Genomic DNA, 72,089 nt, shown 5'->3' on the forward strand with positions numbered 1-72,089 from the left:
CTAAATTTTTAATATACGATTAATGTAATTGTGCAATTCATTTTAATATTAAAGAATTAAAGCATACAGATTATTATCAAATCTACATTATTTAAAATCAATAATTACTATATATATCATAATCACATTAGGTAATTTTGTAGGTTTTATTTAAGGAAATAATATATAATAAATAGCCACCTTGCTTTAGTTAATAGTTGATATTAAATGTTTCTAGTGAGATATAAAAATCGAATTGGACCAACAGGTTTTTTAATTTCAATGTGAGGCTGACACGTAGGACTAGTTAACTATGTAATTGATTGACACATAAGCAAGCGGTCTTTTTTAATTATTAAAAAATTGAGGTTACATCTTTTCAAATGTTTCTCAATTAATATATATGGGATTTTGTAATGACATGGACATACAATAACAATAGAATGCTTTTTTCTTTTGACAACGAAAGACTATTATATTAATCAAACTTGTTATCTGGGTAACAAGACCGTAATAGAACAACCAATAAAACAAAGATCTCTATAGAAAAACCTCGCAGTACTAGTTAAAGAGTACAAAATATGATTTTTCGCTCGTAGAATATGAATGATCTTGAAGTCTGGAAAGCATATTTGCAGAGTCTCTATCCTCTCCAATTCGGTTGCAAAGATTGGCCAAGCATGGACCTCCTTAATCATGGCGATCAGATCTTTGCAATCCGTCCCAAAGCTCTGATATGTTGAATGCTGGAGCATACTCTCCATCGTCCATCGTAGTGCTTCCACTTCTGAATGGAAGGCAGACTCTCGCCGTGGGTAATTTCGTATCCTCATAAATTGAACCTTCCCCAAGCTGTCCATCCAAACTCATCCACACCCACTGAATTGTGATGTAGATGTCTAAGACCCATCTATCATGCATATATTACCCAAACTTAAGACTTGGGGTTCCTCAATAATGTGATCTTGTGGAATAGGTGCCACAATCTCGTTGGCGTTGAACCAGGTTTGACACTCACTCCCTGCATAACGAACTAGCTCCAGTGGATCCCTGTCCATCCCCCTAAAGAGCTTGTCATTTCGGGCCTTCCAAATATACCAGATTATCCAGGGATAAGGATCCCTGTCTAATTCTGGCTCGACAATGATGTTCTTTCTCCAGAATAGATAATTCATATTAGCATAAACATTCGGCACCGGAAAGATATCAGGACTTGTGGGTGTTGCTGATAGGGACCAAGCTTGTAAAGCTGGCGGACATTCGAAGATGACATGAGTAACATACTCTTCTGGTTCTCCACATCACAGCAATAGTTATCGCATCTCATATTACGCCGTATCAAATTTTTCGTTGCTGCCACATGACATGTTATCAATTGAAATAACAATAGAACGTTACTTGTACGTATGTTACTACGTTAACAATGATGTATTTGTAGGTTGATTTAGTGACATTATGTTTAAATATGTTTAAGGAAAACTCATTAATCTAACTCGAAAATACAACTATTAAAATAGATAGTTTAATTTAATTCTGAGTGGTATGTTAGTGTAAATAAGTTAGAAAACTTAGGGGCATTTTTAATGGTTACTTTTCTTTTACTAATAGAGATGAAATTGGTGCATTTTTAACAATTTTCCCAAATCCAATTTAATTCCGCCAGGCAAACCCAGTTTTTTATTGAACACCGACAAAAGGTATTAATTGTTGGTAAAAAAAAAACATTATCTTTTATGCATTTTTTTACGGTGACTTTTTATGCAATTAAAAAAACATTGTTCTATTACGTGGCTATTTTTTTGGAGAAATAATTACGTTAGTAACTTCCGAAATAAAATGTTCACCAAAAAAAAAATCAATTTTCTGTTTTCTAGGAAGTTACTAATGTAACTAGGATAAGATCCGCGTCCTACGCGAGATAAAATAAGTATAAAAAATATTTAAATTATTAAATTGTATTTTGCATGGTGAGAATAACATAAGGTGAAGTATATAGAATTGAAAAGTATATATTTAATACAATTGAAATATAATGCAAGCACTTAATATAATGGACTTTATTCCATAGACCTTAATTCTTAAACTTGTTACTTGTTAGTTTATATGGTGGATCTTAGGTTTTAAGAAACGCGTTTCCAATGTGTTTCCGCGAGTTTCCGAGAGATTTCGATTCTGAAACGTTTCCGAAATGTGAAACGAACCTTCAACGGAGTTTCCGTGCAACATAGTTTGTTAGTTTATATTTGGTGGATCTTAGGTTTGGTGGATATTTGGTGGATCTTAGTTTATATTTCGATTCTGAAACGTTTCCGAAATGTGAAACGAACCTTCAATGGAGTTTCCATGCAATTGGGGATTTCTTCTTTTTTTCCTTTTTTTGGGCTCTCTACCGGAATTCTTTTCCGATTTGGTTTTGCTTTTCTGTCACGGTGGTGGTGTGTTTCCTTTTTTGGGTCGCCTTTAAATTTTGGGTGAGAATTGATTAATTTTTTGCGTGATTGAAAAATCAAAGGGTCTGAACTCCATTTTTCTTCCCCATTATTTCTCTCATTTTCCCAATTTACTTTGTCCACATTCCTTATCGCCTCATCACTTTCCTTTTTGGTTTCCATTAATTAATCCTTACATAATCAATTCCAATGATTTCCATCAAAATCATCACTGAATATTGCAGTCTTAATAGCAATTATAGGTCGATTTGCGTAGACCTTCTCCCCAAACTTGACTTGCATCGCCGTCGGAGAGCCAAGGAGTTGTGTTTTTGTTTGACTGGAATGGCGGAAAATCTTCAGAAGGCAATCAACGCCTTATCGTTGCACGATGAAGAACCGGTGGATCTGCCTGATAGTCCTAGATTTCATGTGTTCGATGAAAACGCAACCAGTATTTTGGGAAGACTCTTGAACCCTGAATGTCAAGCTATGGACAAGATGATCGAGGAGATGCCTAGGATATGGAGAGTGTATGAAAGAGTCCGTGGAATCGCCTTGTCGCGTGACAAGGTTCAGTTTATTTTCGAAAGGGAAGAAGACTTGTTGACGGTGTTAAAAGACCGACCTTGGACCTACAATAACTGGACCATGCTGCTTGATCGATGGATCCCGTCGCCGCCGGCGAATTTCTTGACTACTGTGGATGTATGGGTTCGAATCAGTAGAATCCCGGTGAATCACTATCGTCTGGAGACAATGGACTTCTTAGCATCCAAAGTGGGAAGAGTGATTGAGATCGCTTATGACCCTAAAGCGTCCCAAAAAGAAGCGTACATTCGGGCCCAAGTTCGACTGGATATAGCCAACCCAGCAATCGCTATTAAACCCTTAAATCTACCAAAGGGGGGAAGAGTGATCATCGAATATGAATATGAGAAGTTGAGGAAACGTTTCTTTCATTGTCAGCGCTTAACCCATGAACGTCCAAGCTGTCCTTTCCTCAAAAACAGGGGACCGCTTCCAGCCAATAAAGACGTTGTTAAAGATTCACGTGTTAGGGAGAAATCTGATGCTATTGGTGGAAGCTCGAAGCAGATGCCTTTACTGATCGAACATCCAGTAGTGCCTCCTGGGTTTGCTCCGCTATTCCCTGAGATGCCTCAGAAAGAAAGAGACATGGCCTTGCAGTACATTTCACATAGTGATCCAACGGAGAGACAGGCCAGAATCACTAGAGTGCAACAATCTTTGCAACCAGGGTTTGAAGACAATCTGGGTAGTGCACCGCGCATATCTCATGACATTAATAAAGGGAAGGGCCATGTTTTCAACTTTCAAGAACATGATCGTCCGGGTAAACGAGTTGCAGTGACAAGAGAGCGTTCAGCCTTCTCTGAGGCTGACTTGAAATCTGTAAAGGATCGGACAAGCTTCCCCTCTGACAACCTGGAAGTTTCTTCGTCTTCTTCTTCCCTCGGTCCAACGGTCTTTAGAGTGGGAACCTCTACAGATAACCTATCTACCGGGGCTAATGAGGCTGTTAAGAAAAGTCGTCGTAGACCTCAACGCTGGAAACGCATATGCAGTCAGCGCCCTTCAGGTCAGGCTCAGGACTTAGACCATACGGGCAAGAGAGACAGTCCAGTGGGTGATGGAGAAGAATCTACTGCGACTCTTGGTGGGAATCAGGCTAAGCGAAAGGCTCCTGTGAATGTTGGAGAACATTCTTCAAAATCTTCAAAACCCCTTCAACCTACGGTGGCTTCCGATTTGAAGCCGCTGCTCCCCCAATGAGCATCATGAGTTGGAACTGTCGAGGAGGTGGAAGCGACGAGACAGTTCACCGTCTCCGTGAAATGAGGAGGGATCATTTCACGGATTTTTTATTTTTGATGGAGACAAAACAAAAACGTGAGTACATGGTTGGGTTACAGAAAGAATTTGGTTACGGTGAGTTACTTACTGTTGAGCCGGTGGGTCTGAGTGGTGGCTTGGCAGTTTTTTGGAAGAGTAGTTTTGAGGTGGAAGTTTTAGAGGCTGATAAGAGGATTATTGACTTGAAGGTGAGGATGGGTTCTTTGGCATTTTTACTCTCCTGCATATATGGTGATCCAGTTAGAGCTCGTAGGAAGGCTGTTTGGGACAGGCTCTCTACCGTTGGGATGGTACGGAATGAGCCGTGGGTTTTGGTGGGTGATTTTAACGAATTGCTCACTGCGGCAGAGAAGGTTGGTGGTCCGGATAGACATGACTCAACTTTCTGGGATTTTCGGAATCTGGTGGACAACTGCAAGATTAAGGAAATCAAAAGCTCTGGGAACTGTCTGTCATGGTCTGGTATGAGAGATAATGTTTGGGTGCAATGCCGTTTAGATCGCAGTTTTGGGAATGATGAATGGTTCCGACTGTTCCCCAGAGCTCACATGGAGTATTTGGAGATGCTAGTCTCTGATCATAGACCCATTTTGATCAAATTTGCATTGGAGGAAAGGGAAATGGGGAGAGGCCGCTTCGTTTTTGATAAGAGGTTAGCAAAGCAGAAAGGCGTGGAAGAGATAGTCAAGCTTGGTTGGGGGGTTGACGCATCAGAAAATGAGACACCTTTGTTGGAGCGAATCAACAGGTGTAGGAGAGAGCTCGCCAAATGGAAGAGAGTTACGACTGTAAGTGCGAGGAGTAGAATTAAAAGAATCAAGGAGGCGCTGGAGAAAGAAATATCAAAGACAGCACCTTGCTGGCAGCGGTTGAAAATGCTAAGACGAGATTTGTGTAAAGCGTACCGTGATGAGGAATCCTTTTGGCGGCAACGTAGTAGGGTGAGATGGCTTAAACTTGGTGACAGGAACACCAAGTACTTCCACCTCTGTGCCAAAGGTCGCAAGAACCGGAATAACCTCCTTTTGCTTAAGGATTCCCAGGGTAGAGAACACTTCTCTGAAGGATCGAAGGGTAACATTGCAGTGGAGTACTTTCGTGATATTTTTACAAGTTCAAATCCTTGGGACTTGGAAAGTCTGTTTGAAGGGTTCCAAAGTAGAGTGTCTCCCGCAATGAACACGATGCTGACGGCTCCAGTACTTTCTGAGGAAGTGAAGAATGCGGCCTTTTCTATCAAAGAGGATAGTGCTCCGGGGGCTGATGGATTAACGGGCACTTTTTATAAGCGGTTCTGGTCTACGGTGGGGGCAACTACAGTCCGTGAGGTACAGGGTTTCTTTCAGACGGCGATCTTACCCGCTGGTTGGAATCATACGCATATTTGCCTTCTGCCTAAAATCACTAACCCATCAAGGATGACAGAGCTGAGGCCTATCAGTCTCTGCTCAGTACATTACAAGATCATCTCAAAAATTCTTTGCAATAGGCTGAAAAGAATTCTACCAGAGATTGTCTCAGACACGCAGGGTGCTTTCGTTAGTGGTCGCCTTATAACTGAAAATATCTTGGTGGCACATGAGATGGTACATGCTTTAAGGACGAAGGATGGCATTGACTCAAACTTCATGGCCATTAAGACAGATATGTCTAAGGCATATGATCGCGTAGAGTGGTGTTTTGTGGAGTGTCTACTAGAGAGGATGGGCTTTGATAGGAAGTGGGTAACATGGATCAGCGCCTGTATTAGCTCTGTCACATATTCGGTGCTCTTAAATGGTAGTCAACATGGGTTTATCAAACCGGAGAGAGGGCTCCGTCAAGGAGATCCACTATCTCCATTTCTCTTCATATTATGTGCGGAGGCTTTGGTGAGTACTCTGAATCAAGCTGAGCCCTTGGGAAAGTTGAATGGCATCCGTTTATCAAGAGAGGGTCCTGCAGTGTACCATATGCTGTTCGCCGATGATAGTTTGCTGTTATGTAAAGCAACAGTGGAGGAAGGAGCAGAGTTAGTAAGGAGGCTGAAACTATATGGTGATGCGTCAGGCCAAGTGATAAACACCTCCAAGTCTTCGATAATCTTTGGCTCCAAAGTTCCAGCTATGTTCCGTAATCAAATGAAAGAGGTGTTGAGTATTGATGCGGAGGGAGGTGAAGGTTTCTACCTGGGACTACCTGAATGCTTCAGTGCATCTAAGAGTAAGCTTCTAAATTTTATACACGATAAAGTTCAGAGGAGACTCAGAGGAGGGGGTTCGAAAATATTGTCTCAAGGAGGAAAAGAGATTATTCTAAAATCTGTGGGGATGGCTCTGCCAGTCTTTGCAATGAGCTGTTTCCGGTTACCTAAAGATCTCTGCGCTAAACTAACGAGCATTATGACTGAATTTTGGTGGGGAGGTGATGCAGAGAAAAAGAAAATTGCATGGGTAGCTTGGAAGAAGCTATGCAAACCTAAGGAACTCGGTGGCATGGGTTTTAAGGATATTGCTTGGTTTAATCAAGCCTTGTTATGCAAGCAGGCATGGAGAATCTGGTCTAACCCGCAATCCCTTCTAGCGAGAGTCATGAAAAGCAGATACTTTAAGCAAGGAAACTTCCTTGAGTGTTCTGTTGGATATAGACCATCATATGCTTGGAGGAGCATTATGCATGGTCGTGAGTTACTATCACAAGGGCTGCTTAAAAGAATTGGGAATGGTAAGGATACGCATGTTTGGTATGATAACTGGATCCTTATGCCTATACCTAGATCTCCTAGATATAGAACAGATGAAGTAGACCTTACGCTTAAAGTCTCAGACCTTATTGATGAGAGGCATGGAACGTGGGATGTTCAACGGGTATGGCATCTGTTTGTAGGGGAAGATGCCAACCAGATTCTGGAAATGAGGCCACAACTTAACCGTCATGATACAATGGTTTGGGGCTTCAGCAGGAATGGTTTGTATGACTCTCAAAGCGGATACAAGCTTCTGCACCTCCTACAAATTGTTGAAAATCCTCTAGCCGCACCCTCCTTGCCTCCTATTGAGAAACGGCTCTGGTCTAATTTATGGAAAGTTAAGACGATGCCTAAGAACAGACACTTCCTATGGAGAGCATTAGCCGGTGCCATAGCCGTAGCTGAAAGACTGAGATCGCGAGGGATCCCGGTAGAAACGACATGTAAGTTATGTCATGCACAGCCTGAGACTATTTGTCATGTGCTCTTCCATTGTCCGGTAGCGAAGGAGGTTTGGAGACTATCAGAGTTTCCTATGCCAGCAGCTGGCTTCTCTACAAACTCGGTTTTCCTGAACTTTCATCACCTGTTGGAGACATGTAAGCGAAGTAGGTTGGAGGAGAGAACTCGGTTGGTATTTCCATGGATTCTTTGGAACATATGGAAATCTAGAAACAAATTTGTCTTTCAACAAGTGAACGTAGGGGCAGAAGAGATATGGAGAAAAAGTCAGTTGGAGTTTGAAGCTTGGAATGCCGCTAACGTGGGTGACAAGGAAGACATTGATGAGAATGTGGGTGAATCTGCTTTAGCTTGCTGGCGAAAACCATGTCCAAGTTTCATAAAATGTAACGTTGGTTCGTCTTGGACAGATGCAAACCGAAATTGTGGGGTCGCTTGGCTGACACGGAATCATTTGGGTGTTTCGTTAATCCACAGCCGTCGCTCATACTCAATGGTGGCATCACAGCTAGAGGCTGAGTTGCTAAGTTTTCTGTGGGTCGCAGAGAGCCTATCGACACTGCGACATAAGAATGTGGTGTTTGAATCTTCATCATATTTGGCGGGAGAAGCAGTTTTGAATCCTGATAATTTTCCTATGTTTCATGGGTTGATTGACGTGATAAGAGAGAAGCTGTCTAGGTTACAACTGTGGTCTATAGCTTATGTACAGAGCGGAGCAAACCAATGCACGGAGGCCATTGCTCGTAGTGTGACAAGGGATCAGCGGTATGCTTCGTATGTGGGGAAAGATGGACCTTCTTGGTTATTGCCTATGATTCATGCAAATGCTGTTCGAGCGGACAATGGATACTAAGAAGGATCTTGAGTCTTGTTTACAGCTCATTTGAAGCATTTCATTATCCTCTCAACGGTGATGGATGCAAACAAAGGAGATGATGTTGGTTTTAGTAGTTTCTTAATTTCTGGAGTTGGGGGCCCTGTTGGTTTCACCATACTCTGTTTCTTTCAAGAATGTTGTCCTGTTTTTTATAAATCGATTACAAAGCGTTAAGAAAAAAAAAAGGTTTGTAGAATAAATTTATTTTGTTGGACCTTATTTCATAAGTGTCTAAAACCAAAAAGAAAAAGAACTTTTCTTCAAAAAAATAATTCAATTTTGTGTTCAAAAAAAAAAAGAGAGGATAGTTGTTAAAAAAGAAAAAAGAACTTTCAATTTGAATCTTCTTGAAAATGAAATAAAGTCCACTATATTGTATATGGGATTGAAAAAATAGTTCAAAAAAGAAAAAAAAAAGAAAAAAAGAACTTCCAATTGTATATGGTATTGAAAATGTATCAGTAATCACGTCAAGCAGTACTAAATGCATATAACGGCTACCGTTAGTCATGACAATCAAGTATATCCATATACAATATGATATTGACTAAAATGAAGAACCAAATTTGCGTAGAGATAAAGATGACACATAAATATCCCTAATTTTCTATCATCGATTGACTACATAATAGGTAAGATAAAGATGAAATCCCCGGTAATGAATTACAGAAAATAAATTATATATTTTACCTTGATCATACAAAGTATAATTTCAATTTAATATTTTGTTGGGATTATAATTTTTTTAAATTTGACCAACATTTTAATGTATGTGTTATATATCAAACATTTAGATTGTCAAAATACTATGGAATTCATGACTTTTTATTAGTCACTATGTGACAATATATTAACATACTTACATTACATAGTGTCCCATAGAAAAATGACCAATTGTTTTTCGGGTAAAGCAACTTTGTAATAATACAGGAATGTATAAATTATCCATATAGTTCAAGTTTCTGTAAATATAGTTTCACAAATTAATTAATTTACAGTTTATATAACCAATATGAGATAGGAGATGTTGTGTCCGAAACTAATGTATGCCAGCATGAAACATTTACCAGAAAACCATGTTTTATACATTACTAGTGGTATTCCGGTGCTACGCGCCGGGTTCGTATGTTTTATTTTCTAGTAAATTTAAAATAATTTTATATGTTTTATAGTGGTTAATGACAGTAGTATAAGTGATTTTTACTGATTAATTCAATAAAATAGAATAAATAGTTAATAGTTGCACCGATGTAAATATAATTGAATTTAAAACATAAAACAAAATTAAAGTTCCAAAAAAAGAATGTAAATCATGTGTTGTTTTGAAGAACGAAGATAATAAATTTGTTCATCGTCTTAAAATAATAACAATCTTCGCATGGTTTGTCAATGTCATGGATGTGCTAATTTCTCATCGTCTATTTCTGAATCCAGTAAGTGAATTATTAATCATGGTCTAGTATTGATTGGATCGACTATTTTTCCAAGATAATTTATCTAGATATTATATTCTATATAAAGGTAAAGACCATTACATAATATAAGTATTACACAAATTTCTTTTACAACATTTTTCCAAAAAAAAAAATTATAATGGTAGGACCAAGGAAGCTGTTGCATATAAGTGAAAATATTAGAATAATAAACACGAATTTCAATTGAAATAAACAAACTTAATCATTTGCTTATATAAGTAACAATATATAGTCGCATCTCTTGTTAATCTGGTTTGGTTCGAAAACTATTGTAGCTTATACTCCATGCAATGTTTTTAATAAAACCTTACAGAAGATATTTCTTACATCTTATCAGTTAGAATGTCATATGAAATGATAGTCATACCTAGAGTATTTCTATTTTTGTCTGTATGAACTGTCGTAGTTTTTGAGACACTGATAATTTAGTTGATCATGTACGTTTATTTTATATTAATACTTTTTTGTGAATAGGTTTTCTATTTCAAACTTATCCTCTTCACAATTTTTCATGCGAGGTCATGATTTGTTTAAGGCTTAAGTTGCCTTATTTCATTTGAACTAAAAGAAAGACGTTTAGTAAAGAACTTTAGTTAATAGTCAAAACATCAACCACTACATTGGGTTTAATATAAAATAGATTAAGTTGCTAAAGCTTTTTGCGATAAGAAAATCAAAGGAATGTTGCGTAAATAACTTGCGTTAATAGTCAAAACATCCACCGCTGTATCGGGTTTAATAAAAAATAGATAAGAGTTGCTAAAGCTTTGTCCGATAAGAAAATAAAAGGAAGACATAACAACAGAAGAAAATTTAGTGGGGATGAGTGTTTTTTGACGTGGAGCTGTGCCATACGTGCCTTCTCTCCATTCTCATGCAAGACGACCGCCTCCAGGTACCACATATGAGGATGGTTGATGGTTGGCATTTGTACTCTCTCTGAGTTCTCCTCGCACACCATCTGGTAGCTCAACATCAGTTTTATTGTCACCATTAGAGATACCTTGGATGCTACTGGATTCTCTCCAGGCGTAGAGCATCATCAGCACTATGGTCACCATCCTGTTCAGAATGCATTAATGATCATAAATATATTCTTTAGGGAAAAAGATATATTAAGACAGTATGAGGTACCAACATCTCTCTGGAGATTCTTTTCACATTTAGAATAACCTATGTAACACCATCATTTTCTATCTGGATGCCAGTCTCTGGAGATAAAAAAACCTTTCACATCTACTCAGGATCTCAGAATTGATCAAAAGAACAATACTTTGATCTACCGCATTGCAACAAACATCAACAAAGTTCCTTTCAATCAGTCACTTTAGCAGTGTAGAGACTGAACTATCTGTCATCAGTAAGAGGACTATATCAAATTATAAAGTTTGGTTAGCAAGGAAAGACGATTAGTCAAAAAGATAGTATCTAAGTTAATTTATAGTTATGTTTTTTTTTTTTTTTTGCTTTAAACGTTACCTATTCAGTTGAACTCCATGTTTATTGGACCTTCTGGGTGTGTATTCACATAATCAACCTCCCTCTTCTTTCCTATGAAGCCTGGTTCTTTTATTTCATCATCACGAACTTTTACATCTGTACCAAGATCTTGCACTTGCACTTGCACTTTTCGCTTGTAATCTATATCATCTATAGTTTCCTCATAGAAAAGACCACGTAGAAAATCTACACTGAAATGAACCATAAGGGTTAACACTCACGGATCCTTCCATAAGCGTTGACTGTTGCAGACAAACAAATGAAAAATTACAGTCTCTGTAAAAATGGTTTCGTCAAAAGGGTTAACACAAAATGAGAGTAATTACCTGCTTGTCGATCAGTAGCATGTTTACACCCATAAGCTTACTGCCTCTCTTCACGTTAGGAGCCTCCCAAAACCTCAAAAGACGGACCTCGGCTGTGGTTGAACATCGACCAGCTTTAATATCAGCAAGCAGGGTGAAGGAATTCGCCATTGCCAGAGCTGATAATTTGAAAAAAAAAAATGATACTTATAGTTTCCGTAGATAAGACGGCCTTTATCGATGCACGGATGCCAATTTATAGAAGAGATTTACCCTGTTACATACGAAGAGTCTGTGCTTGATTAAATGCTGCGTAGTGGGGCGAGTGGGATGAAGCATGTTAATGCTCGGATTGAAGAACAAAATTAAAGGAAACCCAAGGCGTTTCAGGATCTTCATTAGAGGCGGCTTCATCTAGACGACATTCAGTCCTAGGAGCTTCTACTTTCTACAATATCTGGGCCTGGAGATAATCAATCACACACATAAAAACCCAAATCACAGAACCTATTCATAAAAAAACGAAATGAGCACAAGAAGCCTAAATGAAAGAAACATAAGGCCCAATCAGAGAACGCAAAAAGAAAGAGAAAAAATGAGTTTCATAACTTTTTTTTTAAGGTGACACGTGTCACAAATTGCCCTATACATTTTGATGATGTGGTGGAAAAAAACTCTGTTTTATTATTATAAATAAATAAGGAACATGCAATTAAATGTTGGGATCAGTCCAGTGGCAATAATGGTAAATAGCTAAGATGGGCGTGAATTTTTTCAAAATCAGTCTGAGAAACCATGTTTGTGTGATTCGCCGCAATAATGGCACCAATGTAAATATAGTACATTTCTAAGGTTTCTCTTTTTATTTGCTTCCCTTTTAATAATAAGGGACTATTCTTTACATTGGGGGTTTACTGAGGTTGCACTAACATTCATTAGCTAAACAACATATAGGACGACCAAATTTTTCTTGCTCTAATTATATTTTCATACCCGAAAATAGTTAACGTACACATTCTCTTGTACCAGGATAGTTAACATACATTATTATAGTATTATGTTTAGAAATTAAGAAAACTTTATATCAAATTATACAATGGTTTCAATGAAAAAAATAAAGAATAAAGTATTTTGATTATTTGTATTATGCAAATTGTTTTACCGTTAGCATTTAATTAGTAAATAATGTTTCACTTTCGTAATTTTTTTTACAGTTTCTTAATTTGTGTATAAATCTTTGTATCATTACTTTCAAATTTTGAGAAAGAAACCAAAGGCAAACATGCAGGTGCTTTCACAACCGTCGGTCAGTAATAACTTGAAGTCTATAGTCAAGTAAACGGTCAACATAGGCAATAGTAAATGATATCATTGGGAAAATGTAAAAAATTTTGTTTGAAGATTTGGGAAAATATAGTTAACAGATAATTTCCTCCCAAAGATGTAAGTATATAAAAGAAAACCCCAAAGAGTGAAAAGAGAGAAACCAAAAAGCTTGAAATGCATATTTCTATCAAGAATGTCAAGGGGGAAAACATCAACCTAGAGGTAGAGGATAGCTCCACGACCATCGATCTCAAGATCTATGGACTCACTCGTCAGTTGGTTCTTGGTTTGAATGGTGATAGTGATGCCTATCAAGGTCCGGATGCACTCATGCGGATTTTTGTATCGGCTATAAAGGAGAAAAAATTCATCCTACAAATGAAGGGATCCGATACCATTAAGAAAATCAAGACCATGATCCATGATCAGGGTGGCCTACCGGTGGATCAGCTGAATCTTAACTTTCTTGGCACCAAGCTCGAAAACAGTCACACCGTAGCTCACTACAACATCAAGCCTGACTCAAATCTTGTCATTGTGCAGCGGGGTTGCATTTTCTAAAATAATGTCTTTCTTTGTTTTACAGAATATGATCAGTATTGCTTTTGATATTTCGATACACAAGTAGCTCACTACAAGAAATAAGGTTTTTTTTGACCGAACTTCTGACCGATATTTTTTTCCAACAGAAATCTGATTTGGTCAGAGCTTTCCGACGGCTACAAAGTCAGAAAACGGTCAGAAATTTCTGACCGTTTTCCGACGACAATAATTTAAAATATTATCCATCCGAAATCTGTCAGAAATCTGTCAGAAATTTCCAACCGAACACAGTCGTCGGACATCGGTCAGAAATTTCCAACGGATTTCTAACCAAAATTCGAAGGAATTTATCTTGGGGCTAAGGAATATATGTTCTTGTGTCGTTTAAAATCGGCAAAACATTGTTAATGCTTGAAATATCCTTTTTAGTTTATTTTGTCTAATTCCATTTTTAGTATTCGGTTAGAAATCAGTAATGTAGACATGTGAGTGTGATCTACAGACTACAATATACTTCGCAGAAAAATAGAAGAAAAATATCAGGAGCTGAATATATTATTTTTTTTAAACATCAAACTAGAGGATATAATTTCTTAGAAATTCCCCAAAAATGATTAATACTTCGAGTATTATGTGAAAATGACATTCTCACAAAAGGGATGTTGCTACCACTTCTTTAACCCCAAGTATCAACGGAGGTGGGATACGTGTAGCTGGACTGACAGTGTCATGAGAAGGGTTTTAGGGGCCTAAGACAAGTTTAAAAAATAAAATTATATACAACTATAATAATTTTTTTTTTCTAATACAATATATGACATTCGCCAAAATTCGCCAAATACACAAGTTAACACTTACAAAAATACATTTATTATGTAAATATGCTATATTATGTCATATAAGAAAAAACATAGATTCAGAAAGTGAGGTACTCGATTCTCTTGGAAAGTTTTTTATATAAAATAAAACAAAACAATTAGACTATAAATTATTTAAAATTTTTGGGTCCTAAAAAAGATAATATTATTCGGGGCATAAGGTGAATGACTTTTTCAACACACTGTAGGCACACCTCCGTCGAACTGATTATATCGCCATAGATGATGGGAAGAATCTATGGGGAAAACAGTAGAATGTTTTTGAGTAGAGAGACGAGAAGCGGGTCGTTCTGCGTCGGGTTTTGGCAAACAAGAGAGCCCAGCCCAATGACTTTAACGGGGCCGTAAAGGAGCTTCGTTGATTGCCGAATACTTTCGTTAATGTTTCTGTCAGTCGAATATTTGAAAATCATGAGTTTCGAATACGAAAGGAAGTGCCAATAATAGCAAGAAAGCCAAACACACTGTTAAAATCATCAGTCATAGTGATATATAACTATTTAGAATGTGGTTACCAAAGTGTTAGATAAAACATTGTTAAACACACTCTAGAGTGAAATTAGTCTAGTGATATAAAACTAGTATGAATAATCTGTAAGGAATTTGTGGTTTCTACATAGATTAATGCACCTATAGCCTGCTGTTTCTCAGGCACACCGCCGTCGTTAATCCCATTTCTTGCAAGATACTATATATGTTTCTTGGCTATTACAAAATAAACAAAGAAATTTTAATATATAAAAACTCGGTTATGTTTTACAAGGGCTTGACACTTTGACTGAAAATTAGTCATGAAACAAAAGATATTAGGGTTCTTTAAATGATTCAAATATGCACGTAGATTTCTTTGCGTGAAAAACACCCCGGATTCTCGAATATATGGCTCATGATCTAGAATTTGTAGAACTTGTACTAACAGTTGAGTGAACACAGAAAGTGTAACATGGCAACATATTAAATGCCCGGGTCAACGTCTATCCGGTGGTGGTAATCCAGTGGCGATCGAAGGAATATATCCAATACGGCGAACCCTGGTTCGAACTCCGCTGGCCACACGGATATATGCTATTGCTTTTGGCTCATTTGAATGCCCAGAATAGGGTCTATCCGTGGGCTAGCTATACCTCTACCCAAAAATTAGATTTGTGTCTTTAATAGATCCGGATTTAACCATTTTCTTTAGTAAAAAAAAAACATATTAAAAGAGAAACCAAAGGGTAGCATTTGGCTTTGTCAACGATCATTAACAGCTTTAATCAATGACCACGTTTTCCAAAAAGGGTCAAAATAATCTCATGGGAAACTGTAAAACAGATAACTCTGTTTTCCGATCCCCTGCAATATATTTTGCGAAGTGATTTTGCCACATATCTTTTCTATAATCAATTTCACAAAACAAATATGACAAAGCTACTGAATTGATGACATGAATTCCGAAAAAATATGACATAGATAATTTCATTTAATGATTTATATTTTTGGCACACTTATTAGAATATGATAATAGTTCATACATTACATTTAATATTGAAATTTTTTTTGGTAAACTTTTTAAAAATATGGTAATAACTCATACATCATCTATAAAATAAATATATTTATATATAACATTTTAAATTTCAAAATATTATTATTTTGTATACTTATACAATTTGTATTACTAAACCTTTCAAAAATTTCTACAATTTTTTAAAAATTTAAATATCTAATCGTAAGATCATTAGTCTTATATATCTACAAATTTTATAAATATTGTTTATGTTAAATATTTGATAATTATACAATTTTATATTATTTTTATTAGTTTTATACAAATTGATTTAATATATATCAAATATATATTAAATATTAGTAAGAAAATAGTAAAATCTATAATATTTAATAAAATTTATTTTTAAATATAAGTTAGATTAAAAAAAATTTGCTGCACATGGTGACTTAAAAGGTCTTTTCTCCCGGTACTCGTTCTTCAAGCTATCCCGCGCATGCAAGCCTCTTTCTTTGGCACTGTAGTTAGTGACTTATTAACATCCCTCGCTCTGGGTGACCCACCTGGAGAGAAGCCAATAAGAAAGAATGACTTATTTTCACCTCTAACTCTTCGTTCCGAGTCGGCAAGAGCAATCAGAGTTTAAGAAAGCATTTCCATAGGATAGGAGGATTGGTTAGCTCATTAGACCTTTTGATTCTTTTATTATCTTTCTAGTGACTTTGAAAGAAGGGATTTTGTCTAGCTTAGAGTAAGCCGGGAACCAAAAAAGAATTTGAATCCGGAACGAGAAAGGACGAATGCTACCTCTGCTACTGAGGTACTATAAAACACAACCCCAAAGAGAGGGTTAGAGAGAGAAGAGAAGTTTCGTTTGCAATGCAGATCTCCATGAAGACGTTAAAGGGAAAGAGCATAAATTTAGAGGTTGAATTAGCTCCAACACTATCGACGTTAAGATCCATGGGGAGCCGATGAGTGAATTAGTTTTGCGACTTGGTCCTTCGGGTCGTAGTGAGTAGCCATGTATATATTTGTAGTGACTCTTAACGGCACGACCTACACCCTCCAGGTTAAGAGATCCGTTACCATTGGAAAAGTTAAGACTAAGTTGGAGGAGATTAATGGCACTCCAGCGGACCAGCAGGCGATGATTTTTCAAGGCAAGTCGCTTGAGGACAGTTGGACTATAGCTGAGTGTCATATCAAGCATGAGTCGACCATTCACATGATGCTTCATCAATGCGGTTGCTAAAGTATTTTATTTTTGTTTTCCAATGTTTTAACTTTTTTATTACATCATTTTTAAAGACTTGAGTTTCGATTAATAAAGTAGCTGTTTAATTTATTCTTTTACTTGACGAAGGAAAATAATTGAAGAAACTCAACTATTATTTTATATTAGGGGTTTTCCGGCGCTACGCGCCGGATTTGGATATTTTATTTGATTCAGTTTTCAAAATCTTGTGTTCTGGTATTTAGTTGTTAGGAGTGTATGTAGTTAAATATAGTTGAAAGGTTCGTCATGTTTAAAAAGTGTTGAAATGGGTATGGTCTTTAGGGGAAGTTAGTGTAATGAAAGTGTTTATATTTTGGGGTTGAGGGTATTCTTTAAAAAAAAAAATGTGTAGAATAATTGTGTGGTCTTATTTTTGATATTTTATTGTGCAGTAATTATGTTCGTAAATCTTATTTGTGTCAAATTTATGTTACCGTGTAATATATATCTGCAGCTGTATGAAGAGCTAATGTTTTTCTTTGTTAATGTTAATGTTTATAGACTCGGAGCAAAACCAAATCATGCAATTTGTGTTAGAAATATCTTCAGCATTTGGCTTTGTCAACGATCATTAATAGCTTTAATCAATGACCACGTTTTCCAAAAAGGGTCAAAATAATCTCATGGGAAACTGTAAAACAGATAACTCTGTTCTCCGATCCCCTGCACTATATTTTGCGAAGTGATTTTGCCACATATCTTTTCTATAATCAATTTTACAAAACAAATATGACATAGCTACTGAATTGATGACATGAATTCCGGAAAAATATGACATAAATAATTTCATTTAATGATTTATATTTTTGGCAAACTTATTAGAATATGATAATAATTCATACATTACATTTAATATTGAAATTTTTTTTGGTAAACTTTTTTAAAATATGGTAATAACTCATACATCATCTATAAAATAAATATATTTATATATAACATTTTAAATTTCAAAATATTATTATTTTGTATACTTATACAATTTGTATTACTAAACCTTTCAAAAATTTCTACAATTTTTTTAAAATTTAAATATCTAATCGTAAGATCATTAGTCTTATATATCTACAAATTTTATAAATATTGTTTATGTTAAATATTTGATAATTATACAATTTTATATTATTTTTATTAGTTTTATACAAATTGATTTAATATATATCAAATATATATTAAATATTAGTAAGAAAATAGTAAAATCTATAATATTTAATAAAATTTATTTTTAAATATAAGTTAGATTAAAAAAAATTTGCTGCACATGGTGACTTAAAAGAAGGTCTTTTCTCCCGGTACTCGTTCTTCAAGCTATCCCGCGCATGCAAGCCTTTTTCTTTGGCACTGTAGTTAGTGACTTATTAACATCCCTCGCTCTGGGTGACCCACCTGGAGAGAAGCCAATAAGAAAGAATGACTTATTTTCACCTCTAACTCTTCGTTCCGAGTCGGCAAGAGCAATCAGAGTTTAAGAAAGCATTTCCATAGGATAGGAGGATTGGTTAGCTCATTAGACCTTTTGATTCTTTTATTATCTTTCTAGTGACTTTGAAAGAAGGGATTTTGTCTAGCTTAGAGTAAGCCGGGAACCAAAAAAGAATTTGAATCCGGAACGAGAAAGGACGAATGCTACCTCTGCTACTGAGGTACTATAAAACACAACCCCAAAGAGAGGGTTAGAGAGAGAAGAGAAGTTTCGTTTGCAATGCAGATCTCCATGAAGACGTTAAAGGGAAAGAGCATAAATTTAGAGGTTGAATTAGCTCCAACACTATCGACGTTAAGATCCATGGGGAGCCGATGAGTGAATTAGTTTTGCGACTTGGTCCTTCGGGTCGTAGTGAGTAGCCATGTATATATTTGTAGTGACTCTTAACGGCACGACCTACACCCTCCAGGTTAAGAGATCCGTTACCATTGGAAAAGTTAAGACTAAGTTGGAGGAGATTAATGGCACTCCAGCGGACCAGCAGGCGATGATTTTTCAAGGCAAGTCGCTTGAGGACAGTTGGACTATAGCTGAGTGCCATATCAAGCATGAGTCGACCATTCACATGATGCTTCATCAATGCGGTTGCTAAAGTATTTTATTTTTGTTTTCCAATGTTTTAACTTTTTTATTACATCATTTTTAAAGACTTGAGTTTCGATTAATAAAGTAGCTGTTTAATTTATTCTTTTACTTGACGAAGGAAAATAATTGAAGAAACTCAACTATTATTTTATACTAGGGGTTTTCCGGAGTTACGCGCCGGAGTCGGATATTTTATTTGATTCAGTTTTCAAAATCTTGTGTTCTGGTATTTAGTTGTTAGGAGTGTATGTATAGTTAAATGTAGTTGAAAGGTTCGTCATGTTTAAAAAGTGTTGAAATGGGTATGGTCTTTAGGGGAAGTTAGTGTAATGAAAGTGTTTATATTTTGGGGTCGATAAATGAGGGTATTCTTTAAAAAAAAAAATGTGTAGAATAATTGTGTGGTCTTATTTTTGATATTTTATTGTGCAGTAATTATGTTCGTAAATCTTATTTGTGTCAAATTTATGTTACCGTGTAATATATATCTGCAGCTGTATGAAGAGCTAATGTTTTTCTTTGTTAATGTTAATGTTTATAGACTCGGAGCAAAACCAAATCATGCAATTTGTGTTAGAAATATCTTCAGTCTTCGATAATAATGAGGAGGATGTATGGTGTTTGGTTTTCTCAGATTTAGTGGATTGAAACGTTTATAAGTGTTTTCATAGAGTTAGCGGAAGCGGATGTCTGTGTTTGTGATTTTGAAAAATATGTTGTTGTGGGTTTCTAATAGATATAGGTAGAGGCTGTTTCTTCGTGGTGTTTATTTCAACATATTAGTACAGTCATTGCAGCAAACATATTTAGGGTGTTGGATTTAAAAGGATGGTCTGATTATTAAACTATTATAAACTATTATTAAAATATAAATTGGTAGACAATTTTAAAATTATTGATAAGCTATTATTAGAATATAACGACACCGTAATAAATACTTTGTTTTGACGCCAGCAACGATCACCTCGACGTTTGCTTGTCTCCCAACCAAGGCTACGTAAGAACGTATTTCCCTCCACTCGGTTTCCTGTAAACAACATAAGTATGCCGTAAAGATAGGTTGCATTGTCATAGAGACCTTCCGCAGACTTTTGAAGGTGGAAAAGTCCCACTGTGGTGCTTTCCTGGACAAAGTGTGCAACTGGATTTCCACTTTTGAGACATTTTTCCATAAGTTGGTGGTAGCCATATGTGACCAGAGGAGTCATGGCTTGTGGTCGCAAGTTGAGGCGTTTGAAGACTTGATCATCTACAACAGATGTTGAGATTCTTTTGGAAAGGGTTAGGCAATTGCGGATATCTTCCCGGGATGAAGATGCAACGCGTGAAAGGATTTCCACACGCAAGTCTCTGGGTAATGATTCTAAGAGAGAGAAGTTGCTGGGATTTTCCATGGTTGTTTAAATGATAGGGCTATGTTAGTTTTTGTTCTTGGGTGCGGTGCGGCTTCTTAGTTTTATACTGTAATACTATATTGAAAGGATCCGGAAGGACAGATTGGTGATTCCGGCTTGCCTTTTTTATGAAGATTTGACGGTTTCTGTTATGGAATGAGCGTAGGGATTTGCTTAAATTCTTTGACGTGTTCCGCAAGGTATTTTGATAAGGTTGGTTTTTTGGTTTAGTAATTTGGTATGATTGATTAAATATTCCTTTATCCGCACACGGGTTTAATGATGGTGGATTCGAATATTGTGAGTGTATTTTTATCCAAAAAGTGTAAGCATAATTTTTTTTTATTTATTCATGGTTTTATTTTATAAAGTTATTGGATTTATTTAAATGTCCTAGAACTTTGTAAAACTCTAACAAACTGACTTTTTTAAAAAAATCTGAAACAAAATTTCTCTAACAAAGTCTTTATTACAGTCTCGTAATATTAATATAGAGCTTGCTAGATAGGCTACGGATTTTGACTGTAATTGATATTTGCGAGACTAAGATATTTGGTCGCGAGACAAATATGTTGCATAAAAAGTAAGAAACATCTGGTGTTTAGAATGGTCGAGTCTGTGACTTAAAAAATTGTCTGCCAATTTGAAAAAAGAGTAGTCTAAATATTGGTTCACCACATCATCTCATGAAAACCGTCAGTTGCTGTCTTCTGTGGTATTACGTACTGGACGGGATCCTATGCTGTTCCTGTAACGATCAGAGTGAAGATTAGGTTCGTATATAATGTTTTTAGGTCGAAGTATATTGATCAGGGTTTGGTTGTAAGTGACTTACTGGTCTGGAGATTGCTGAATATCTCTCGGTAGACAATATTAGTAACAACGTCTTTCCTTGTCGTGCCTTCACTGTCATCAAGTATCTTCAATCCTTCTGGAGTAGTGACTCGTGAGAGAGCAACATACAGCTGGCCATGACTAAAAACTGGTCTAGGAAGGTAGAGTGCAACCTGTTTCAGACACTGACCTTGGCTCTTATTTATTGTCATCGCATAACACAGCCTAATTGGATATTGCCTTCTGCGAAAAGTAAAAGGATGTATACTGTCTGTTGGGGATAACTGTATCCTCGGAATAAGCACTCTGTCTCCAACATGAGTCCCTGTTAAAAGCTCAGCCTCTAGAACTCTGTGGCCCAACCGTGAAACAACCATTCGTGTTCCATTGCATAGCCCATTATACTGGTCCAGATTGCGCAACATCATCACAGGAGCACCAACCTTCACACATAGTTTATGCGGTGGCAAACCTTGAAACTCTAGTGAGTTTAAGTATTCTTGAGTGTAATTATTTGTAAAATCCTCCTCTGGTGTGCTCTCAAAAGCAACACTGTCTGAACTCAAATACTCTTTCTCTGCGGATGGAACCTTAGACAGAAGATAGGAGTTGATCTCATTGGCACTGGCGTTTGTGGGTGCTAAGATAGCTCTTTCTGTTAAATAGGTCCGGTTTAAGTAATTCTTTATGAAGTCTGGATAAGCAGCTTCTGAGATAGCCTGTTGGGGATGATCAGATATCGGAATCATGAACTCCTCTCCTATTAGAACCTGCTCACTTTCCTCTCCACATCTACCCTCTGTTGCCACAGTTGGCGCTGTTCCATTACCAACTTCGAGTATCCACTTTGCAAATTCTTTGTCAGCTTGGCTCAGTCTCATGTTGATGGATAAAGTGTGGACTTGTTCAAAGGGCCAGAGGTAGGACTTACTGATAGAAGCTCTGACTGTGTCATGCCTAGAACTCTGAATTTTTTTTTTGAAACACAGAACCCTGAGTTATAACAGGCAAAATCTGTCTGAAATCCCCCCCAAGAAGATTTGTCTTTCCACCAAAAGGTTTATCAGCAGCTGCTGAATCCTCCATAGCTTGTAGGTCTCTAAGTGTGTGGTCCAACGTTTCAAACGTTTGACGGTGAGCCATAGGAGCCTCGTCCCATATGATCAAGTCTGCTTTGGAGATCAGATTTGCCAACATAGAACCATATTTAATCTCACAGAGAGATGTTTCGCTCAATTTGAGAGGAAGCTTGAAGCGGGAGTGCGCTGTTCTTCCTCCTGGTAATAACAATGCTGCAATCCCAGCTGACGCCACTGGTATCACCACTTTACCAACTGATCGAAGTTTTGCAATAATAGTTCTGTATAAAAAAGTCTTCCCGGTTCCCCCAGCCCCATAAACAAAGAACAACTGGCCAGATTTGTTGTTGACAGAATCTATAACAGAGGTGTAGATGCTTTTCAGGTCCTCATTCATCGTGGTAAAAAGTTTGTCATGCTCTGCAGCTTCTTTTTCCGTGTCATAGTTGAGCTCATGCCGGAGAACTGTGTTTGATATCTCCTGAAGAACACTGGTATTTGGTTTTGGCATGCCAGGGAAATCAGCCAGTGATTTATCATTCTCTTTGAGGAGTCTTTCTATCTCCATTAATGTATACTGCTTCAACTCCTCGTCCTGTAGAATCAAGCCTGGAAAATGAAATTCCCTCTGTTTCATATACAAAATATCCTCAGCCAAGATGTTCCACACATGATTCCAAAGCTTGAGAGGGTTTCCAACCTCACAGTAGATCAAGACCGTGATGAATAACCTCCTTAGCTGACGACCTGTTGCCCAGAAAGATGGCTCAACTATAGCATCATGCCATTCATTATCGTCGTCCAATAAGCCAAGCGCATAGCATGCATCCCGATACTCCTCAAATGTTGTAGTGCCTACAGTGGCGAGGTGTTCAAAACCAAGTGCTCCTTTAACAATATTGACGATGATTCTATGGTAGTATAAGTCGCCTGCAGCTGGGTGGACATTGGGGACTTGACCTATTGCTGTACCCTGCTTCCGTGGTGTCCATTCTTTTATGTCACTGTGGTAGACAAACCGGGATGGAAACTGAATGTACGTAAGCTCCCTTGCTTCTTCATATTTGGCGTTTGCAGCAAAATACGCAGTGAGCATTGTTTTCTCGATATCTTCTCTTGAGAGAACTTCCTCTTAACTCTTAGTGGGATCAATTAGAACCCTGTGCTTCCCTGGAAGGTGAAGTTCCAGTTTCATTACTGAAGGCTGGTTGTGGTGGATGTGAAAAGAAAACAGTCTCCATGAGGCCTCACATGCTGAAATATAACGGCATTCTTGAAATCTGTCTATTTCATCAAGCTCAAGGTGCTTCTTCTCCTTCTCTATCTCTTCTTTGCTCTTCCCCTTCTCCTGAAGCAGTAGCAGTGCTCGATCCACCCCCTTAGTTATGTATTTGAAAAGATATTTAATAGCACTGGTCTTGCAGCACCACTCAACATTGATATGGGTTTGATATTTTTTGAGGAGTGCTAGGCTATAAGGCACCACATATTGATTGCCTAGCTCCACAGCTCCTTTCAAATCGTAGGCGCTGCTCTGAACACGTCTTCTGTAAACAGCAAAGCCAGACTTATCAATCTTTGTGTTGTTTGAGTAGGCCTTAGGATACTTCTTTGTGCACTCTCCTTTCTCCATGCAGGGTGACTGTGGCCGTCTTTTTCCACACGGCCCGTGAATCATGTGCCTCTCAACCAACTCGAAACCCTCTCTGTCTGTGTCTCTGTCAGGGAGCTCAGCTGATATGTACTAATCAATATCTGCAGCTGTGGCCTCCCCTCTAAATCCTTACGAACCAAAGAAGAATATGGGCGTGGGGAAGTCCCCGTTTTTGAAACTCGATCGTGTAGACTACTGAATTTATAGCATAAAAATACCTTGTTAGTCAAGAAACTGAGTAAAGTATGACATGGATACCACAAGTATGAATATAACGTAGCTTACAATATACCTGCAACCATTTTTGGAAAGAAAACACCTTTCTTAAGGTCTGACATCATTTCGTCAAGCTTAAGTTTAAAAACTCTGCACTCAAGGTCTGGTCTATTGTTGGGCGAGCCACCTCCATAGGCGTCCATGTGCTCTTTCAGTTCAACCCAATTTGGGTTTGCTGTGAATGTGATGAAAAGGTTTGGGCTACCATAAAATCGACAAAGAGCCATGGCATCTTGATACTTCTCAGACATATAGCTGGGTCCTGCAGTGAATGAAGAAGGCAGTATGACTTTTCTCCCTATGTGCGCAACATCTGTATCTCCACTGTCTAAGGCGTCACAGACATTTGTATATAATTCAGCTCGCAGTTTCTTCTGGTTAAGTCTGATAAACCGAAGTCTCTCCTGCTCTGTTGCAGTGTAAGTATCGACAATATACTGGTGTAGTAGCCTTCCTAACTTGATGATAGTCATACCCTCAGATGGTCTAGTTTGGATCTGGTGAGCATAGTATTCTCTCATTGTCATGTATTCTCTTTTAATCTTAGAGTTGACAGACACATCAGAGGGTATTTTCTCGTCATAACCGTATTCTCCATATGGAAAGAGTAATGGGTACTGAAGGCTCATAAATAGAGGGTGTAAATCGCTTATCCTCTGGAGCTTTGCTGATTTGTACTCAAGCACAATGTCTTTACCTGCCGTTTTTGAATTGAAATCACCAATTATCAGGCCACCAATCTCTCCAGCTGTTGGCAAGTCATATTGCCTCCCTCTATGCTTCTGATTTACTAAGGTGAGGCTGAACTCAACTGCATCACCGGATAAAAGACGATCTCTTGCATGACGGAAAGTTTTGGCCAGGTGATTATTCTCATCCAACATTTTGATTAAATCAGCTATCAAACTGTCATCAATCTCCACAGAGGATGTACCTTTGCTGAAAGCCTTCTTTCTGTTTGCTATTTCATTTTCTGTGTCCACTATATACATCTGCAGATACTGAGGAGCATTGCCCTCAGGTGGGAGGAGAGAGCCAATCCTGTGGTGAGTCTGCCCATGGAGCCTAAATGCGAAGGGTCCAGGAGTACCTGTCACAGTGTGGTCAATCTGACCACCCATCGATGTGAATGATAACATTCCATTAGCAACTCGAATCTGTAGCATAAAACAGGGTCTATCAAACAGCTCTTTCAAAGGTGATGGTGGGTGACGTCTAGGTGGCAGCTTCACACGGCCTTGCTGACAGCACCACAGCCTCACCAATCCAGACAATAGCTTGACAAGCAGAGCATGTTACCAACTCCCAATTATTCACATCTGGTTTTCGTCTCCTCACTGCCATTTCAAAAATCTTGTCTGAGTCACAATTGTACTGGAAAGTATGTGTAACATGACCATGTAGATTTATAATACCTTGACGGCTTCCACTTGAAGTAAGAGTTGCTGTTTTTAAAAAAATGTTAGTAATTTTTGTTAAACTCAGTTGGAAGCTTTGCAAAGTATTTGTATGTTTTTAGCTTGCCTGGCCGTTGCAACTTGTCACGTTTGCTTCTGCGGATTGCAAGTCTTCTTTGTCTTGCCAGTCTTCCATTAGCCACTGTGAGTATAAAAGAGTACCGGAAAGTGGGTGAAAGAATATGTGGAAAGAAATTGAATTACTTCAAAGCATAACAGAGGATTTACCATTGGAGCGAGCTACATCTGATATTTCGCCGACAAAGAGGCCTGGTGTGAGTGATAGATATTGCTCTTGAAACCAAGGTCTCTCTAGATCAGGTGCTGTATGATCCGAGTTTAAAGGATTAGAGTTAGTCATAATACCTAGTTGTACAGAGAAGGAAGAAGTTTGTTTAGGACTAACCATTCCTTTTCTTATGGGTTTTCTTCGCTGTAGATGATGATGATGCTGTAGAAGCTCCAGAAATATTAAGATTTTTGAAAGGTCTCCCTCTTTTAGCTCTTGTTTTACCTTCATCTTGAGTCTTTACCATGACTTCTGAAACGTTATTGGCTAAGCTTTCGTAGAGAGAAATTTTGCATTAGAACAGTAAGGATGAAGAATAGGCGTGTACGTCTGTAACGGCTGGCCATTGAAATAACTTTGAATGTGCAACTGAATGGGAGTTGTATAGACACCATTCTACAGTTACTATTAATTAAAGGAGCAAGACATTTGGTTAGTATGCAGTCACAGTATGGCTAAGCTTTCCTTCTACATGGGTCTCTAATATGTTTGTTCTTGGTAAGTGTATTCCAAAAGTCACGTATGAAAAATCTCCATAACGAATTTATAAAGGTGAGGAGTCTAATATGCTTTTCCTTGTCGTTGTGCTCCTTGCCTGAGACATTCTTCCCGGCAATGTTTTTGTTTTCCCTAGTTGCTTGTACAGCACGGGAACGCTGGACAATCTTCTTCTAATATTTTTGTTTTTGTGTTTGTTGCAGAGCAACTTATGTTTTTTAGTAAAGTATATTATAAATGCAAAGTAAGTCCGAAAAACCATGCAAAATTTTCAAACTCGATGAGGAAAAATTTAAGTATGTACTTTGCAATTTTGTTATGAAATTTTTTTCAAAGCGAAATAGTTCCCAACCACATGAAAAACACTAAAGCATGTACTTAGCAATTTTGTCATGGTCACAAAAACAAAACCCGTATGTCAGTTATATCTGTTATGTTATATTATAGTTCAAAAAGGGAACTATAAATGTGCTGCCCGTTTCTCAGTTATATCTGTAATGGCTACAACTTTGCAAAATCTCCAAACCATAAGAAAATTTCTAAGTCTTGATAAGTACAATGATATACGAAGAGGTGTAGATTTATAAAATAAAACGAACAACCACATTCATTTAAAAGCCAAATCGAAATAGTTCACAACCACAAGAAAAACACAAAAGCATGACACAACACCTTAAAAGACAAAGCGAGATAGTTCAAAAGAAGAAATGAAAAAAGTAGAGCATAATTAGAAACTGAAGCAGGTGTGGTTGTTCAAGCTGGAGCAATGGACTCATTCCACATGTGCCTTCTTTGGGGAAGTCTTGTCAACATCATCTTCATCCTTGGCCGTTGGTGGACGTTTAGCAGCTGAAGCATCAGATGAAGCTGGACTGTCTGCTCCAGTGGAAGTCGTTCCAACGTTGGCATTTGGTGGTTGAGCCACTATCTCAGGAGGTGCAACGTCGGGAACATCTGCTCCTTCCAATAAAGGACGAAGCAAACAAATATAATAATTACTGAAGACACTGGAAACAATAACATATTTAACTACATATTAGAAACACACAGCAACGACAAAGGCAGGCATGGGTGCAAGCAGTCGCTCCGGAAAGATGCGAGAGATAGTGAATGTTTGGTGCTTGGAGGAGAAATTGAAATCTTTCAATTTGAGCTGAAAGGTGTAGGTCTTTCCAACAATATCAGCAAGGGACTGAGGAAGCTCCGTGTCAACCTGAGCATCAACACCAATCCCCTGGACACCGAGAAACATTGTTCTATAAATATCTATAGCAACAACCATATCAGCAAGTATTGGTGAGGGGTTGATGAAAGGTCATACCACAATTTGAGCAGCCTCAGAAGTTTGAATGTTAGTCAGTTTAGCCATCTCCATATCAAAAGATAGGAAAGATGCGCTGTCAGTGTGGTCTGACACAGACAACGTCACTCGGTACCGATTTTATACAACGTTAGTGACTTGAACTTTATAGATGTATTGACTGAATTAAGTTTATTAGAATGTATACCACAATATTTATACTGTATACAAGAGGTATATACTAGGGATTACATATTTACTAAAAGACCCTTCTATACTTATTCTCTACACACCCCCTCAAGGTGGAGGGAGTTTGATCACTCCAATCTTGGACATAAGTTCTTGAAACCGTGATCTTGCCAAGGGTTTTGTCAATGCATCTGCTAGTTGATCGCGTGTAGAGACATGAGTGACACGAAGAGCTCCAGACTGAACATTGTTGCGGACAAAATGAAAATCAAGAGCTAAGTGTTTCATTTTCGAGTGGAACACCGGGTTGGCACTCAGATAAGTAGCACCTACATTGTCACAGTAGACAGTAGGTATTGAAGGTATGGTAACACCAAGTTCATGGAGAAGAGACGAGATCCAACAAAGTTCTGCTGCTGTATTTGCAACTGAGCGGTACTCAGCCTCGGTGGAGGAACGTGCGACACCAGTCTGTTTCTTAGAGGACCATGCGATAGGTGTCGAACCGAGGTACACAATATAGGCATTTGTGGAAACAAAATCGTCGGTATCACCTGCCCAGTCGGCATCAGAGAAAGCATGGAGATGAAGAAGTGACTGTTTGTTGAGGAAGATACCATGCGACAATGAACCTGCAAGATAGCGAAGGATGCGCTTTGCCGCTTGCCAATGAATGTCAGTGGGTCTATGCATAAATTGCGAGAGACGATTGACACTATAAGCGATGTCTGGGCGAGTATAAGTGAGATACTGAAGGCTTCCAATGAGCATCCGGTACTCCTTGGGATCGAGAAGTGGAGTACCTGACGATAGCGAGAGCTTTGGCGTGGTGGCTTGAGGCGTAGAGACAGGCTTCGCATCAAGCATATGTAGCTTGGTGAGCAAGTCGACAATGTACTTGCGTTGCATCAAGTGAAGGCCAGTGCGAGTGCGTGTGACTTCAATTCCCAAAAAATAATGTAAGTCGGTGGGATCTTTGAGAGAGAAGCGAGAGGCCAAAACATGTATGCACGCAGAGACCAAAGAAGGGCTGCTACCGGTGATGATGATGTCGTCGACGTAGACGAGGACGTAGAGAACGTGAGAACCATGTAGGTAGATGAAGACCGATGTATCAGCACAAGAATTAACACACCCCATTTGACCAAGGAAAGATTTGAGTTCCTGATACCAAGCCCGGGGAGCCTGTTTGAGGCCATACAAAGCTTTCTTCAAACGACAGACGTGATGAGGTCGATCGGGGTCAACAAAGCCTGGTGGTTGGGAGACGTAGACTTCTTCAGAGAGAGTGCCCTGGAGAAACGCATTGTTGACATCAAGTTGCTTGATCGGCCAGTTGCGCGTCACGGCTAGGTGAAGAACAAGGCGGATGGAGACTGACTTCACAACGGGACTGAAGGTCTCTGCATAGTCAATGCCATACGCTTGTGTAAAACCACGAGCCACCCATCTCGACTTGTACCTGTCAATATCACCATTAGCCAAATATTTAATTGTATGAACCCATTTTGAGCTAATAACATTCTGAGAAGGCGCCGGTGGAACCAACTCAAATGTATGATTGGCAATTTGAGCATCATACTCAGCGCTCATGGAGCGACGCCAATTCTCATCTCGCATGGCCTGGTTTAGGGTCGTTGGGATCATAGGTTTGGTAGTGTGGGCTAAAAGAGTTAGCTTTTTGGCTGGTTTGGTGATATTGTTTTTGGAACGGGTTTTCATAGGGTGAGCATTGTGTTGTTCTGGTTGTGGGTTCGGAACCGGGGAGGGAGCTGCTTCAGGTTGCGGGTTTGAGACAGAGGGTTGGGAGTTTGTGGTGGTGATGTCGGGTTGGTGTGTCTGCACATTACCTGACGATGTGGCCGGTGAACTCTGACCTGAACCCACTGCATTATCATGCTCTGCAGAAGCAGAACTAGTTGACGACGAAGTCGTCTGGTGAGGATCCTGGCCCGGGGGAGGTGTTGAAGACGAGTGTACGAGTGTAGGCGTTGAGATAGGAATCATGGTAGGTGGTGCGAAAGTGGTTTGAGCGGGCTCTTCTTCTCTGGTTGTTGAGGTGGAAGGAGGGGTGTATGGGAACTCCGACTCAATAAATGTGACATGCCGAGACGTGTAGATGCGGCCAGTTGGAGTGTGAAGGCACAGATATGCACTTTGAGAAAGGGAGTAGCCGAGGAACACACATCGTAGACAGCGGTTGTCCAGTTTATTTTTGGCATATGGACGGAGCCACGGGAAACATGCAGACCCAAACACCTTGAGCTTCAGATAGTTAGGCGGCTTGTTGAAGAGCTTTGCATATGGAGACTGATTTTTGAGCACCGGTGAAGGCTGGCGGTTGATCAAGTACACCGCAGCAGCAAAAGCATAAGTCCAGTACTGCGTTGGGATTGCAGCCTGATGTAGGAGAGTCAGACCAGTCTCAACTATGTGACGGTGTTTCCGTTCCGCAATGCCATTGTGTTCAGGAGTGTGAGGTGGCGAAGTGAAATGTGAGATGCCATGGGTTGCTAAGAACGGGCGCAACACTAAAAACTCTCCTCCATTGTCGGAGTAGAGATTACGGATAGGCAGAGCAAAGTGTTTCTCCACAACGGCTTTGAACTGTATGAAGGTTTCGCGCACTTGGGATTTTTTTTTGAGAGGGTATAGCCATGTATAACGGGTAAAGTGATCAACAAAGATAAGGTAATATTCGTATTGATCAATAGAAGTAATGGGAGAAGTCCAGACATCTGTATAGATATACTGAAGGGGTTGAGAAGAAGAGATTGTGTTTGTATGAAAAGGAAGTTTGTGACTTTTATTAATAAGGCAATGAGAACAAGGAAGTTTTTGAGAAGAATCAGAAACAGGTAAAGCAAATTGAGAAACAACAGATTGTAAAATAGAAGAGGATGGGTGTCCCAAGCGCGAGTGCCAAAAACTGAGAGAGGTTTTCGGTGTGGGTGAGGCGAATAGGGTGATGGTATTGCGGGATGTAACCGGCCACTCGTACAACTCGTCTTTAGTTTTGCCTTGGAGCAATCGGACCCCCGTGCTGAGATCCTTCACCTGAAAGTGAGCAGGGAAAAATTCAACAGACACATTGTTAGTATTGCACAGACGGTATACAGAAATAAGATTTTTCTGTAAATTTGGAATATATAAGACATTGTTTAAGGCGAAAGGACGAGTTTGGGAGTTTAAGGAAAAGGAACCAGTATGCGAGATTGGAATGGTAGATCCATCAGCGAGAGTGACCTCTTCCCCGCCAGTATAGGGCTGGTGAAGTGCGAGGTTGCTCAAGTCGGTGGTGAGATGATGTGTTGCACCGCTGTCGAGAATCCAATTGTTCGGATTGTAGGACTGTGCCATTGCCATGTTCACACGCGGCTGCCAGGAGGTTGGGGCTGGTGTGTTGTACCGCTGCCCTGTAGCAGGCGCATACGAAGACCCTTGGAGTTGAGTACAGAGGCGTGCGCTGTGTCCATGATGACCACACAGCTGACAGCGACCCTGATAACCGCGCGGGGCTGAGTCGGAGCGTGGTGGAAACTGCTGTTGTTGTTGCCAAGTTTGCTGTCCTCTGTTATTGTTCCGGTTCGAGTTGTGAGAGTTCCTGCGATTGTTGTTGGAAGAGAAGTTCCGGACCTGAGCTGCATTAGCTGTTATCGGCTGATCTGTAGAGGTAGTGTTCTTGGTCTTCAGCTTAACTTCATGATTGAGAAGCTTTTCATATACCATATAGACAATGCACACAAACTTGATGATATACTTTAAATATGATTAATACACACAAGCCAAATCTTACTAACCTGAGAGCAGCAACAGCATTAGTTTCATTACATGATGAAACACATGTGAAAGAGGATATCTCCCGGATAAGTTTTTTTGAGCAACCGGAGCAGCCAATATAACACCAACCGTCATCTAGCTGGATACCAGTGACCTCAGCGGTGCAAAGAAACTCTATTATCTGTCAAGTGTTGAAGATGCAGTTCAATCACAAGAATAAGCTCAACATGTTTCATTAATTTAGAACTTGCAACTTGTAGATATAAGAAAGGATAATGCACCTGTGAATCAGCAGTGGTAATGAACTTGTTAAGCTCAGAGATTGTCATTGGTTCAACCTTCGAAGTAGATGATCCTGGGTCTGCCCCATGACCTGGCAACCTGAAAAGAGAAGACGTTCAGCAAATCAGTAAATCTAAAACTTGCTCTACTTGCAACAACATCAAATTGTGTAAATCTAAGTAAAACTATGAGACGTACGTGTCAAACAATTATTTTCCGGCGGATGTCTCAGAGTCAAAGTAAAGATGTGTGCCGGAAGTACCATTCAAAAACAGACGACCTGACAAAAAACATATAGTCAAATAATAAGACTTAAGTCAAAAACAAAAAGACAATTGGATGCAACCAATAACATGTAACAAAAAAAGACATATAGACATAACTGTCAAGTTTGGTATGAAAGGCAAGAGCCATGGAGTCAAACATACTCACACAAACGTTTTCACCACTGCAGAGAATGAATAATGAAAAGTCAATTAATGTTATGCGGTCGAAGATTCAGTCTAAAATGGTGTTCATAAAACAGCAAAAACCTTTCAAGAAATTGTGCTCCTGATTGCACTCAACTCACCTATTATGTCTGATCAACATATATGGGGTTTACGTTAACACATGCTATAACAGAACCGTACAAACTACTAAACATAAAATTACATACCGGGAAGCTGCTTGCCAGTGTTTGCGAGCTCAAGTATCTGGCTGCATGGCATGAACCTGAAAAGTTCCGTAGGTATGGGCCTAACAGACGCTGGAATCTTATCAAGTTCGGTTCCTTCATTGAACCGGATTGAGAAAGGAGCATCAGACAAACGGAAATTCGTGTTGCTGCGTGTGACGTCAAATCCGGTTAACGTGTAGAGAGAGCCTTCACTGAGACGATCTCTAAACCTTAGCCAACCGATCCTTGCATTAGCGTTGACTATCAGGAAAAAAAAAATTTAAAGTGAGGACAATATTTATGTAACAATCGCAAACGGCATGATCCTTACATTTTCATCAACAAAGAGCATATCAACACTCATCGGCTCTCCCCCTTTCCTAACATTTCTGGCCTCCCAGAACCTGAGCAACCGGACCTCCGCAACGTTTGAACAGCGACCTGCTTTCAAATCGGCAAGGAGTACTCGAGAATTCGCCATTGTAATAACCGTAACTTGAAAAAAGTGACTTTCTGATTCTTGTCGTAGCTGTAATGACCATGACTGGATGAGGAGGTATTTATACCCGAAGCTCTACTGAGCAACAATGGAAGCGAAAGAGTCGGATTCAATGCGAAATAGTGGGGTAATGACGATTTGAGAGGAAATAAAGATAAGAAACAATAAAGATGAGTAACATGAAACGTTGAAACGGCCACAGAGCTATCAATGGTCTTCATCTGCAGAGAACGGCGTCTGTGGGAGGAAGGTTCGACCTAGACGTCGCCAGTCCTTACCAGGCCTGAAGGATGGTTTATGAAACGGGCCGGACACAAAACAGAAGACATTTTCCACTTAAAAAGTCTAACACGTCTACACCACCCAAAAACGTAACACAGTTTATGCAATAAAGCCCGATACAAAAATTAGAGCCAACAACTCAGAAAGAAGTAGTTCGTAGTAGTACATTAGAGCATCTTTAACGGTGAATGTCTAAAAATAAGTATCAAAATCAAAAAGTAATAATATTATAAGTAACTGAAATTGTACAATTAAAATTTAATGCTTTTAGAAAATGTAAACCTGTCATTTGACCGTTAGAACCGTATGTTAAAATGCTTCTGCAAGAACCTTTTGCTTTTTTCTTTCTTATTTTCTTTTCTTTTTTATTTTCTTTAAATGTTAAGATACTGTCAAAAACCTACCGATGCACATGCTCTTAGAGCACTTCCAATGGGGGTTCTACCCATTGGAGTTCTAAAAATAAATATGTATATATGTATGTTTTGTATGTGTATGTAGTTGTGGGATCCACTAAATAGTGTAGAACTCCTATCCAAAAGTTCTAAAAGTTTTGTTTTTAGAACGTTTGGGTAGAGATTATACACTATTTAGTGGACCCCACAACTACATACACATATATAATATATATATACATACATATTCATTTTTAGAACTCCAATGGGTAGAACCCCCATTGGAGGTGCTCTTATAAGGTTATAACATATATATATATATATATAAAGAACAAACATATAAAGAACAGTTTGTTCTCTTCTCATTAAGCCACATAGGCATCCACGTAGATAAGTCACTCTCTGCAGCTGTGACACGTGTTGAGTTTTGTCCAAACTCATCGTTTCATTAAAATAAGAGAATGCGACGTAGATCTTCTTTCATCTTTTCTAAAATCCTAAGCGTTTCACCTCCTACGGTTTCCAGATTGATAATGAACTTTAATAATCATCAATAGAAACGTCCCCTTCAATCACATGTCCTAAATTCACATCTACTCCCTTCCAAGCTTTCTCTATCGTCATGATTCACATGGGATTCAAAGCTTTTAGCAGAAAGTTGGATTCATAAGACTCCTTAGTCTGACGTCACCGTCGCTCCAACAAATGAAGCCTCTGCCAGCCTCGGTCGTAAATGGAAGTGGAATCAAGGTATCGGATCCCTCTCCCCAGCTTCCTGTCTTCAGAACGCTGATTGCAGTCAGTTGATTGGATTGAAGGAAAGACATCACTTTGCAAATCGAAATTAGGTTAGAGCCGGATACTGTTGCTTCCTTTTGCTTACTGATAAGATTGAATATTTATATTGACATCGTCTCTATGTATTAAATTTTATGATACTTTGATGATGATATATATTTTAATTTGATTGGAAATAAGTGGTTCAACAGATGCCACCAACTTTGGCTTCAAGCTCTATAACCACGGCTGGTGGTCCGCCTGCTCTAACTCCTGCACCACCTTCCAAACTGATGTTCAGGTAGTTTAGTTATCCAAAGTGTTTTTCCTCTCTTCTTTTAGTTTATCACTCACTATATATCTCAAACTCGATAGATCAACAGACCCGAGTTCTACCAGAAGCAGGAAGAAGTGACGGTCTCAATTTTCTCCAAAGCATAACGTAAAAAGTCGAGTTTGATGACCAGATTGTGAGTATCATTTGATCAGATAAATGCATTACCTTTAACTGAACCTATCTTGCTTTGTGATTTGGCACTGCGTACTGATTTGAGATATCTATTCAGGTTATGTTTTTCAGTTGATGATGTTTCTCATTTTGCTGGAGAAGAAGCTTATCTTTACTAACCAAGTTTGTTTGGGAAGGTGTATATATTCGTCAACTTGAACAGTGGGTTTTGTCCATGCCTTTACAAAATCAATATTCATGTGTTATATAGATAGTACGTGAAGTGCATATATAAAGTTTTTGGAGCCAAATGTTGAGATCCGTCTCGCAAAAGCTGAGATAGTAACTTGGGCATCCCTTGAATATGGAAAAGGGATAGCTCTTCTGCCTAAACCTAATCTCGCATCAATTTTTTAAAACAGCGAAGTCTTTATTTCTTCTTACTTTTTCGCTTTGTTTTAATCTATTCATAACAGCCGTGTGTGCCGTGATACAGGGCTCGGTGGACGTTGTGTTTATGAGAAGAACTGATGAATTCCAAGCTATGAAGAGACACAACAATGTACTGTTGCATCATGCATGGACGGTTGATGGATCAAAAGATTCTGGATGGAAATACTGAGGTTGCTCCTGTTGCAACTCGAGTGCATGTAAATGGATTGAAGGAAGGATTGAGAGGACTGTTTCCATTGGTATGTCCAGCTATTTTTTTTTGTCTTTCTTTCCTTCACAAGAGAATAGTTGAGTTTGCTAGCTGATTCTTTTGATGATTGCACTCATAAAGACTAAAACAAGCCACTGATTGTTGTGACAAGCAGTTGGAGGCAGGAAAAGAAGACTAGGAAGATGCACATCTCCTTCTGTGAGACACCTTCCAATGTAAGTGTTAATGACTCTGAGCTCGAGTCCGATGTAAGTGTTTATGACGAATTTGATATGGTTTTATGTCTCCTTTGATGAATGTATGTGTTTACTGTATTAATTGTTTCTATATGGATAAAGAAAAGTTTTACATCAACATTGTGGTCGTAGGCCAAGACGACTCTGGAAAATCGACAGACACTGGTCACTTGATCGACAAGCTTCATGGTTTAGGAAGTTTTAGACCACCGAGTACTACTGCACTGTCTTTGCTGCTTCTTATCTTGATTTCATCAAGAACATGGTTAGTGGTACCTCCCAGGATGATTGTGTTGTTTTTATCATTGACTCCACCATTGGTGGTTTCAAAGTTGGTATCTCTAAGGATGGACAGACCCATGAGCACACTCTCCTTTGCATCACCCTTGATGTCAAGCAAATGATTTTTTTTTCTGTAATAAGGTGAACTAGCTTTTCATTTTTCATTGCTTGATGTGACCATACTCTTTTGATACGATACTAACATCAATTCATGTCTTTTGTTGTTTTTCTGTTGCAGATGAATGCAACTACCCCCATATACTCCAAGGGTAAGTACAATGAGATTATCAGGGAGGTGTTTTCTTACTTAAAGAAGTTTGGATACGACACTTGAAAAATTCCATTCGTCCCCATCTCTGCTTTTGAGGATGACAACATGATTGAGACGTCCACCAACCTTGACTGGTATAATGGACCAACTCTCCTTGAGGTTTTTGACCAGATCAACGAGCCCAAGCGGCCCTCAGATAAGCCCCTCCGTCTTCCACTCCAGGATATTTAAGGGTTGTATTGGAACGGTGCCAGTGGGTCGTGTGGAGCCTGGGTATGGTTGTCACCTCTGCACTCTGGCCAGCGTGTTGGATATGATCAGAGACAGATGTATTAAGATACAAAAGCAGATAAAATAAGCAGAGAGTCATGCGTTTGTGGAGCAACTCTATGGATGAGAGCACTTTAGAAAAGGAGGCCACGATGGATCTGTATTTGTACAGCTTCATGGAATGCATAAGGAGCATCTTTTGGACATCACTTTTTCAAACATCCTTCACTTGCAAGTAAATGACGGTCAAAATATGTTTAATCAAGATTTGTGCTCACAAAAAAATTATACGTATTTATTAAAGGTTTACAAGTGCTTTCAGTATTGTAACTGTGATTGGTCATATACGTTCTCTTCTGGTGAAGTTAGGAGAGGTACTTAGAACTAAAGGAGGAAGAGGATGTATTATTATATTAAGGCTCCCAAGAATAAAGATACTATACTTTGATTCAACCGAGTAAAAAGAAACATGATTTTGGTAATGATAGTCTTAGTAGTTGTGTTATCCAATATTGTTTGTTCTCAATTACGTACGAGTAGTAAGTCTATATTCACTTTTGGAGGATAACAGATCATATGGTATAACATTTTTGTCTCGAAAAAAAATTCAAGGGGGAAAGGTTTGGCTAAAAATTTTAGTCTATAGATATTAATATACTATAGAAAAAAATTACAAGAACAACTAACAATTTGAGTAGTTAATTTTTTGGTTTAACTGGTTTAGTTTCTAGACAACACCTTTTGATTGTTCAGCTTCAACCTTCTCAGTTCTCACACTTTTAGAATATAATGTTATCCCTTAAGACTTCATTTGGAAGGTTTAATATTTATTTAAATTATATTTAAGGAAATATAGGAAATTGTTATATACAAAAAAGTCATTTGTCGGCGACTCATGTAATTTCAAACGGATTGTGTTTGTTAGAATTACAATTTTTAAACGAAAACAAACATCATCTATGAACAATCAGTTTGCCTGGAAAACATATATTACTATTTCGTTCACATTACAAAAAAAATATATGATGAGTTCAAATACAAATATTGGCAAAAATAATAAAATATACAAGCAACGTAATTTTTTCATCAAATTTCATTTGATATTGAAATAGTTTTTATCTATGTTTTCAGTCTTTCAACCAATAAATATTAAAATAATTAAATTATTAACAATAAATTTGTGAAAATATGGATGAACATTAGATGATACTAATATTGGTTAAGAAAAAAAAAATTAAGGAAAATATCTATGTTTTTACTAAATTTAGAATTTTGTGTCTCGAAATGATACACCAGTTTTTATTACTAATTTAATATTTTTTAATAATAAAAGATATATTTTACCATATCAAATGCACTTAAATTGGGAAAATAACCTTTTAGTATAATATTTTTTAAAAATATATATAATATTTGATTCTATCATTATTAATAACTGTATTTCAGTTTAATTTTAGTATCTCATATGAGGTGAAGAATGTGTATATTGCATAGATTTATTAGCCTAGAATTTAATACGATTCAAAATGTTAAAATGTTTGTTGAAATAAAACAAAAACAATTGAATCACAACTAATTTTAGTTAATTATATATTCACCTTCTTATTGTGTACCATCCAAAATATGCTTTGTGTTATTTTATTTTATTTTGACTAAAGGCTTATGCTTTGTGTTATTGTAACAACCAATTTTGAATTCTAATCTTCTAACTTCATTTTATAATATATTTTTATAAAATATACGCATTACTTTTTCAAATAAAAATAAATTAAAAATTTATGAAACTTAGACTAATATATTTTTATAAGGAATTTTTAGTGTATTTAAATCATAAAACTTTAAAAATATTTTTTTATTTAAACCATTGTATGTCTCTGTTTTGAAAAGGAGATACATCTTTTAATTTAAAACAATGAATATATTAAATTGGCCGTATTTACTATAATAGTAAGAAAACATGTTACAATCGTAAGAAATATATTATGAAAACTTATAATATATTAATAAAACAGGATTTTATAAATAAACAATAAAATATACATGTATAACAAAATTAAATATACAATGAATATATTTGTTCATTCTACTCATCATTTTATATATAATTTCCAATAAAAATGAATACAAAATTTGGATTTGCCTAAGACAAAAAACAATGAATAATTTAAAATTATTTTATAATTATCTACCTACTTATATTTTTATGAAAGATTATATCATTTATATTTTAAAATAAACATACTAAATATATAATTAAAATTAAAATTCAAACAAAAAACTCGGACGTAGCCCGGGCCCGATCCTAGTCTATATATATAAAGTTGGTTTTTTCCCATGTGGAAGGGGGGTTTGTTGACATGTGTCCTCATGTTTTTTTTTTGTATTTAAATTCTTCTTCTTTTAAATTATTGCAATTTTCTCCATCAATTTCTAATTGTGTATTATCTAATCCTTCTCACACTTATTGGTCTCTAAAATTCAAGAAATAAATAAAATAATATAAATATATTTTAAATATTTAATTTATTCACACCTAAAAATAGCAAGACTTTTCATCATTTTATTATTTTTACTAATTTTTATTATTTCATTTAAAAATCATATTTATTTCACTATTAGTATCATAAGATAATCAAATTAAGAATAAGAAACTAGACAACCAACACATAAACTAAGAAAGCGGGCCAAAGGGAGAATAATAATCGAAAGGCCAAAGCCACCAAAAAGCAGAAAAATATATGCTTAAAACACCGGAATCACAACCAGTAGCTAAAAAGTAAGAAACACCTCACAGACTAAACAAGAACATACAAGACGGCATGCAACTGAAAAACCACAAAGCTCTGGATATAAGGGACCAAAGCTCCAAGATACTAACTCCGCACACATATACCAAGGAAAACATGGAAAGAAAAGAAACAACTTGAGAGAGGGAGAATGAAAGACAACCACCAAAAAATCAGAGACTAAACTTGAGACCAGAAATAACCTTCCAAGCCCACATAGCATACACGAACGAAAACATTATCCAAATCTCGAGTGGCAAACATGATGAAAGGGAGAGCCACCAGAGATGCGATGAAAGCTGCAAAGAGATGCAAAATAGAGAGGGAAAGGGAGACAGAGCGAAATCAGAAAACTATGGAGCCGTCCTCGAGCTATGAAAGAGAGCATAGAAGTCAGAACACCAAAAACTAGATCTTGAAAACCAAAACGAGCAGAGACTATTGACGGTAAGCCAACGACGAAGAATACAAAATCAAAGACGAATAAACTCTGACCCAACCAAGGAGATGCAGTTCCTAACATCAGCTGAAATCTAAGGAAGAAGAGGAGCAATCAATATTGACTAGAACAGCCTTCAATGCCGTGGGAAGCAACCGAACAACTGAAAACTCATAAACCCGATCTGCAACAAATACCATATAATCTCATAGGTGAAGAAGGCAAGAAGAACAAGAGAAAAATGTGAGTCTTTTTCCGGTGATGGTGAGAAGCACCGCACACCAGAAATGTAACGAAATACATAGACGGTGAGGGCTCAAGTTTAAAATATGGGGAGAGGGCAAAAAACATCTTAAAAATTATAATTTTCAAAAATATGAAAAAAATATAATACAATTTTGACGATGAAACCGTTAATCTTAGAATCAACAAATGCGTAGATGCAAAGTTATTAAAATTCAATATTAGTTTACGTTAGAGGCTCATTTGACTACTAACAAGTACTATACACACAACAACACATTATTCAAAAAAACAAATGCAAAATATATTAACTTATCACCTACTACATAACAAACTAAAAACATCAAATAATGATCTTAACAAATAAAAAAGATAACATAATTACATTATCCAAAAAAAAATCATGCTCTTAGCAATAATAAAATAATATTCCGCGCGAAGCGCGGACACCTCCCTAGTTTCATATAATTTTATGAAAAAATGAAAATGGCGCATGTTAGCAATTTGCTAAATGCAATTTAAATATTTAGGCAATTAATAGCCCATCATATTTTTTTTTAAAGTCTGCAATTAAAAGCAATGTTCAAATACAGTTGTAACTTTTTTGGAGAAATAATTACGGTAGTAACTTTCCAATCACCAAAATTGATTCTTTTCATTGTAAACATACAATAGAACCTCTATAAATTAATACTCGATAAATTTATAATCTCTATAAATTAATAAATTTCGTCGGTCCAACTTGGGCCGTTGTAAAATATGACACAAATCGATAAAATAATAAGATAATAATATTTTTAAAACTTCTATGTAAATATATAGTTTCATTAAAATTATAAATTAATACTCTATCTCTATATATATTTTATATAAGTACAAACTAAACATTAATATTGTTGGTTTTATATTCACAATGAAAATACTTCTATTTTTCTTAATATTTTAATATATTTTGATAATATTTAGTAAAATTATATCGAAAACCACATAACAATTCTATGAAACATAAAAATATACATCAAATAAGATAATAAAATAATATGAAAGTAAATTTTCTAAAATTTAAATATTTTATATATGGTAAGATCAAATATTTTCTTATTTTATTAATAAAAATATTCAAAAATAGAAAAAATCTAAAAAAGTAACCTTATGTAAATTAATATCTCAATAAATTAATAAAATATTTAAAGTTCCAAAATTATTAATTTAGAGAGGTTCTACTGTATTTGACTTTCTTTCTTTTTCTGATAACTTCAGAATATTCGACAAGCCGAAACCCAACTTGGCATATGCCGATCGGTATTTGACGGACTCGGTTGTTCGCAATAGAAATTAGATATTTCTATTAGTGGCTACACAGACAGATAAATTTGATATTGTAGGTTTTGAACCCAAAGCGCTTAGTACCTTTTCAGATCTGTCGTACCATTGTACGAACTACTTCTTTCTGATTTGTAGGTTCTTTCTCTTTTCTATATACTCTTTTGTTTATACAACTATAAATCAATGTCCTGTTAATCATGTCTTACGGGGTAATGAGGTTGTACATTCGTTAGCTAAACTTGAACAACCAAATTGTCTTTTATTCTAATTGTATTCTCACTCCCGAAGATAGTTAACGTACGTTCACATCCTGCTAGGTGATCCTTGGTGTAAAGAACAGTGTAAATGTAATCCGCTTCTTTTGATTCAATATATACTTCTTTGAGGGTGAAAAGTTAACGCACACATCCTCTTGTACCTTCTGCATGCTTTTTTTCAAAAAAAAAACCATTTCCTCTGTATTATATTATGTTTTAGAAAATTTTATACAATACTTTCAAACCCTGTTCGGGAACGCGCTAGGCGGTAGTCGGGCAGTCGGGTTGAGCCTAGTGCCTAAAGAGAAAATCGGGGACTAATAGGAAATTATGCGGGGCAGAATTTTTAGATTGTTTACTATGTTATAAAACATGTTAATCTTTAATTGTGTATAACATTAATATATTTTCATGTTTAAGATTGTATAAAATACACAAATATAATATATAAACTTAATATAGTGTAATTTTCATCAAAATTATGAATATAAATGATATTTATAAAATTTTAGATCAAATGAATAAATAAAAATATTATTAAAAATAATAATAAAAAAAAATTAGGCGGCCGCCTAGGCGGTTAGGCTGACGCCTAAGCGGCTAGGCGGTCTAGGCGGAGAAAATCAGATATCCGATTTTTTTAACCGATTTGGCATAAATCGGGGCGGAAGAGTTACGCGTAGCGCCCAGGCGGCCGATTTTTAGAACAGGGGTTTCAAATGATAAAAACTAAAGTATGCTATGTTTTACTTATTTGTACCATATAGTAATTAGATAGATAGTAAATGATGTTTCAATTTCGAAAACAAAAAAAAATTACAATTTCTTAATCTTATTATATAAAGCTTGGTTCTTAAAAGTTGCTAATTAACATGATCACGACACATGAAAATTATATATTTATGATTGTGACATGTATGAATCCATCTCATAATTAAAAAAAATATATATGATAATATAATAATAATAAAACGATTTTTAAAAAGAATAATTATAATTATTATCTAATAGTAATGTTCCATTTTTTGTGAGTACATCTCATAATTAAAAATATATATACTAAGATAATAACAAAAATGAGGTTTGTTAAAAAAATATAATTATTATGTAATAGTAATTTTCCATTTTTAAAATCCTAAACAAAATATTATTTTAAAATATTTATTGATAGTAATTTTTGTTTTAATATTGTGAAATGTGTAAAAATAAAAACAATGATTAGAATATATATACTAAGATAATAAAACGAATTTTGAAAATAATTTTAAAAATTATTTATTAGTAAGAAGTAATTTTGAAAATTATTTGATAGTAAATTTTTTAAAAAATATTTTACTTTTTAAAAATCTAATACAAAAAAAAAACAGATTTGAAAAATATTTTGTAAAATATTATATTGAGCTTGGTTCTTCAAAGTTACTATTAACATTATTGTGATACAAGACAGTTATATATTTAAAATTGTTATATGTGCTAAACAATATCATAGTTAAAATAAATATACTAAGATAGTAAAAACGATTTTTGTTAAAAAATAATTCTATATATTAGTAATTTTTCATTTTTAAAATCTTAAACAAAATATCATTACAAACCGATTATTAGGTAATAATTTTATTTTTAATATTGTGACATGCGTTAGAATATCTCATGATTAAAATATGTATATACAAAGAATAAAGAAAACAAATTTTGAAAAATAATTTTACAGTAAAAATTAATTTTTAAAATTATTTAATAGTAATTGTTTAAGAAAATTTCCTTTCTAAATATCCTCAAGAAAAAGATATGTAAAATAATTTATTTAATACTAATTTTCCTTTTTAAAATTCTAAAGAAAAGATAATTGTAAAAGATTATTTGATAGTAGTTTTCCTTATAAAAATTTTTGTTATGTGTTAAAATATCTCATGATTAATAAAATATATAATAAGATGATAAAAAACAATGTTTTTAAAAAATTAATTAAAAACTATTTAATAGTATTGTTCTCTTCTTTTTCTTTAAATTTTAAACAAAAAATATTTTCAAAAATGTATTTAGTACTAATTTTATTATTCTAAAATTCTAAAGAAAATATAATTATAAAAAGTTATTTGAAAGTAATTGTCCTTTTCTAAATTTTTAAACATAAGAAAATTGTAAAAGCGTGTTTAATAGTAGTTTTCCTTTCTTCAAATCCTAAACAAAAAAGATTTGTAGAATAATTATTTCAATTTTTCTTATGAATAATCAACTTTCCTATTTAAATTGTTAATTTTCTTTTTAAAATCATAAACTAAAAGGAACTACAATTATTCACATCTATATATGCGATTAAGCTTTCTCATATTTTGTCATTTCTCTTATTTGACAATAAACATGATAGAGATACTAGAAAAATATTAAATGATTTTTTCTGCATGTTCTTTTACATCTTCACGTTTTTACTCCTTTTTTTGTTGCGGGTGTCACATGTTGAGGAAATAACTAGATATCTTAATTTTCACATTAAACTGATGTTGATCTTTTTTTTAAAAATATACGATTGTCATGATGCAGTACATTAGTTATTGCCACAGTTATACTTAGGCGTTTGTATATGTTGTTGTACGTAAGTTAATGGGAAAAGTTATTGTGATTATTATGCTTATGTGTGATTATGCTTGCGTATGTTTGTTCTTATCGACATATAAAATTGGTTATGTTGTTGTAGGTCATGCTATTAAGGAATTTAAATCAATTAGAATGATTTTGCAATGGACAATGTTACTAATAACTCGACTTAGGCAACAAATTACAAGATTATTGAAGCAGAAATCCTAAGCGAAAGTTATCTAGAAAAACATATTTCTATTCCTAGAATAAGTCTCATACCAACAGTTGCAAGATTGCATTTCAAACTGAAATGACGTCAATTTCCTATATGAGTTTGCTATGAGATGACTATCAACAAGACTTAAAATCAAAACTTAAAAGTTTGGTCTATATTTGCCAAATCCAATCTTACAATTATACATAATAACACCATCAAGAGGCACTACATATACAAAGCTTCAAAATTGTAAAACATAACGACAATAATGTATTACAAAATATTAAATATCAAAAAGTTTTCAATAATATCTTATTATATAAAGTTTGATTCTTCAAAGTTGCTAATTAATATGATGGTGACACATGTCAATTAAAATTTTAAGATGATGACATGTGTTAAAATATATCATAATTAATAAGATACTAACACAAAGGAATTATTTAATATTAATTTTCCTCTTTTTTTTTTTTAAATCCTAAACAAAGATAATAGCAAAATATTATTTCAAAGTTGATAATTTTTTTTTTTTTTTTTTTTGATGACTCTGGTGTCCGGATGACCCGTAGGACTCCGACTAGCGCCCAAAGACCGTCCGGTGAACCCCCGTAGGAGCCGCCGGAGCCCGCCGAGGGTCATCCAGAGGTGCTGGCCAGCCACATGTAATTGGACCAGTGGCCGCGCGCGTGTGAAGTGTCCGTATTGGGAAACTGTATAGGTTGAACTTTTTATAGTGACTGGGCTCACCTCGAAGGGCCACCTCGCCAGAAATCCCCGTAGGGATTTTTTTAGCTAACCCAGTTCCACCCCGCCGACAAAGTTGATAATTAACATGATAGTAACATGATACTCTCCTGAATTTTGTTACAAAAAAATATTGCTTAAAAAATCGGGAACTCTTTCATACAAGAAAAATATTAGGTGTGTTTCTTTTCTTGATATAGCTTTAAATTGTGGGTTGCAAAAAAAAAAACTTTAAATTGTTTTACTATTATCATTCCTAGAGACAGTCATAATTATCATAAAATATGATGTTGTTGTGCGTAGGCTATTGGAACAATTATGTATGTTGGTTCCTATAGACAATATAAAATTAGTTATGTTTTCATAGGTAAGCCAATGTCAACATCAATTTATTATGTTACGTTAACAACGTTGATCAATGTCGGTTATACACAGTTTTACAGTTAAACAAGCTAGCTAATAATTTGAAAATCAACAACGTTGTTATGATTTTGATTGTCATGAAGTTTTAGTCAAAAAAAATGTTATTTAATTTGTTATGAATTATCAAAGAAACAATGAATTAAGAAGTTTATTTAACACTAAATCAGTTAAAAATACTAAAAGGTAAGAAATTTGAAAAATAATAATTAAGTTTTTTTGTCATCAGAATAATGAACTTATAGGAATAAATTTTCTCATACTTAAAAAGGTAAATATTTTTATCAAAAAAAAATCTTTTGTAATTTTTATTAGATTTTTTTTTTATTATAGGAAAATACAATCAAGGTTGTGTGCATCATTCTCTTCTCGAAAAGTTTGGAGATGAACTATGTGAAGAAATTCTTATCGATATCTTCAATTTTAATGTGCAAGATTGCAGTAAGAACTATAATAAAATGATAAAAAAACAAGGGGTTTTTGCCAAAACTAACCCACAACTTGATTTTAATCCCAAACCTATACCCAAACTTGAATCAAATGCAAAACTAACCTAAAAGCCTAGTGAAATTACAGCTCAACCCCTTGTGACCAAACAAAAAAATAGAAGCCATTTTTACGAATATAGCCCAAGCAAATCGTCTGAGTCGTCTGAGATGTTGGAAGTCGTCTGGACGACTGAAGTTTAAGTCGTCTGGTACCAGTTTATTTTAAAAATAATTTATAAATCTTGTAAAAAAATATTTTGATGCGTGAAAAATAAAAATCAAGTAATTATAAACAGTTTTAAGTGATATAAATTAAGATATGATAAAATTGATTTGTTTTGAAGATAGATGAGTGGAAGTAGTGAATCATGAAATACTTTGGTTTAGGAGTTTGGCAAACATATGTTGTAGTATTGTATGTATTGTTAGGGTTAGATTTTGGAAAACTAAAATGTTTTTTTCAAAAATTAGTTTTCACCTATATGTGTTTATTTATGTGTATAGTAAACACTTTTCAAGTTTGATTTGATTTTATGAAGTCTTTAATTAGATAATTAAGTTTAGGGGTTATGTTTAGGGTGTGGACGACTTATATTTCAGTCGTTTGTTGAATAATTTACTCGGACGACGTATATTTTAGTCGTCTGTTGAATAATTTACTCGGACGACTTACATTTCAGTCGTCTGGTGAAGAAATTAAAACAGATGACTTACATGTAAGTCGTCCAAATATTCCCGCCTAAAATTTTTTAAAAATATTTTTTTCCCGCTTAAATAATTTAAACCAGACGACTTACAAGTAAGTCGTCTGGAAAGTCTTCTATTTTAGTTTCCCGCTAAAAATATTTAATTTGCCGCTAAAAATATTAAACTCTTCTGGATGACTTACATGTAAGTCGTCTGTTTTAATTTCTTCACCAGACGACTGAAATGTAAGTCGTCCAGGAAGTCGTCTGAGTAAAAAATATTTAATCTAATTGGATTTTTTGTCTCCCTATATAAAGAAAAATTTACACATTCTCTCTCCTCCTCTCAAATGGCTGCAACAAAAATGTAATGTTCATCATTCTAAAACTCTCCAACCTCTCTCTAATCTCTTTGACTTGAAAACACCAAACTTTATATGAATTTTTCAGTTTTGTCTCATGTATTTCTTACTAATCTATCTCTTTTACAGGTTTTTAATCAAATGGTACTCATCTTCCATTAATTTAAAGGTAAATATATTAATTTTAGTTATGTATTTTTGTGTGTTCTATAAATGTAGATTTATCTAATCTTCCACTCAATTTCTCTATTTTTAAGTCATTTGAACGTTTTTGGATATGCAGGTTTTTCATATCTGGATTTGATATGCAGGTTTTTCAGATCTGGAAGACTTCTTGGACGACTTACCTGTTAGTCGTCTGGAAGTCGTCTGGAAGTCGTCTGGAAGTCGTCTGGACTTCTTGGAAGTCTTCTGACAAAGTCGTCTGGACTTCGAGGAAGTCGTCTGGACTTCGAGGAAGTCGTCTGGACTTCCAGGAAGTCGTCTGGACTTCCAGGAAGTCGTCTGGACTTCAGGGAAGTCGTCTGGACTTCCAGGAAGTCGTCTGAATTTCATGGAAGTCTTCTGACGAAGTCTCCCTTTCATAATAGATCTGAGCGTTTTGGTAAGTTCTTATGTCTGATTTTTCTTCATTTGGGAACTTCTTGTTGTATAAAGTTCTTACTTTTTTTCCAAACTAAAACTCTCCAAACCCACTCTAATCTCTTTGACTTGAAAACACCAAACTTTATATGAATTTTCCAGTTTTGTCTCATGTCTTTCTTACCAATCTATCTTTTTTGCAGGTTTTTAATTAGATGGTACTCATCTTCCACTAATTTAAAGGTAGATCTATTATTTTTAGATATGTATTTTTGTGTGTTCTGTAAAGGTAGATTTATCTAATCTTTCACACATTTTTTATGTTTTTAAGTCATTTGAACGTTTTTGGATATGCAGGTTTTTCAGATCTGGATTTAATATGCAGGTTTTTCAGATCTGGAAGACTTCTGGGATGACTTACCTGTTAGTCGTCTGGAAGTCGTCTGGAAGTCGTCTGGACTTCTTGGAAGTCTTCTGACAAAGTCGTCTGGACTTCCTGTAAAGTCGTCTGGACTTCCTGTAAAGTCGTCTGGACTTCCTGTAAAATCGTCTGGAAGTCGTCTGAACTTCCTAAAAGTCTTCTGACAAAGTCGTCTGAACTTCTTGGAAGTCGTCTGGACTTCTTAAAAGTCGTGTGGTCTTGTCTACTCAAGTGGAATCCAAGCTTGTCTTTGTAGAGGAATGATCTATAATAGTTTTGTTTGTGGTCTGTTTTGTGAATTGCATGTCTACTCTTTTAGTTGTGAATTTTTTGTAAAATCAGTAATCAATGAAATAATAGACTTCAGTAGCTTTTTTCTTATCTTTGGATCTCTCATATGCAATAATAAACTCCAATGGTCTTTTTCTCATCTTAATAAACAAGAATGTTGGTAGCTTTATATTGATACAACATTTTAAGAAGTATTTTAACCCTTCTTCCAACTCATAACAATAGTCATCATTATTGTCTATAACAATAATACTTAAGAGATGGAAACAAACAATAGTAACTAGTCAAAGCATATCATATTTTATTATAAGTTTGCGTTGAAAAACTTAGTCAAATTTAGTAAAACTGAGGGAGAGAACATATTTTGTAAATATGAGTTTTACATATCTTGAAGTTACTTATCACTCTTAAAAATACAAGTTATTCAAAAACTAACGTAGAAGACTTAAAAACTAGCGGAGAAGACGCGGACGACTTCAATCTAAGTTGTCCAGACGACTAAACTATACGTCGTCTGGTCAACACAGAGGTTATTTTTGCAATTGACTTTGAAATCTGTTATTTCGGACGACTGAAAAATAAGTCGTCTACTATTGTTTGGCTAAAAAAAAAACTCCAAAAAAGCTAGACGACTTACATTTCAGTCGTCATAGGTTAGTTTTGCATTTGACTGGATAATTTCAGAAGTTTGACTTTTCTGGACGACTTACATTTCAGTCGTCTAGTGAAAATTAAAATAATAATATTTTTTTTAAAAGTAGACGACTTACAGTTAAGTCGTCATAGGTTAGTTTTGCAATTGAAAAAAAAAATTTCAAGATTTAATTATATACAGACGACTTATAATTCAGTCGTCCACGAGACGACTGAAATGTAAGTCGTCCAGGATTTACGAGGTTTGACCAGAATCTCAGAAAAAAATCCTGGACGACTTACAAGTAAGTCGTCTCGTGGACGACTTACAAGTAAGTCGTCTCGTGGACGACTGAAGTATAAGTCGTCTGTGTATAATTAAATTTTGAAGTTTTTTTTTCAATTGCAAAACTAACCTATGACGACTTAACTGTAAGTCGTCTACTTTTAAAAAAATATTATTATTTTAATTTTCGCCAGACGACTGAAATGTAAGTCGTCTGGGAAAGTCAAACTTCTGAAATTATCCAGTCAAATGCAAAACTAACCTATGACGACTGAAATGTAAGTCGTCTAGGTTCTTTGGAAATTTTTTTGAAACCAAACAAAAACAGACGACTTAACTTTCAGTCGTCTCAGGTTACAGATTTCAAAGTCAATTGCAAAAATAACCTCTGCGTTGACCAGACGACTTCCAGGTAAGTTGTCTACAGCCAGACGACTTCCCAAGTAAGTCGTCTGACGAACAGATCTGGAAAAAAACTCGATGTCATACCTTAAATTGGTGAGATAAGTTCCTTAGCATACATAAGGCTTCTCCAAGCACACAGAATCACAAACGAAAGTAACCCACCCAGAATCGTTAGCTTCTATGACTCTATGAACCATAAAAAATTTAGAATCAAAATCTTGGGTTTTTTTAGCTCATTATGGAGAGAAAGTGAGAGATATGTTGTGTTTAGTTCACAAGAATGGAAAAAGAAGAAGGGTAAATCGATTTTGGGAGCATTAAGAGCTTCAAATTGGTTGTTCATGGTGGTTGTGGTATTGATGACAATGGCAATCTTGTAATTACTTGAAGATGATGAGGGTGAGAGAGTAAAAATGTCATTTTCGAAAAAAAAAAGAAAAAAAAAATTGATGGCATTTTCGTAAATTATATGAACTTGTGGGGTGAATAGTGCAAAACCAATTTTCAAAAAAAAAGGAGGTTAGTTTTGTGTTTGACTTTAAGTTATAGGTCAATTCTGCAAAAGGCCCAAAAAACAATCTTAAAACAACGTATGCAAAAACAGTCTTTAAACTGAAGTAAGCCTCAAACCAACAGATGCAATGACCTTTCAAATTAAAAAGACCTTATTTCCCTATACGAATTTGCTATGCAATGACTATCAACAAGAGTTAAGGTCAAAATTTTAAAAAGTTGGTCTATATTTGTCGAGTTCGATTTTACAATTATACACCGCACTATCAAGAGTTACTACAATTGCAGAGCTTCAAATTTTTAAGACATAACGGCAATAGCGTTTTACAAAATATTATATATTAAGATTTTTTCAATAATATATAATATATAGAAAAATAGGTTAAAGCAACACCATAGAAGTTAAAGTAAACAAATTTAATATTTAGTTGACTACCAATAATACATATTGATTGGTGTTGCGTAACATTAATATTTTGAATTGCGTTATTTTTAATTTGTCTTAAACATTATAAATAATATATAGAATTCACATTTCTATATGTTTCAATTAACTACAGATAATATTGCTTTAAAAATAATTAAAAGTGAATTATTTATTCAAAAAAAACTAATTTACTATTTAAAACACCATGATTATTGAAATATAAATACTAATCAAAATGATGTAAGAAAATGTATTATTTTTACTAAAATAAGTCATCAATATATATTGGAAAATCCAAGAACTAATGTAAAACAATATTTTTGTTCTTTTTATGTGTTAGTGATAACATCAAATATGTTGCACGGGTCAAATATCTAGTTTAAGTATAAAACTTAAAGTATCATTTCTTGCAAATTTCAAGAAGGAAACCAAAGGGCTGCATGTATGTACTTTCACATCTGTCGGTCAGTAATAACTTGAAGTCTTTAGTCAAAATAAACGGTCAACATAGCCAATAGTAAATGATATCATGGGAAAATGTAGTTAACAGTTAATCCACTCACCAAGGATGCAAGTATATAAAAAGAAAACCCGGAAGAGAGAATGGAGAGTAACCAAAGGGATTTTTGCAATGCAGATTTCTATTAAGACAGTCGAGGGAAAAAACATAAAACTAGAGGTGGAGGATAGCTCCAAGCCCGTCGACCTCAAGATCTATGGACCCACCCGTCAACTGGTTCTAGGTTTGAATCCGGATGCCTATCCAACTCAGGACGCAGTCATGCGGATTTTTGTATCGACTATAAAGGAGAAAACATTCATCCTGCAAGTGAAGGGGTCCGATACCCAAAAAAGTCAAGACCATGATCCATGGGTGGCTTACCGGTGGACCAGCTGAATCTTAACTTTCTTGGCACCACGCTTGAAAACAGTCGCACCGTAGCTTACTACAACATCAAGCTGGACTCCAATCTTGTCCTTGTGCAGCGTGGTTGCATTTGCTAAACCTTTCTCTTTGTTTTCCAAAATATTATCAGTATTGCTTTTGATATTTCTATACCCAAGTAGCTGTTTAATGTTCATTTTGAGGACATTATCTTGGGGCTCTAAGAATATATGAGCTTGTGTCGTTTAAAATCGGCAAAACATTTTTAATGCTCGTAATATCTTTTTTAGTTTATTTTTTCCAATTCCATTATTAGTATTCGGTTAGAAATCAGTATGTAAGCATGTGAATGTGATCAACAGACTACGATACCTCGCAGAAAAATCGAAGAAAAGTATCAGAAGCTGAATATATATATATATTTTTTGAAAACATCAAACTAGAGGATATAATTTCTTAGAAAATCTCCAAAAGTGATTAAAATGACACTTTTACAAAAGGGACGTTGCTACCACTTCTTTAATCCCCCCCCAAGTATCAATTAACTGACAAAAAAACAACATTCAAAACACGATTTGTGGGTTGAAACACCGAACCTAGCGGCTCAGTACCGTCTGGATCACGTTTCTTTGCGCATGTGTTAAGCCCTGTAGGTTTTGGAAAACATGCCAAACAGTTCATATCAAGTTCAAGATCTTTATACGTTATATGGATGATAGAAACCATTACCTGGCAAAGATTATCAAACAAAGGTCGGTCTCCACTCGAAAACTTCAACAGAAAATCAGCCAGGTAACTTGCCAGATTAATCTGCTTGCAGAAAAAGAGGCTTGGTGAGACAAATCAAGATTTGGATAATTAGGAACAGATACAACACCTATGTGGAACACAAGAGGTCACCTTATTAATTTTCTATAGCTGGAGGATAAAATCAAACTTGAAAGTCAATTGTTCATGGACGTTCACCCTATCTAATCCTTCATTCAACGTTTTTAACGTGTCTGATTCAATTGACATATTTAAAAGCATACTAATGGTGGTGGGGGGGGGGGGGTGGGGGGGGGGGGGGGGGGGGGTTTAGAGCAGAGCTTGTGATTCTGACTTCAAGAACTTGACAACACTAGATGCTCACGTTCTTTCGTTTAATTCCACGAACATGCAATTTTTCACTAAAGTCTACAGCAAGTACAAGACGCTACTACCACCCCCACAAAATCTTTCTCAGTTTCTCCTTACTATCCACACTCTGATATACGTAGTCGTTTATCACAAACTTAGACAAATCTTACGTATACAATTTACAACAAGGCCTTGGTAACAATCTACAGTATCCTTTTATCTGTCATCTCAAAAACAATTGAGGAGGGAGGGAAGGGAAGGGACGGCAAACCTGTCTCTGTCAACACCTGTAAGATCACCAGCAATCAGAGCCATGAGAGACATACGGTACATCGTACATCTGATCAGCAATAGAAAATCGATCGAAGATGAAACGGAAGAGGCGTGATTCCATGGAGCTAACCCCGTCGGAAACAGGTTTCTGGCACCGTAAGGCAACGCTGGGAGTGGGATTTCTAAAGAAGATAAAATTCTTAGAGGCGGAAGCCAGTGTCGATCAGTGGTTAAGAGGCCGGTTCAGCCGCTGCGCGATACGTGTAGCTGGACTGATTATCGCCATTGGTGATGGGAAGAATCTATGGGAAAGAAAGGACTAAGCTTAAACAAAATATTGTTAATTTATATTATGTTTTTTAAATAAAAATATAAAAAATAAAAAATAAAAATAATAGTAATTACAAAAAAGAAAAAAATTTTAAAAAATATTTTTAACGTCGTCATCAAAACTCTAAATCCTAAACCCTAAAATCTTAAACCTTAAACCCTTGAATAAACCCTAAACCCTTGGATAAATCATAAACTCTAAATCAAAAACACTAAAAACTAAAACACTCAAGGGTTTAGGATTCAGGATTTAGGGTTTAGAGTTTAAGGTTTAGTGTTTTAGTGTTTAGTGTATTTTTATCTAGAGTTTAGAATTTATCCAAGGGTTTAGGGTTTATCCAAGAGTTTAGGGTTTAGGATTTAGGGTTTAAGGATTATGATTTAGTGTTTTGACGATGACGTTAAAAATATTTTTTTTAAAATATTTTTTTAATTACAACTATTTTTTTTTTACTTTTTTTATTTAAAAACCAGAATCTAACTTGACAATATTTTGTTTTCTTTTTTTAAAAGATATCGAATATAAAATAACACAATCCTATTGGTTGGTGAACCAAAGAATAACTCGGGAAAAAGTATAATATTTCTGAGTAGAGAGACGAGAAGCGGGTCGGGTCGGGTCGGGTTTCAGTTATTAGCAAGTAAGAGAGCTAGGGATGTTAATTACAGAGTTAGGGCCTAACCCTCACTTGTGTAGTATAAGTCCAGTCCTATTTTAACCCAACTCTATTTTAACCATTTTTAATTACAGGGTTAGAGCTTGTACTAGGGTTATCCCAATTAATTTTTATGCAAGGCACTAATTTTTTGTCCTCAAATTCAAAATATGAAATTAGAAAAACCAAAGTCTACAAGTTTTTATTCATAAAGTGTAAAAAGCTGTGTTTTTAAACTTGGACCGAACCGGCGGTCGGACGGGTTGAACCATGAACCGATAATAATTTGGGTTAGGTTAATGCCAAAAACTAACTAAAATTAAACCGGTTAAAAACCCCTATCGAACCGTTAAAAACCCAGAAACCGCCGACCCAATGAACCGGCCAAACCCCGGTTCATATATAAACCAAAAATTTGTTAATGAAACAATCAATTTTTCTTCCTTTTTAAGAAAAAATATGATTTATTAAAAATTAATAAAGTATCGCCTCTCGTCTTTTTACGTCTCTATAATTTATAAATTACAAGATTCACAAAGTTTAATATTCACGTGAAGATATTATTTTTGTCTACTTCTCACTTTGTTTAAATTTTATTTTATAATCACTGAAGACTTTAATAATTGAAACATTTACATTTGTGAAATTTGTATTTTAAAATATAACTTTTACCTAATGTGTATATATTTTTTTAAAAGGTGACGAAGATATAGAGTGATAAGATCTGAGAATAAATTTTAAATGTCTTTTCATATTCATTTTAGATTTGAACTATTAAATTAAATTATTATTTTTGTTGCATATTAATTGTTATTTTAAGTATTTCTAAACATTTTGGCTATTTAAACATTTGATTTGATATGATCTATTTTGTAAGAATATGCATAATATTTATAAAATATCATTAAATTCAGTTTATTTCAGTCATCCGATCGAACCCGGTTTAAACCTGGTCGAACCACAATGACCCATGATCCAAGAAAATTCTGGTTCGCTAGCCGGTCCGGTTTTAAAAACACGGCTAAAAACCAAAGTTCCAACTTCTAAGCTTTATAAAAAACGAGTCGTGTATCCAGAGAGCCCAGCCCAATGACTTCCATACGGGGGCGGGGGAGGAGCCTTAAAAAATTTTCAATATATATTTGTATGTTACATTTGTTTTTTTTTGACGAAAAAAAGTAACATGTTTTTTGTATGTAACATGTTACATTTGTTACATGTTTTTTTTTGTATTGCTCTTGATATTAGTAACACTAGTGCGTGTATCGGTGTATGTTTTTGAATCACATGTTTATGCTAGGCTACTAGCTAGCTTTTCCTTCAGTAACTTTTAAAACTACAATAACTTATTCGTACGTTAAAATTGTTACCGAGAAGTATAACAATAGCAAGTAGGTGTTGTAAAAAGAATGGAGAATTCTTAATTCATTTATTAATGAATCATAAGTTTCTTTTATATAGAAATTACAAAGTATAAGAAAAGTGAAAGAGTACAAAACCTAATCTAATAGTAAATAAGAAAACTATTAAAACATAGAAAAGAAAAGTTTTAGTAGCCGACTCTGAACCTCCTCTTGGCCGCGGCTGGGCCTTGTCTTGGTCTTGGTTATGGGTCATCCACTTAATGATTTATAACACTCCCTCTTGGATGCAATAACCATATGAGTTTGTATCATGCACGATGTTGCCTCATTAAAACTTTCTAGGAAAACCAAAAACCCTACGTGGGAAAAATGGAAACCATAGATAGGAAAAAGAGTACAACGCATGAAACTCCCTCTGATGAATGCATCATTGAAGATCCTTCAGCTGGCGCATTCCTATATGATGAACGAGTTTCTTGAAAGTTGAGGTTGGCAGAAACTTGGTGAAGAGATCGGCCGAATTATCACTGGACCGAACTTGAATCACTTAAACTTCCTTTGCCTTCTGCAGATCGTGGGTGAAGAAGAATTTGGGCAAGATATGTTTTATTCTATCTCCCTTGATGTATCCATCTTTGAGCTGAGCTATGCAAGCTGCATTGTCCTCATAGATGATCGTTGGTTCTTCTTGTCCCACGGCCAAACCACTCTCTACACGGACGTGGCCGGTCATGTTCCTCAACCACACAAGCTCACAGCTTGCTTCATACATTGCTATGATCTCGGCATGATTGGACGATGTGGCCACTAAGGATTGTTTTGTGGACCGCCAACATACTGCAGCCCCACCATATATAAACACATATCCTGTTTGAGATCTAGCATTATGTGGATCAGATAAGTACCCATCATCTACATACCGACCAAACTCTCTCCTGGCCGGTCGGTATAGAACAATCCGAGATCTTTTGTTCCTTGCAGATATCTGAACAAATGTTTTATTCCATTCCAGTGCCTTTGAGTTGGACAAGAGCTAAATCTAGATAATAGATTCACGGCAAAACAAATGTCTGTTCTAGTGTGGCTAGCCAAGTACATTAAAGCTCCAACGGCACTTAAGTAAGGCACTTCCGGTCCGAGCACTTCCTTGTCCGGCTTCTTTGGTCCGAACGGATCCTTCTCTAGGTCTAAGGACCTCACGACCATAGGACTCGACAACGGATGAGCCTGGTCCATATTAAACTTCCTGAGTATCTTTTATGTATATGCCAACTGATGCACAAGGATTCCATTGTTTACATACTCAAGTTGCAGTCCCAAACACAACTTAGTTTTTCCTAAGTCTTTCATCTCGAATTCTTTCTTTAGACATTCGACTGTTTGAGAAATCTCTCCAGGGGTTCCTATAATTTTCAGGTCGTCCACATAAACCGACATGATTACAAAGCCCTTGTTGTCGAATTTCTTTATAAAAATACATGGACTTATTTGATCGTTCTTATAACCCTCTTTCACTAGGTACTCTGATAATCTATTGTACCACATTCGACCTGATTGTTTCAAACCGTACAAGGCTTTATTCAGCTTAATACAATGCTGTTCTCGAGAACCTTTCTTATCTTTGAGCTCAATACCCTCTGGAACTTTCATATAGATTTCATTATCCAATGGGCCATACAGATATGCAGTCACTACATCCATTAGGCGTAAATCAAGTTTTTCTTTTACGGCCAGACTGATTAGAAATCGCAATGTAGTTGCATCCACCACAGGGGAGTAAGTCTCCTCATAGTCTATTCCTGGTCTCTGTGAGAATCCTTGTGCAATAAGCCGTGCTTTATATCTCACTACTTCTCCTTTCTCATTTCTTTTCCTCACAAAGACCCATTTGTATCCCACTGGTTTGACATCTCTTGGTGTCATGGTTATAGGGCCAAAAACGCCTCTTTTCTTTAATGATTCCAACTCCACGTTTATAGCTTCTTTCCATTTGATCCAATCTGATCTTTGAATGCATTCATATATGGACGTGGGTTATAGATCCTCATCTATTTCCATGATCTCAAGTGCTACCTTGTTTGCAAATATATCATCGACGTCGATATCTTTTCTGGTCCATTGTGTTCCAGACATTATAAAATTGATAGAGATCTCTTGATTATTCGGACCTTGTGTTCCATGAAGTTCAGCGTCCCGAACCTCATTATATGGAACGGCCGGTTCATTTTGTGTGGCCGGCCCACTCGGCTCGACCGTTCTGGTCGGCTCGGCCGGTCCATCAATGTCATGGATGGTTTCCTTAATGCTCTCGGGTCCGGCACCTCTCTTGGACTTCCGAGGCTGTTTATCTTTGGAACCAATAGGTCTACCACGTTTGAGACGTTGTTTAGACTCTGTAGCCACTTGATATTGTCCCTTCTGGACATATATTCTTATAGGTGCATTACAAGCCGGTATGTATGACTTTGTCACTCTATTTGGGTCAGCAAATGAATCTGACAATTGATTAGCTAGCTTTTGAAGATGTATAATCTTTTGGACTTCCATATCACATTTTTAGTCCGAGGATCTTGCCAAGAAATTGATGGTCGAGACCATTCTATTTCTTTGCTCAACCGGCTGTTATCTCCCCCTAAGGTCGGATATGTGGACTCATCAAAGTGTGAGTCTGCGTATCTGGCCTTAAACAAATCACCGGTTGTTGGCTCAAGATACTTTATAATGGTTGGTGAGTCATATCCAACGTATATTCTCATCCTCTTTTGTGGTCCCATTTTAGTTCTCTGTGGTGGAGCAATTGGAACGTAAACAGCATATCCAAATGTTTTGATGTGGGACACGTCTAGCTCATGACCCGTGAGTAACTGGGATGGCGAATATCTTTGCTCACTAGATGGTCTGATGCGAATCAGTTCTGCTGCATGTAATACTGCATGTCCCCACGCTGATACCGGGAGTTTAGACCTCATGAGTAATGGTCGGGCTATCAGCTGTATGCGTTTAATAAAAGATTCAGCCAAGCCGTTCTGTGTATGTACATGTGCCACGGAGTGTTCCACACTTACCCCCATGGACATACAATACTCATTAAATGCCTGGGACCTGAACTCACCAGCATTGTCTAGACGTATAGTCTTTAAAGGAAAATCTGGAAAATGTGCTCTCAGTCTTATGATCTGAGCAAGCAGGCGTGCAAATGCCAAATTTCGTGTGGATAGTAGGCAAACATGCGACCATCTGGTCGATGCATCAATCAGGACCATGAAATACCGAAACGTCCCACTAGGTGGGTGTATTGGTCCACATATATCTCCTTGAATCCTTTCCAGAAAATTTATGATTTCCTTATTCACTTTGGCTGGTGATGGCCTAGTTATGAGTTTCCCTTGTGCACACGCTGCACATGTGAGATTATTTGGGACAACTCCTTTGAACGTGTGCCCTTGTGAATTCATTATCAGTTTTCACATCATATTAGTACCGGGATGGACAAGCCGGTCATGCCATATAGTGAAATTGTCGCAGGCATTAGCCTCGATCATACTGATCTTTGCATAGTGTAGACTAGTAGCTATTGCGGGTACAGTCTCTAGGACCGTCCTATTGCCTTGGGTGATAGAAAATATGTTAAGGAATTCTTTATTTCCTTCTTCCCATGTTTCAAGGTGGAAACCGTTCAATCTTATATCCTTGAAACTCAATAGGCTCCTTTTCGAGCTAGGGGAATATAAGACATTTTTAATCTCTAGACGAGTGCCTTTAGGCATCAATATATAAGCCTGGCCGTGACCCTCAATCAGGCCGGCCACACCCGCAATAGTGTGTATGTTTGCACTTTGTATTATGAGATTGACGAAGTATCTTTTGTCTCTAAGAATTGTGTGACTTGAGCCACTATCCACCACAAGTATACTCATTTTATTCATTCTATATATAAGATGATTTATAATCTCAGAGACTTTATAAAACTTTAAAGCTTTCATATTATAAATTCAAACACCAAAAATAAAAACACCAAAGCAATCATAGAACAATCAAATAAAAGTCGAATTAGTCTTTAAGACAATCTGATGTCTCATGATCCATTAGATCCTCCTTTTCATGGTCGAAATCATCATCAGCATCATTCCCATTGTCGTGAACCATATGAGCTTCTGGGTTCTTGTTCTTAAGACTCTCTTGATAGACTTCACATAGATGTTTAGGGGTTCTGAAGTTCTTGGCCCAATGGTTACTCATCCCACACCTGTGACAAACAGATTTGGTCGAGTAAGACGGCTTGGATATACCGCCTCGACCGCGGCCAAAAATGGCTCTTCCACGGCCATAGTTGGAACCATAACTACGGTTATTGTGGTTTCCATATCCACGGCCATAAGTATAATTGTCACGGCCAGCACGTCCCTTGTACCCACCACGGCCTCTGCCGTGTGTTCTTCTCTCATTATAGACGTGGTTGCTTTCTTTGGGATCTTTCATTTCATGTTCAGCTTTGTGAGCTTCTGGTAATGGTGCTGAACCTGGAGGTCTCATCTCACTGTTCTTCATCAGGAGTTCATTATTAGCCTCGGCCAGAAGTAGGCACGAGATCAGATCAGTATATTTGGCGAATCCTCTCTCTCTATACTGCTACTGCAGCAACACATTCGTTGAATGGAATGTAGAGAAGGTCTTATCAAGTAACTCTTTCTCGGTTACTTCTTCACCACACAATCTCATCATTGAGACTATTTTGAACAATACGGAATTGTATTCATCCACAGACTTATAGTCCATGAATCTGAGATTCTTCCACTCATATCTAGCCTTTGGAAGTAGCACCGTTTTCTGGTGATCATATCTACGCTATAAAGCGGTCCAAAGGTCTAGTGGATTTTTCATTGTCAGGTACTGATCATTTAAACCTTCAATGAGGTGATGGCGTATAATACTAATCGCCCTGTATCTGTTTTTATCATTCTCATTGTTTCCCTCGATGATAGTATCACCGAGTCCCTTTGACCTCAGGTTGATCTTTGTATCTAGCGCCCACTGTAAATAGTTATCTCCTGAGAGATTAAGGGCTGCGTAGTCTAGATTTGAGATTTTTGACATCTGGATCACATTGTCATTTAAAATTCAGATTCACAATGTGATCATTCGACCATAAGACATTCAAAAGAAATCAGCTACAAGCATGCCTTATGCGGCCATGTAATCAAACAATAGGATCGGCTATATGAAATCTACTTGACCATGGTGCGAACAATCCTAATTTATGTTTCTACATGTGACAGAGGGATTAAACACGGCCATATACTTTTATTAATGCAATCAACTCAAATTCATGCAATCTATATGCTGGTTGATTAAACAAGACGAATGCAATTCAATTCAGATTTAGATGTCATGCAAACAATCTTAGCAATTCGATTTCTATTGGATTCAATTTATAAATTTTAGGGTTTCAATTTAAACAATACAGGCTGCTGGTTTAATCAATATGACTTCAAGGTTTCAAGGCCTTTAGAATTTAAATTCGATTTAGATCATTCAATCAATCTATCAATCCTAAAAACCTCAGATCATTAAACACTCAATCAAGATCAATTAAAATCGGATTTACTCTTTTAGGTTTAGGGTTTCGATTCCAGAATTAGGGTTTCTTAAATTCTGATCAGGAACAATCAATAACAACAATCAATATGTTCTAAGGAATCGATTTCTATATCTAGTTATGAGATTTGTCGATTTTAGATTGTAGATTTTAGGGTTTTGATCAAGGACATGGGATTCCATAATAATGGATTGGGGGTTTTAGGTTTGATCATTATGTTCTTAGATTTAGTCTGTACCTTTGTTTTGTAGGTCTGAACCGGACCACTAAAGATCAGAGATGAGCTGAGACGGACGGACGCGGGATGGTCCTATCGGGTCGCAGGCCGAGAGCGATCGCGAGCTTGTTGCTTCTCGCGGATGGTTGCGTCTGGTCAGGGACTTGAACTGAGCTGGACGCAAGCTGAGCTGAGGCTGAGGACGTTGGACACGAACAGGGAACGTCTACGAGCTGAGCTTGATCAAAGTTGAGACGAGATGGAGGTTGTCTAGGATCGTCGCCATCGGCTTAGGGTTTAGGGTTTATTGGTTTCGATTTTGTCTCAGAGTTTTGGAGTATATCGTGCTGATAACGTGTTGTAAAAAAATGAGGAATTCTTCTGTCATTTATTAATGAATCATAAGGTTCCTTTATATAGGAATTACAAAGTATAAGAAAAAGGAAAGAGTACAAAACCTAATCCAACAGGAAATAGGAAAACTACTAAAACATAGAAAAGGAAAGTTGTAGTGGCCGACTCTGAACCTCCTCTTGGCCGCGGTTGGGCCTTGTCTTAGTCTTGGTTATGGGTTATCCACTTAATGATTTATAACAGTAGGGTAATACTTTCTCTTTTTTTTTTTTTTTAAAAAAGAAAACTTTACTTCTAATTTTATTATTTATTTTCCCCCTTTTTATATTTCCTTTTCCACTTAATTACTTTAATTTATATCATTTAGTCATTGTCTTAAGTTGACTTTATGTGCAACTAGTGGTTCATCCGCCTTACGAGCGGGTGATTTTACACTAACACTATTTTATATTAAAATATATTTTGATTTTATAATTTCTTTTTGAATTTTAGAAATTTACTTTAAATTATATAATGAATAAATTATTTTTGTTTTAAAATAAAATTTTAAATTTTACTAAATTTTGTTGGTGTGAATTGAATGGAGCACTAACATTTTTTAATTACAGAACACAGAAATATGAAATTAAAAAGTTAAGAAAAATGTAAGGAATTATATTTCATCTTTTTTATTCCTATTTCACTTTGATATAGTTGCAGAAAATCTAAGGCAAAAATAAAAATAAAATTTATTTATGTCAACCATGGTTTCATGATAATAATGAATTTTTATTAGGGGTTTTCTTTTCTTTTCTTCAGTAATACTCCTATACTTTAATGATATAATATATTTTTTTTACAAAGATGAGTCTTAAAAGTGTAGGCCCTAGGCCCAGGTTTCAAATGCTTTGGTCAGGAACTCCCCCGCTTCTCGTCCAAGAGGAGCATTTCGACACCCATCCGCTCCAAGCCTTTTTTTTTTGACATTTCGTGTCTCTGACAGCATCTCCAAAAAAAAAAAATTCTATAATTTCAAATATATAATTTTTTTCTTTTTTAAAAAAAACTTCAAAATTTTAAATTTAGAATTTTAAAGAGTGAAACTTTATATTTGAAGTTTCACTACTCGAAACTCCAAATTTGAAGTTTCATATTTTTATTTGCGGTCATTATAATTAATTACACTTCACATTTATGTTTTTCAAGTATTTTCAAATTTATCGTTTTTTCTTTAAAATTTTTGTATATCATAAATATTTCAAATTTATTTTAATAAATTCAAATTTTACCCATAAAATTAAATGAAAAAATTTTTAAACAAGATTTATAATATTTAAAACTAGAATTAGACACCAAAAATATTGCAAAAGAAACTTAATAATTTAAAATAATATATATACATGAACACATAATTATTACACAAATTTAAATATTACAACAACACTAATAGTCTAGTAAATTTTCTTAGGAACCTCTAAAACATTGTCTAAACAAATTTTGTGTAACCGAAGATGGCGAATTACAGAAATAATTTTATGGAATAATGTGGGATTTTGCTTGTAGTTTAATATTTAATTATGTATTTTATTTATAATTTATATTTTAGTATAATATTTTATTAATAAATATTACTGTAATATTTTAATAAATTTGCTAGTTATTTATAAAAGTTTCATGGATTTATATTAATTATGACAAATATAAGGACCATAGTGTAACTTACAAATAATTTTGAAGTTTCGCTTTTGGAGAAAGAAAGACACCTTGAAACTTTAAATATAGAGTTTTGCAAACTCTAAAATAAAAAGTCCTTTTGGAGATGCTCTTAGAACCTCAGAAATCAGTCCTAAGCTGTATTTGAACAGCGACCAGCCTTCAAATCAGCCAGAAGAGTGTACAAATTCGCCATGGTTGGAAATTGATGCTTGACAGAGATAGACCTTTGGGATTTTGTAGCAGTGAGTCTGTTCATCGCAGGCGAACAACACATTTATAAATTGGCTTCAGGCGGTTGCATTGGAGGCTGATGAGGGGGATTAAATGCAAGAGAGTGGTAGTAGTGAATTAGTGATGAGGACGACGTAAATGTTTCGATTAATGTAATAAATAGCCCAAAATGAAGTAGATACACAGTCGGCGTTCGGAGGTCGTGATATCGAATGAGTCACAGTGATTGTTCATAGAAGAAATAAAACCAAACCCTAATAAGATATGGGCCTTGTTTGAAAAGAATTAAATAGCCCAATTATTTTTTTTAGCTGCGCAAGTGAGACGTTATGTGTCTTCATTTGCAGCATGGTGTGCTGAGGTGGCACAAGGAGGAGAGACTTTATCTACTTTATTAATAGATACTAGTGGTCTGTCCGCGCTTCGCGCAGGAATGTTATCTTTGTTTTGTTTAAAGTGTTTTATTGTGGGTTAAAAGATTTGGTTAATTTATAGGTATAAAATAATATGCTATAAAATATTTTACAATACTGGATCGTCGGGGTTGAGATATTATGGTGGCTGAGGTATTATGGTCTTTCAGTTTGACTATTTGTGTTTACAATCGTATATTCCCATTTATTTTTATATCTATCCTCGGTAATCATTTGATGTTATATGTCGTTGTGTGTATTAAGTTTATCATTGTTGTTTTTTTTAAAACAAAGAAATTTTTTAAATCTACGATTATTGTCTTGAAGTTCCATTTGGAAATGAAATTTTGGTGTCATATTGTTGCTAAATTGATTGGTTTAAATTTTTTTTAAAAAAACTCTAATTTAGTTATTAAAGTAAAACCCGAATTCTCTTGCTTAAAATATGAACACAAATTATTTAGCTTATTTGTAGTAAAAATACATTTGACATTGATTTTCGATGTTGTTGCAGTAACATGTAATTGTAGTTTTTTTATATTTTTATATAGTTTCATGTAAAATGGTAGCCTCATAAATCTAACCCAATATAGATTTTGTCAAGTTATTTTCTTTAAAGTCTTTTTTTTTATATAGCCAACACCAAAGACAAGAATGCAAATATGGATTTTGGTCCATACTTAGAAAACAATGGGTACTAAATGATATGATTTATTTGATTCTTGGACGGAAATAGTTTTTTTGAAGAGTTTTCCTATAATTGAATATAATTTATATCTTAAATATAAAAAGAAGAGGCGAAATTAATGCATTAATAATATATTATGGTACGAAAACTTAAAAGTGTGTTGCTTAGACATGCATAATTCTATGCAAGAAAAACTAATATAATACATGGCGCTAGTGTTAAATCAATTAGTTAAAGATTCCACCAAAAAAAAAGATGAAAACACCAATCACAATCAAAATTATTATAAAAAGAACAAAGGGAAAGAGTGTGAGGTTGTGACACTTCTTCATTTCTTTTATATATTTACAGTAGAGAATGAGAGATTGATGTTACCATGAAAGGATAATGTGAGGAACACCAGAACTAAATTTTCTCTTGCTTCCTCAATTCCATAAAGTAGATGAATAAATTTTGACTTGTTTTGATTGAGAAACTGTGGTGATGGTTTGTGTGATGTCTTAACTCTCATACTCTTCTTTGGGATATTACTTTTTGTACCATTATGATTTTGCCACAAAAACAATTTTTTTATGGGTAAAACTGGAAAAGAAAAAAAGACCAACAATAATTCTATTTTTTACGTATTCTATTAAATAAATTAAAAAATGTGTATTATTTACTATTTATTTTGACAACTATAAATATTCTTTTTGTACAAAAAATGTTCGTTTATATATTAAAGCAATATTTATATTGGTTCCTTTTTAAATACGGCACACGATCTAAGGGGAATTGCATTTTTACTCTTGATACCACACGCGCGCACCACATATTTTCTTCTTCTCTCTGTTTATAATTTTGCCTATTTTATCTCTGATCATTTTACTTTCTTCTACTTCAATCACCTCTATTTATAATATCACCACAATCGCTGTTGCTTCCACCATCTTTACCATCATCTCCACTGTTTTTGCTTCCACTACCGCCGTTGTGGATTGTATGATCCTTCACCACCATCACTTCTTCCACCATTGTTGCTACTTGTGATCTCTTTACTTTTTTCCCACTGTGTCTTTTGAATTAATAGTTGTTGTGGACATATCATCAGTGTCTAAGCAACCTGATCTGTTTGTGTGTTATCTGAAATCGAAACCACCGTTTAGTTTTCAGATTTGGTTGGAAGGGGTTAACGGCAAAACTACGAGAAACGTATTTCTGAAAAAGTTAAGAGTAAAAGTTTTATTTCATATAATTTATGAGAGCACTAAACAGTATAGTCACACGGAAGACGCACTTGAAGCTGCAGTTAGGACGTATGCAGTTGAAGACTCCACATTTAACCCAAACTAACACCCATAATAACCTAGTTGCTGATTTCCCCTCTGTTTAATTTTTTTCAGCTTATTTGGATAAAAACACCCAAAATCTGATGTTACCATACTATATTGAATATAGTCTAGTCGTATTTCAGCCTTTTTCCATACATGGACATGCGTGCATATATGTTATTTTCTTTGGTGAACATGCCAGCTTTTTTGTAAACTTGGTTCCTAGTACGGTTGCTATGTACGTTACCACTATCCTTGATCCTCTCCCCTAAATTGGTAAAGTATTATAGGCATACACAGAATTAAAAAGCTTATCTGTTTTTGTCGAGTATTCTAAACTATGTCGTAAACATGTATAGTATAGTTATGTAATTGATGAAACCCAACCTTGTAACTGATTAAATCATTTATGTGCCTATACTATATGATATGTAGTATAGAATGACAGCTTTAGCTTTGGAGTGTCGATATTACGTGCACGCGCCTGAGGGAGATTTCGGTCAAATTTGTGTGAAAATTGTCTCATCCGTCCTAAATTACTCTAGTATAGACATATTTTTCATTATTTTGCCTCTTATGAATATTCAACAAATTTTCCCTATCCCTTTTATATTAAAAGAAGAGCATTCCTATAAATTATCCTTGCACTCATGTGTTATGAGTTATGACCAAAATGTCATTTCCTATGTGTCATCACAAGAGCTCTTCTCACATGCTTTAACTAAAAGTCCATTTTTTACTAGAATAATTACATGTATTGTCATTGTTATAAACCTACCTTATTAGAAATTTGTAATCATTAGTTGCACCAACGATTTTTTATCATGGTTATGTTTGTATATTAAACTTAGATAGAACATGTTTACATTGTCCATATAAGCCGCCTTGATATAAACTTATATAGTTATATATTTTTATAAATATATACAAAATAATTATATTATATAGTTGATATAGTCGTACTATATAGCAAAAAAATAATTATATAATAGTTATATAAATATATACAAAACATTAATATTGTATAGTTGATATGATCGTATTGTCTATGAAAATAATTATATTATGTATATAAATATATGCAAAATAATTATATTATATAATTGATATGGTCATACTGTAAATCATAAGAGTTCTTTATATTAATTTAAATTAAAGGTTGGCCCAATCATATATGTATATGGTATATTAGATCTTCGCGTATATAACCTTGGAAAACTGTTGGCCATTTGGTAATATTTCATACCCAATTTTCATAAATACATTTTACCTAAATTATAGTGATTAATTTATGGGAAATAATGAGATGTAAATTAGCATTTCCATATATGGATTTTTAATTTGAACATCCTTTAATTTTGTATATTCATTAAAGAATCTATATATGACACAATGAATACTAATTATTAATTAAGAATGAAGCATGATACCATTGTATCTTTATCATAACTAAATTATGTACAGTAGAACCTCTATAAATTAATAATTAGAAATTTGAAATTTTATTAATTTATAGAGATATTAATTTACAAAAGTTTTCTTATTTAGATTTTTTTTAAAATATATTTATTATAAGATACGAAAAATAATTGATTTTAGTGTATAGACATTAATTGTTATTTTTTGAAATTTGACATATATATTAATTTTGTTATATTATTTGGTGTATATAATATATATTATATAGAACTTAAATGTGGTTTTAAATATAATTTTACTAAATTTCATCAAAAATATATTAAGTGTTAAGAAAATATAAAGATAATTTCATTGTTAATATAAAACAAACAATATACTAATAGGTTCATACTTATATAAAATATATATACATATAAATTATTAATTTATAATTTTAATAGGACCATATATTTACATAGAATTTGATTTTCTTAAAAAATATTATTTTATTATTTTATCGGTTTGTGTCAAATTTTGAACCGGCCTAAATTGGGACCGAGAAAATTTATTAATTTAAAGAGATTATTAATTTATCGAGTATTAATTTATAGAGGTTCTACTGTACATGTATTATAATTTTTTAATTTTATATTGTATTGTAAAATTAAATTATATCACACATATTTATTATTATATAACATAAATATTTTCATCCATTATCTCATCATGCACAAGTCATTATCAAATCTTTACATTTTCATCAGATTATACTATATTTTTTTTAATGTTGACAAAAAATACAATATTCTTTTTAAAAGAGTTGTGGTTGATTCATTATATACGTTTTAAACGAGTTGCATTGATTGAATCATTGTGTCCTTAACTTTATCAAATCTTTAAATTATTTTTCTTTCCATTACTGAATTTGCGTGATCCGTGGCTGTATGTAAAGTAAGTTTAAGAACGAAATCCTTTTTTTACAGCAAATTACGTGATCAATAGGGTATATGGTCTGTTAACGTAATTTGGGCGATAATCTTGGAGCGTAAGTTTTGGTTAATGAATTCGTGAATGTTTTATATAATTAATCACATACGATTTCATCATTTGAAATCTAATCCTTCCTCATTGTATATATAAATATGTTGTTTTGAGCACATCTATTCATCACATTCTTCTTCCCAAACCTTCATTTGTACTCATCACATTCTTCTTCCCAAACCTTCATTACAAATTCGATCTCGTAAGCAAAGTACTTATGGTGGGTCTCAACTTATTATATAACATGTAATCTTGTGACTATGACTTATTCATTTTTAATACCTATAGATTAAAAGTTATAACCTCTTTTAATCCATTCACTCCGCGCAGGACGCGGACTGCGCGGATATCACCTAGTTCTTAATATAACAGACACTATAACAATTTATTGACGTCTAAATATATATGAATATACGGTTCTTTTGAACTTTTTTTATATCAGTATGGGTCAGATCACGTTATGTATAGAAGTCAATATGTATACTTGACAAGTTTATATTATAGTAAAATATTATATATGAACATACGGTTCTTTTGAACTTTTTTTTAGTTGTACCTCCATTTATGTTTTTTTTTGGTTCACTAGTCTTGACCATAATTTAAGAATTACATTGATACTACTAGGGGTATAGCGGAGTCGGATAAGTTATTGATCGTTGTGTAATTTTGTGTACCGGATTTTATCGTTTATTTTTTTCCACTATTGTTTTTCCGTGTTGTATATAATAGTGATGAACATAACATTTGAAAGTTACACAGTTTGATTAAGTTGATATAAGAATGACCGGCAAATTCATATGCATTATTTTCGTAATTATTTGATCGACCATTAGCGTTATTAGCGCTTTCATGTTCAAAAGATAAAGTTTATGAAGTTGTTTAGTATTTACTTAGGTAGTTGTTAGTATATAAAACAAATAGTGTAAAGAACAAAATATAAAATTTGAATTCAAAAAATTAAACAATTTATAGAACAACAAATTAAATTATTTTCTTATTTTACCTAAATTAATTTCAAAATATAGAATTGTCATAAACTATTTTTTTTTTAAAAAATTAATAACTCTAGAAAAATTTATAAAATTATATGGTTGCAAAATTATTTATTTTTAGAGTTTTACTCGACTTAGTTAAAAATAGTTTATGGTGGACAAAAAAAAATGTCATAAATAGGTAAACCAAAAAAATACACCACTGACAAATCTTGTATGAGTTAGAACCCGTCGACGTTTTATTAATAATCCAAAATAGAAATAAATCTCCGAACAGAGAAAACATGCAAGGGAAAAGATATCCAAATTTATGATGGAAAACAAAGATAATAGCAGTTTTTAAAAATGCATAGAAAAGACGTTGACGGGCTGATAGGAATATAATAGATATTTCCAATCACTCACGGCAGCGCTTGCGATTGTTCTGAGCGTGTGAAATCTCTGGAGGATCTGATGCAGCACATTCCTCATCGACCTTGTCTCCCAAAACAGACGGGCCCGATGATGCTGCCAATCCTACGTCACCTTCACTGCTTGGAAGAATGTTCTCACTGTGCTCCTGAAATACATGAACGTGATGACAAGTAAAATTAGACAACCTTGCCGTGGTTCTCTATGATGGTATCTTCAGTGATGGTGGAGATAGTGAAGGTACGGTGATTGCTATTAATGGCTTCCATCAATTTGAGAGCTCTCCATGTTTTGGGCTGGATCTTGGAAAGTAGCTATGAATACATCAAACAGTATGTTGCTGGCATGAGATTTGAATCGACCTAGAGAACCTGCAACAACATAGACGGTGAGGTTCTTGAGTATATTGAGCTCCACCAAGCCAGACACACTCGTTTTCAACACCTTGTTCCGTATCTCTCTTCTAATTACTGTCATGTCCCTCGATGCAGTTCACCGCAGCAGGTTTGTTAATGTCGGAGAAGAAGTTATCTGACCAATAAATTTCAAGTTTTTAAGTCTCAAGATGACACTAAGCTAAAAAGCATTGTTTTAAAATCAAACCAATAACATACAAAAGGAACTCACCAGAGATTCCGATCACATCCATGTCAGGGGAATCATCGCTGAGGAACTCAATAACATTATGCACACCTTTGGTTACCATGTCCATCCCCATTGCACCACACCAGTGTTACAACTGAACCATACATAGCCATTTTTTTCCTGCCAATGTACAGTGAACAGTTTGTAGTCTCGTAAATCTAATTGACATGCATTCACAAAATCATTATGCCATCAGCAAAAGTTTCAATCTTGAGTCAAAGCACACCACAAACATAAAAAAATTTACATCTTGGTGGTACCCATTGAAAATGACAGCCGACATTTCAAAGTGATCTTGATTCTCCTATGAAGGCTTAAGTTCCATAGCACGTTGGCACGACAAAAGCCGGACAATAGGCGCTCTAGTTGTACCGTCCTTCAGTTCCGCCTGAGACGTACCCAGCCTTGCAGCCTCTGTTAGTCCTAGCAACCAAATAACTTTCCGTTATAGCCCATCAGAACATAGTTTACATCATATTAGTTAATCGGACAACTTCAAAGCGATCAATCAACTTTCACGATCGACCCCCTATCGTAGCGATGGATGGTAGTGATTCACACGAACTGGGATAGAACCTTGGATCTCGGAATTCTGCCGAGAGAAATATACGCTTAAAGTATTAAAACTGATAGCTTGAATATTGATTAAACAAATATGGTATATAGTATTCCTTAGAAAGTCAAATTGTTAATACATTTTCCTGGATACTATGTTCTAGGCGGAGAAAGGTGGCGGGGACAACGACCGATTAAGAAACAACAACACGGGAGGCTGACATCTTCGAAGGTTGGCTAAAAGTTGTGACAGTTCAATTTATGAGTAATTTAATAAGAGATATGAGTCTCAAAGTTTGTTTGAGGAATTATATATACTGAGACGGATCGTTTCAGAGGTGAAACGGTACCATAACTGATCATTGGAGATATAGAGAGGTGAAGATGAAACGTTTCAGGATTTTTTTTGATAAGCTAAAAGGGTAATGCTTCGGTTTATCGGTGGAGACAGAGTATTATAAAAATCCTAGATACATACAAAAGAGATTTAGTCCACTTATAAGTTTTATTGGGCCAGAATGCGGATTTTACTAAATAGGTTTCGATGATCAAAGTTACACGTGAGTATTGAAACATCACGGTTATGTGTGTGATCCACTATAAGAAATTCTTCATAAATATATATTAGTTTCGGTAATCAATATACAAAGTATCCTTTAGTTCAGTGGTATAAATGTTGGTATTTATATCACAGTAATCCGGGTTCAAGCCACAGATTTAACATTTTTTACACTTTTTAAAAGTGGAGTCCATTTACCTGCTGACGTGTCGTATCAGGA

The 72,089-nt window shown here is 35.3% G+C and overlaps 6 protein-coding genes, 1 long non-coding RNA gene and 2 pseudogenes across 7 annotated transcripts; 5 read left to right on the plus strand and 4 right to left on the minus strand.

Annotated features, from left to right (window-relative positions):
* The first annotated feature begins 2,753 nt into the window (after positions 1–2,753).
* Positions 2,754–4,205, plus strand: LOC111207956. The gene has a single exon (XM_022706578.2). The coding sequence runs from the start codon at positions 2,754–2,756 to the stop codon at positions 4,203–4,205; it is 1,452 nt and encodes a 483-aa protein (XP_022562299.2).
* Positions 4,206–12,684: 8,479 nt separating this feature from the next.
* Positions 12,685–13,624, plus strand: LOC106410613 (ubiquitin-like). The gene has a single exon (XM_013851159.3). It carries the CDS (start codon positions 13,137–13,139, stop codon positions 13,521–13,523), a length of 387 nt encoding a protein of 128 aa, XP_013706613.1. The 5' UTR covers positions 12,685–13,136; the 3' UTR covers positions 13,524–13,624.
* A 4,858-nt stretch (positions 13,625–18,482) lies between these two features.
* Positions 18,483–22,351, minus strand: LOC106410623 (ATP-dependent DNA helicase pif1-like). The gene has a single exon (XM_048763555.1). The coding sequence runs from the start codon at positions 22,326–22,328 to the stop codon at positions 21,423–21,425; it is 906 nt and encodes a 301-aa protein (XP_048619512.1). The 5' UTR covers positions 22,329–22,351; the 3' UTR covers positions 18,483–21,422.
* Positions 22,352–22,404: 53 nt separating this feature from the next.
* Positions 22,405–23,622, minus strand: LOC106425565 (ATP-dependent DNA helicase RRM3-like). Its single transcript, XM_022706645.2, has one exon. The coding sequence runs from the start codon at positions 23,620–23,622 to the stop codon at positions 22,405–22,407; it is 1,218 nt and encodes a 405-aa protein (XP_022562366.2).
* Positions 23,526–28,164, minus strand: LOC106425566. The gene is made up of 3 exons (XM_048763554.1): positions 28,022–28,164; positions 27,749–27,934; positions 23,526–27,654 (listed from the first exon to the last, which is right to left on the minus strand). Exon 3 carries the CDS (start codon positions 25,620–25,622, stop codon positions 24,462–24,464), a length of 1,161 nt encoding a protein of 386 aa, XP_048619511.1. The 5' UTR covers positions 25,623–27,654; positions 27,749–27,934; positions 28,022–28,164; the 3' UTR covers positions 23,526–24,461.
* Positions 28,165–34,544: 6,380 nt separating this feature from the next.
* Positions 34,545–39,095, plus strand: LOC125590225. Its single transcript, XR_007326470.1, has 3 exons — positions 34,545–36,002; positions 36,129–36,189; positions 36,343–39,095. It is a non-coding gene; the product is annotated as an uncharacterized LOC125590225 (long non-coding RNA).
* Positions 39,096–50,656: 11,561 nt separating this feature from the next.
* On the plus strand, positions 50,657–52,291 carry LOC125590224 (annotated as a pseudogene).
* Positions 52,292–59,814: 7,523 nt separating this feature from the next.
* Positions 59,815–60,312, minus strand: LOC106425569. Its single transcript, XM_013866301.2, has one exon. The coding sequence runs from the start codon at positions 60,310–60,312 to the stop codon at positions 59,815–59,817; it is 498 nt and encodes a 165-aa protein (XP_013721755.2).
* Positions 60,313–71,295: 10,983 nt separating this feature from the next.
* LOC106425570 overlaps positions 71,296–72,089 on the plus strand; it is a 6,776-nt pseudogene continuing 5,982 nt past the window's right edge.

Source organism: Brassica napus, chromosome C7 (assembly GCF_020379485.1).
Source record: "Brassica napus cultivar Da-Ae chromosome C7, Da-Ae, whole genome shotgun sequence".
Lineage (NCBI taxonomy): Eukaryota > Viridiplantae > Streptophyta > Magnoliopsida > Brassicales > Brassicaceae > Brassica > Brassica napus.

What these genes read in the sequence shown, in the direction of transcription:
- LOC111207956 (XM_022706578.2), top strand. Translation starts at nt 2,754, where the DNA reads ATGGCGGAAAATCTTCAGAAGGCAATCAACGCCTTATCGTTGCACGAT.
- LOC106410613 (XM_013851159.3), top strand. Translation starts at nt 13,137, where the DNA reads ATGCATATTTCTATCAAGAATGTCAAGGGGGAAAACATCAACCTAGAG.
- LOC106410623 (XM_048763555.1), bottom strand. Translation starts at nt 22,328, where the DNA reads ATGAGACTGAGCCAAGCTGACAAAGAATTTGCAAAGTGGATACTCGAA.
- LOC106425565 (XM_022706645.2), bottom strand. Translation starts at nt 23,622, where the DNA reads ATGCTCACTGCGTATTTTGCTGCAAACGCCAAATATGAAGAAGCAAGG.
- LOC106425566 (XM_048763554.1), bottom strand. Translation starts at nt 25,622, where the DNA reads ATGCTACAGATTCGAGTTGCTAATGGAATGTTATCATTCACATCGATG.
- LOC106425569 (XM_013866301.2), bottom strand. Translation starts at nt 60,312, where the DNA reads ATGAAGAACAGTGAGATGAGACCTCCAGGTTCAGCACCATTACCAGAA.